Source organism: Thunnus thynnus, chromosome 13 (genome assembly GCF_963924715.1).
Source record: "Thunnus thynnus chromosome 13, fThuThy2.1, whole genome shotgun sequence".
Taxonomy (NCBI): domain Eukaryota; kingdom Metazoa; phylum Chordata; class Actinopteri; order Scombriformes; family Scombridae; genus Thunnus; species Thunnus thynnus.
This window is the reverse complement of record NC_089529.1, coordinates 27,803,677-27,870,779: the sequence shown is the minus strand read 5'-3', so window position 1 is coordinate 27,870,779 and position 67,103 is coordinate 27,803,677. Positions and strand designations below refer to the sequence as shown.

At 37.9% G+C, this 67,103-nt stretch overlaps 1 protein-coding gene across 1 annotated transcript; it reads left to right on the top strand.

The window, feature by feature from the left end:
- The first annotated feature begins 22,409 nt into the window (after positions 1–22,409).
- LOC137196072 (polypeptide N-acetylgalactosaminyltransferase 10-like) lies at positions 22,410–48,092 on the top strand. Its single transcript, XM_067608881.1, has 10 exons — positions 22,410–22,591; positions 26,635–26,818; positions 32,984–33,101; positions 38,693–38,800; positions 41,307–41,528; positions 44,437–44,553; positions 44,773–44,922; positions 46,879–47,113; positions 47,345–47,508; positions 47,651–48,092. Exons 1-8 carry the CDS (start codon positions 22,435–22,437, stop codon positions 47,041–47,043), a joined length of 1,221 nt encoding a protein of 406 aa, XP_067464982.1. The 5' UTR covers positions 22,410–22,434; the 3' UTR covers positions 47,044–47,113; positions 47,345–47,508; positions 47,651–48,092.
- The last annotated feature ends 19,011 nt before the right edge of the window (positions 48,093–67,103 follow it).

Below are 67,103 nucleotides of genomic sequence, written 5' to 3'. Positions count from 1 at the left end.
CTCGGTTTCCAACAGTTTTTTCTACTTTTGGCTCGAGCTTACATCAGTTCGTGACGGATTTCTTTATATGGACTTTATATGGCTCTCTGCAGCTTGTACTCTTCCTCCCTGCTTTATTTCTAACTGATCCGCTGAACACATAGCTCCAAATAGCTCCATATGTTGTTGTTTCGACCGGTTTTTAGTGCTGCTAACGAAGCACAACTAAGTCAGTGAGGAACACGTTTTTACTTCCTGTATATTCTTCACAATAAAAGTCTCCCATTAGTTAGTCATTTAAAAGCTTTTAATTTGAAGCAGTAAAGCAGGAAATGTTTGGTTTGCAATGACGGTAAAGTTACACAACTCTGATACACAAAGCTGGCCAATCAGAACAGAGTGGGCTCATTGGGAGGGGGGCCTTAAAGAGATAGGAGCTAAAACAGAGTTTAAGAGAAACTGTGTATATTGAGGGGCTGCATAAAGGGCCAGTATAAGATAAATAAGTAGTTTTGTGAACTTTGAATCATGCAGAGCTACTCTAGTGGAGTCCAAAAATAAAAATTTAGAGCTGAAATGAGCATAATAGGTCCTCTTTAATCAATACACTTAACCTATCTAAACCAAACATAAACAAACAAAAACAAAACGCAAATAACTTACCCAGCTAAAACATGAGAAAAACAGTATAAACAGAACACCCACAACTACATCTCCCAGGGCAGCAATACATTTGTGAAACAGATTTTTAACAGTAAAATACAACTTGCACATACAGAGCAGCACATTGACTTGGTTTCTTAAGGGCTGCCTGCAGGCTCTACCCTCTCCACATCGAGGGAATCACTCAAACACAACTTATCCTTTGGGAGAGAGAAGGATCCACAATGAATACAATAGTTTAATATGTCAGTGAGACCTTTGGATGGAACAAGGATTACATAAATTTTAATTTGTACCAGTCTATTGGAATTTCTTATTCATAGCAGGTTTACACAACTAGTTTAGAGTTTTCCATCTTAGGTCCAATTACTATTGAGATTGGGTTTTATAGCATTTTGTTTCAAATGAGATAAATAATTCATTAATTTTGACAAATAGTTCATCTTGGGTCCAGGTAAGATATTCAGTTTTTTTATTGCAATGTCTGTAAAGTTCTAAAAGTTGTCTTCTTGTCCTTCTTTCCTGAAATATAATATCACTAGAGAATATAATCAGTTTACTGTGTTGTTGTTTTACAGCTTTCATACCTTTTATTAATTTAACACTTACGCTTTTCACAAAACTGGACCAGAGGTCAGCACAAATCCTGAAATTACACGCAGACTGTTTAAGCTTTTGGCAATTTATTGAGTGAGCACAATATGGAGAAGGCAGAACACCTGGGATGGAAAGTGTAAGTAAACTTAAGTAGAGTTGTTTTTTGGACAAGTACAAATGTAAGTGATCAGACAAAAATATGTATACATTTTTTAAAAAAGGAAAAATCTCTGTGTAACAGATGAACTGAAAAAAATCATTAAAATCAATGAATCTAGATAGTAAGTTCATATCTAACTACCCAGTAAACTAGCTAACAGCCCTGCTAAATTTGTTCTAGTTGGCCCATCAAATTTAGCTAGCTAAATGTAGCTAATTTCTAGCTAATGTGATACTTTTATGACACTTTTAAGCCTCTTCTTTCAAAACTGCTGATGCTAATTTACCTCTCTCTGTTCACCAGCAGCTAGCCTGCAGTCATACTAATACCTGACATATTTATAACACATCATTATGCCCCAGAGCTGCTTGTAACAGTTAACTCATGATGAGACTGTTGTTTTTTTTTTAACATTGTGGTAGCAAATAATAGTGGAAACATCGGGAGGCAGCATCCTCATTCAATTTTCATCTTTGTAATTTTCACCCCGTGGCAGATTGAAAGTGTCTGCCCCCCCCCCCGTCAACAAGTCGTGGATCTTCACTCTTGTTGTAGAGTAGATAATAAAAGCATCTCAGCGTCCTCTAATCTCTGCAGGTTTTGCACTTCCTTCATATTTTATTCAGTCACAGGTATCAGTTGACGCTGGTTCAGGCGTCAGGACAGAGTGACCCCCACTGTCTGGTCTCTGCCTCCGTGTTTCTGTCTCGCTCTGCCTCTCTCCCCTCCACCGCTCTGTTACCACATCTGACCAGCAGGCAGCTGTGATTTACAGCCATCAGCTCAAGCGTGACACTGAGTCAGTCAGTGAGCAAGTGTTGCTATCAGAGCTGACAACAGATCTTTTATATCTCCGTGTTTTGACTCTTTTCTTCACCTTATTTTTTTGCCTCTCCACTACATACAGTATTAAACTTGAAGAATATAGTGAATTACCTACATCTAAAGCCCCTGTATGTAAAATATTTTCCTGAATACACCATTCATTAAATGGTTGTGTGTGTGTGTGTGTGTGTGTTTGTGTGTGTGTGTGTCTGGCAGCTTAGTTTTGGTGGATGAGTGTCAGCGATGAATACTGCGGGTGGAGCCCAAGTCATTTCATGGATTTATGGCCAGACGGGTCAGGGAAAGTCGCTGTAACTTATCACATACAATTCCAAACAGAAAAGAACAGAAAGCTGCCTCCTTCTTCTACACATCAGGGAAGAGAAAATAGCGTACGGGAGACGAGGAGAGGGAACACTGTATGCGTGAATGTGCATGTAATGGTATGCAGCTGCTGGAGCCTCATATGTTCCATCAGTTCTTCAAAGGATCAGATCAAGAAAGCTCCTAAATCTGACTCATAGATCAACCAACATCAGTTTCAGTCACTGCTCAGTTGTCATATTGTCAAATGTAACCTCTGCTCCTAAACCCTACTGCTGTTGATTCAGAGCACTCAGAGAATTCTCCACCAAAATACAGTAAACTCAAAATTGAGTACACCCCTGTGCAATATCATCAAAATGTTAAATGATTCAAAAATGTATCATCTTACAATAATTGCAGTATTCTTAGGGTGAAGTGTAGGGTATTTGATCTTATTTATAATGAAAAACAAACAAGTTAGATAGACTACACTGAAAATACAGGCCTCAAAGTACAACCTCAATGCAACAAAAGTGAGTACACCAGTGACCACTGAAACAAAAATGACTAATTAAACAAGCTAAACAAGGTTATAAAAGAACACCACGTTACGTTTTAAAAAAATGCATCTAAGTCCATTTTTGCCATCTAACTAACATACTAGCCATCCATGCAACACACCTCCTCCTCATAAAGAAGTCACCTTATATAGAACACCTCATATGAACTGCGTCACTCCTCCAGGTCATAATTACTATGGATGCTAGATGGCGTCTGTCACTAAAACATAATTATAGGTTATATAGGTTATAATTATAGGCTTTTAGCGACTGAATTTATGACCTATAGGGACATTTTTCTTGGAAGGACAGGCTCTTCAGTGACTGCTTTATTGTTATATACTGTATTTGTCCACATATCAAATACTGACCCCCTATAGCCTTGAAATGAGGTTCTTCATGGTGGACAGCAGCTGTTGCTGTAGCTACTTGGATTGTTATACAGTTACAATGGATTCAAGGGGAAAAAGTACCAAAACATTCGTAAAACTTCTCAAATCACTACTGCAGCAAAATTCTATGTGCTGTCCGTTCATATGTTCATAACATAATGGATCCCACATCAGAATAATGAGGAAACATTTATATTTAAATATCTGCAAACTGTTAACATTTAGTTTTCCTACAATATCCTTTCTTGGCAAGTTGTTCTGAGGTGTTAACTTCTAACTGGGTACATTAACTTAGAGCAGAGGCGTAGCAGAGCCGTGGCAGCAGCTGGAGATAAATCTGACGTTTTGGCAGCGCTAATCGGAGCCCAGCACACAGTCACTGTAGTCGCATGCATAAAACTGAGGAAAATAGATGTGAAGTGTCTTGCCGTTTTGTCGGCCTGTGTTGACAGCTGTACTGAATAGAAATAGAAGCATATCTGTTCTGTCAGATGTATGTGAGATGGACAACACGCTGTTGGACTATATTAAATCACATTTTCAAGAAATAACATACACAAAAGAACTGTCACAGCCAACTGCATAATTATAAATTGCATTTACACATAAAGTAGACACAAGACCATATGAAGGAACTCAACATTACAGTTCACCTATACAGTCTGACAAAGTTAACAGTATCTGACTCATTTAAGCCAACATACAAGCAATTCTAGTAATTTTGACAAAATGCAGTTTTTTTGTACACATACACTCATCGACCACTCGGTGGTGTATTGGAGTGGATTATATTGCAAGGTGTTCCTAATATTTTGCCCCCCTCATGTATGTTAACAGAATGGACAAAATACTAGGAACACCATTCAATATAATGCACCCCAGTACACCACCACCACCACCCACTATGACCTCAATAATAAACATAAAGTAGAATTATCACCTTTCTGACAACGTCAACAAAAACTGAAAACGTATAAGCTTCATAAATGTAGAATTTATGGCAGAGCTGTTGTATTGGATTGCATTAGAGTGCACAGGTGTACCTAATGAAGTGGCCGATGAGTTTAGTTACACACACAAACACTTGAATAACAAACAGACGTCAAGAAGAGGCAGCACAATCCAGCCAGTTATGCTTAATTGAATGCAGCTGGTGGTGCTGAAACACAACCTAATTAACCTTATGGGTTTTTTAACACAAGTAAAGCATAATTAATGTTTTTACATTTATGTTTTTAGGTTTAGGTAAGGGAAATGCTGTTGTCTTGGTTGGCATGAGACATATTTAACCAAAACCAGATTTTTTTTCCTAACCTTAATTATGTCAGTAGCCTAATCTTAGCTATATTTGGGATGCAGACTGTGAACCTGGTCCCCGAACTCAGGCTTTTTACGTTCAGACGTATAGAATTTCACACTTCCTGGACTGGAAAAAACTGGAAAACCAACAGCAATTACGATTTATCCAAAGCATATAAGCATATAAGTGATATATACAGTGAATTCATTTCTCAGACACATCGCCATCACATTATCACATTCAGGATTTTGACACCACATGAACACTCACCTTTAGACTTTTCAGCTTTTTTAATGACAACAAGTTCACAAAGAAAAACAAAACATTGTTTACAGCAGTAGCTGTGGGGGAGAGCTGTCCACATTCATATCGTCACACCTGGGAGCCGGCCAGTACGACCACAGCCTGAGTCTACTGACACATAAACAGCACCAGTAGAGCAGTTTGGGGGCGAAAGCTTTGTTCTGGGGATTCTGACAGGAGTTAATGATGCAGGGGAAGGTGTTACTCATTCAAGTCCCTCGGCCATCTCACCATGGGGATTCATGCAAGGGGTGAGCTGAAGTAGATAGTTTGTTATTTTGTTTGATCTAGTCACAACTGTCTCCAACTCTGAAAACTGTGGAGCAATATTCAGAGCCTAAAACGCATATCACATTTTTCAGTGCAGAGGTGAAGCGTATTGAATAAGTCTGTTTGTTAACTTTCCTCCTACCAGTGCTGCCAAGTGCTTGAATACATACTGATTCACTGTTTGCTTATTTTTACTCTTTTATATTTTATAAATGTTAAGAGATCATGTGGAGTTTTTTTTTTTGCCTTCTCTGTCCCATTTTATTTGGAAAGTCTGCCTCAAGCTTCTCTGTGATAATAAAGCTCACAGTTGGTTTTGATCTGTGGTGTGTTCAGTTGCTGTAGAAACCCAGTATTTCCTTCTTCCATTCTTCTGACCACTGTTTTGTTTCTCTGAACCTCATTCACAAGAACGATTAGATTTACTTGTCTTATTTATCCAGATTTTGTTTTTATTCCTATGTCTACTCCTATTTACTTTTAGCCTTAGTTTTACGTCGTCATGCCTTTCTTCTCAGAATAACAATCGCATAGTGCCAGAATAATGATAATCATAGAAAAACATAGAAAAACAACATAAAAAAATAACTTTATAAGTACATTTTGAACCCCAGAACAATAGTACAAAGTAAGAAAAATTTTTAAAAAAGTTATCCATTTGACAAGTAAGAATCTGTTATGTATATAATACGTCGGATTACTAATTTGTGAACATCTATATTCTGTTTCTGTACTGTACGCATGATTATGCACAGTAGTCTCCTAGAAATTATGTTCATATATGACTAAATTGCAACAGCAAAGACCTTTTGCTAGAAATGTAACGCTGGCTGAATTATATTTCCTCTCAACATAAAAAAAGAAGAAAAAAAAGAAGTTGTTAAATAATTTATTTGAAAAGTTGCAAAATGTTGATACTGAAGGTATGAGTGAAATGTAAACAGACAACGTAGTTCTTTGCCAACGCAAAATAATCAGAAAAACAATTAAGTAGAGGTAAAAACATAATTTAAACTTCCAGGAGACAGTGTTGTTTAGTTAAAATAACAATGTTCTCTGGGAAGAAACATAACTACACTCTCTCTATCTATAAGACTCTCTGGCTGTGTTTTGTCATTTGTGAGAAGTCTCTTTTTTAATTAGCAAGTGAATACAAAACTTATTATGGGGCACATGCTAAGATACATACTGGCCATTTTAAAATTATTTTGGCAACCATATTTACATACATACTTTTTCAAGGAGATTCTTGAATCACAGCAGATGCTGCCGGTGGCTCAGCTTCTCCCCCTTTATTACCACAACAGTAATGTAGTCTGGTCAAACAGTTGCTCCAGTGAAAAACACAGCAGTAAACAAAATACCTGTTCCAAATGCCTGATGCAGGTTCGTATTTGGCCACAGTGGAGTGTGACATTCATGTACTTCTGTTGCATTTGTCAATAACAGTGATTTTTATTCAGAATGTGTCATGTAATCACAGCCAGTAACAGAGCCTGTATTTATTCAGTGTGGCTGCTATGGCACACTGCACTCTCAGCTTCTCTATGATGGAAATCTGCCATTGGCAGATTGATCGCCCAATTACTTTCTCACTTTCTGCTCCACGATGGCATCAGTTGAGCAAATGGCTACAATACTTCATTTCAAATAAGGAGCAGCCTGCGTGCTGTTCTTATGCAGAGTGAGTTTTGATGTATTTCCAGTCAGTCGTAGGGGCAGTTTGGCGGTCAGACAGCGCGGCTCCCAGCAGGTGTCAGCACAGCCTCCAACCTGGAGCCACCACAGAGCAGACTGCAAGAGGTCTGCTGTTAGTGTGTCTCACATTTCCATAGCAAACAGATTTTCATTGTGTGAAAATGATAGTGACCACTGCCAAATACAGGTGCTTGCTTGGCTTTAATTTACACCTGGCATCATATAAATATAACGTGTTTGATGTTTCTGACTAAACTGTTGCAAATGATAAGTCAAACGGGGCTACTGTCTATCTGTAAGAATGACCACAGCATCAAGATGATAGCTGCTATTAATTGTCATGCTGTGACATGGTTTATGCATGGTTTATCTTTATTATTGCACCGCACTGTGAAAACCACATAAAAGGCACAAATGGAGTCTGAGTGCTGAGATGTGTTTGTCAGATTTCTACCGTGTCTCAGCCAATTTGTTCTGTAATTGTCCTTGTTTTAAAACATACGAAGCTTCAAAACTTGTCTTCCTGTGCCGTGTCCATGTGGGTTCAGTTTTAAAAAAATCTTTCATATCCTTCTTCTTCCTCTGTTTTTTTTTTTCTTTCTTTCTTTCTTTGTTGTTTTATTCTCATCATATATGAGTATTCATTGTTAGAGCCCTTCTCTGTGATTATTGTTTTGGTGCTAGAGGAAATACCCTGGAGTCACGATTATGCGCACAAAATCTCACAGTAATCAGACTGCTTATGAAATATGTAATCGTCACAACCGGGCTCAAGGCTGGACTAAGGAGAGGAGACCAATCATGAGTTTAAATAGACTAGAAGAGACTAAAAATAGGTTTATTTTACATAACTAAAAGAGAAATTTATCTTAAGACCAACTAAACACAACAAAACCAAAGCAGGTGGAGAGAGGACTGCCATCAGTTTATAAAGAGCAGCTAGTCAGTCCAGGTGAACTGAATGTCCCTGATGACCCCACTCCACCCACCAGGCTCCTGCATGGAGACGCCAAGGAGTATAGTGAGGGTCGTCACATCATGCACGATGCTATGAGTCAGGTGCTAGAGAAAATCCCATAGAGTGTCTAAAATGTAAAATACTTATCACCTGGGGTGCTTGAATATGCTTAATAAATTTCAAGGCAATCTTCTCATCAGATTTAGAAATGTCTGTACAACTGGAAATTATTTACTTGATGGTGGCGTTAGAGGAAAGGTCATGAGGTCACCGATCCCATGAGGATGTATCCCATCCTCATTAAAAGTTGTAGCAAATTTTTGGCATTGCAAGACATTTTGACCTGGTGATGGCGCTAGATGAAAAGTCAAGTGATACCCACAACCACCAGGAATCAACCTCTGGTGACCATGAGCATCTAGAGCAAATTTCATGGCAATCTGGAAAATAGTTGTCAAGACAGAGAGAGTATTGCTCTGAAGTAAAGTGTTTGTGACTGACGGACATACTGGCCACCTGACATCACTACGCTTTGGCTGTGCCCACTATCAGGCATCAACTGAGGCATATGGTATGGACCTTGTACAAATAGAAACAACATACTTTATAAACAGTAAGCTTCTAATCAGTACTTAATAAACTGATTTCATTTCAGGACAGTTTTATTAATTATTTAGTTGCTTTGGCTGCCTGAGACAGCTGCTGTCAGCAGTGTAGAGCTGCTTTGAACAGTCTTATCAACACCAGCAGCCTTGCCATCTGCATGATGAAGAGGTGGGGAGAGGAAGCGGCAGCGATGAGGAGATAGGAGACGATGTGTGGGGATGGAAGCGAGTACGAATGGAGAGCGAGGCAGCAATGCATAAAGATTGAACAAAGTTCAGCATGTTTATTCATTCATGTCGCTGTGTGTGTGTGTGTGTGTGTCTGTTAGTGTATGTGACTGAGGGTGGGGGAAGATAATGAGGTAATGGCGCTCAGTGAAGTGTGACGGCGAGACGAGGGAGAGAGTGATATGAAGAGGGAGGTTGAGAGGGAAACGGACGACAGAGGACAAAAGGAGCTAATTGAGTGTTGCCATTCAGGGATGTAGAGCCATCAGTGTGAGCCGATCGATTCAAACATCTTTCTGAAGAGGAGAAGACCAGATGAGTCACGTTTCCTGTGTGAAGACAAAGTAAAACATGTCTACTGTAGCTTTGATGATGTAATTATAGGTGTCTGCATTAAGTTATGAGGTGAAGAACATGCCATCTGGAGCTTCATTTAAAAGCCAAATTCACTTTTATCTGATCTGGCCTTTAATCTCACTGTTGTGTTACGTTATATGTATACCTATACCAAAGTTTATCACATGTAAAAGCAATTTTCTAAGTCTGTTGTTTGTTAAGAGACCTAAAATGAAATAATTTCCTCCATCAATCAAGTTTTAACCGTTTACGTGCAGGCAGATTATCTCTAAAAGTTGTGAAAACTAAACTAGAGGAAACATTCTCTAAAAGTCAAGGTTTGGTGTTGTATCACCAGCATCATAACAACCTTGCTCAATAATACAGACTGTTTGAGAAAGTGTGTAAGAGAAACAAGACATTTTACTGGATTAAATGTCTCTGAATGATTGTCCTTCAAGATGACTGAATCGGGCCGCTCACAAATGAGTTTGTTAAGGCTGATCAGTACATTCAGGCTGTCATGTTGAAAAAAAAAATAACTATCTTTGTTGCGTTTCACAACTTATCAGAACATCAGTTTACAACTTGGATTCCTGAAGCCTTTTACATAGAAATTCTGCTCCGGCTCCTGTTTCTCACATTACAACAGCAAAGGAAACTGGCTTTATTTTTCAAGGGTAAGATGCATGTAGAGTTAACAGTGGTAGAAGTTATTCAAAGATACTTTGATCATCAGCACATTTGATTCAGATAGAGAAGTCTGGTTGATGGTACAACCCCTCACGAGGTTTTTCTGTGGTTTAGATCCGGATCGCTTCACCCAGGCATCTAACAGCTCCCTGTTTAACTGCTTATATTTACATTTTGTGGCAGAAGATAGGTGACAGACATTTGTATTATACCTGTAAAAAAAAAAATGTATTTCCTCCTTTACATTTCATTGCCTTATTTTTGTTCTTTACCCCCATTCTTTGCTCATGCATATTTATTTATAAGGCATTTTTAGAAAGAGCTTATATTTAGCATATCAGCAAACAACAGGGATTTCATTATCCCTCCTGGTCTGAAATCTGGAGTACTGAGATACTTGAGCATAGCAAAAATCAACCACTAAGACTCTGTAATAGAGTTAGACTTGTAATTTGAGTTCTCTTATTTATAGGAGCAGCATCTTAAACCAGAAATTATTTTTATACATTCATACTTTTTTAAAATTTACACCTTCCCTACTGATCATGTAGTTTAGACGTTAACATGTTTAAGATTTGCACCAAGACATCTTTTATTATTTTCTGTGATTTATTTTCTTCCCCTTGTCTTGCTGCTCTTCTCCTCAACAAATCATTCTTAAGGAAAGCATTTTTATTCTAATAAGACAAGCCTTCAATTCCTTCGACATCTCTGGCTTATCTGGAAAAACACCTTCACTCTTTTAATTTTAATTACATTAACACAAAACATGATTTGATAAATGTCTTCTAGTTTCATTGTACATCATCATATCACATAATATGCTGCAGATTATGTCCTTGAAACTGTCTCTTGTCTCCTCTTTGCAGCTTTCTTTGTTAGTTTTTCCTGTTCAGCTTTTTTTTATATACTATAGTTGTATAGTTGTGCTGCAAGGTACTAGCTATGAAAGTCTAGAAAATAATTGAACACAAATGTTGTCAGCTCTGTTTTCTCTGACTGTAAAGGTGTTGGCATTGCCTGTTGGATATATTTCATTCACATGGATTGAAGATTTTGTCTCACAAAATGCTGCTGCTTTTCAAGGTTCCTTATGAATCTGATCACAGCTGTCCTCCTCTCTGGCATCTAAAATATGAATTCCTAAAGCAGATAGACTGGTGTAAAAGATAATGGGCCTCATTCACCAATCTCTTCCAAAGTTTTTTTCTTAAATTTGTTCTTAAGCAAGGTCCTAAGAAAAGTCTTTGTCAGATTCATGATGTGTTCCGCAGAATTGTTTGCACATGTGTTCTTATAACGATGAATCCCATTGTCCTCGTAAGTTGAAAGCGTGTTCCATAGTTCTGAAGTGGGACTACTGCTGCAGGGAGTGAACACCAAACGAGCTGTCATATGTAGTCGCGTCAGTAGTGGATATAAAATAACAGGAAAAAAAAATATGTATGAGATGCTATTACTCATTCAGTGGAGAAGGGCACACGGCTGATGAAGTAAAAAAAATTGTTTTATCTTAAATCTGAGGCCAAAAAAACCTTGCCAAACACAGAAGAGAGACGCTCACCACTAAAGAGTTATCTGGACCAGTGCACAGGGGCCATTATTGGAGAGACAGCACTCTCAGGTGTGCCATCAGATGGGCATTTGGACACAGACCTGGGCCCTGTGTCAGTGGTTTCATCTCCTCTCCTCCCCTGATCTCAGAATCAGAGGGTAAACTGCTTTTTCTGAACTAATAAAATTTGACGGTACATTTTATCTGAAAGCTGTAGCTGTAAAACCATGGAACATGTGACACATTTAAGATGTAAACACCAGTATGTAAAACCTAAAAGGCAGGTGATGTGTTCTCTTCTTCAACATGTGTTACCTAAGTGCTTAGTTTGTATTCAAAATTTAAACATTTGCTTTTGCAGTATAGACCAAACATTACATAATTGAAACCCCCCCCCCCCCAAAATTAAAGGTCACTACAATGGTTTGGATTTTATTATTTATTTACAGATGTTCTCTCGCTCAGAGATTGAACCTGGCACCTCACAGCCAGTAACTTCCTGCAGCAGGAAGCACCCAGGTCCTGGTCAACTGCCCCACATCTGGTCTCAGATGCGATCCTGGACAACCAAGAGAGAACGGCCAAAAGGCTTTCACAGATAGCCTCAACGCTGGCCACAATAATAATATAATAAAAATAATAATAATTCCAAAAAATGATATGCACTGAAACCTAATTGATTTTTTTAAATGATATGTTTATTTCTTGAGATTAATTGTAAGCTATAAATAATCACACTGTAAAAGTCAAATTAGTTTTAAAGCATTTATTTACAAAATGAGCAATTAATTGCTGTTGAACTTGGCCAACAAGGAGTGGGTGAGAACATACATTCGATTATATTAAAACTGTTGAATTGAAGAAATGCAATAACCAGTTATTTTGCACAAACATGTCAACACTCAACTGTGCTCTTGAGTGTGCGTAGATAAGAGAACATTGGCAAAGGTCACAATATTTGTGGGTTTTAATAATTTTCTTCTCAACAGTTGGTCAATAAGGGCCCATTGTAATTATCTCGCAGTCTCAGCGGAATATTAGCTCACTATATAATGTTAGATGCCCATTTTACACACAGACCATCTCTATTAAGATTTTTTGGATTCTTTCTTGATTTAATCTGTTTCTGTGTTGATAATAGTGTGACAGTGATGTTGTTTAGAGAGACTTAGATTATATTTAATAGAGTAAGGTCTAGCAATAAATGTGCCACCTTTTTTTAAACTTGTCCCTTGTCGCTGCTTCTGTTTGTGACTTTCATGGATAGAATCTGTTGCGATGTGGAGGGTGTCAAATATGAGCAAAGTGTGCAGCTAGATTTATAATTGATGCAAGGGGTTAATAGCAGTTCTTTTCCAGTAGGTGTTGAAATTATAGTTCAGAGTCAGATTTCACCCTGTGATATCATCCCTGCAACACTGGATGTATCACAATCAGGCCATGCTTATATCATGCTTATATTATGTCCCCCACAGTTACTGTATTTACCTTTCAAGAACTGGTGTTACATGCAGGTAATTTCTGTTTTGCACGATCTCATTAATCAGACTGCTGCCATGCAATTGTAGTGGTTACATTATTTTATCAACTTTATATTGATAGATACTGATAGAGAGCAGTAACAGCAGTGAGTAGGAAGTGTGCAGTGGAAATGACTTTTCTAAACATAGTCCAATCCAAGAAACTACCAAATGTTTGACATATAAACTTCTGTATGATGTCCTTTATTTGGGTGGTATTTATCATATTGTGCGGTTGATCTGGTCCAATTCAAAAAAAACCCACTAATTAACCTGGGTGAGTTCATTTTGATCATGTCATGCAATATGTATTTACTGAAGTAAACTGTTTTGCAAGCCGAGTAATGAAAATACATAATTTCACCACTAATGAAAATGAAGTGAAAGTGAAAACAGGCAGAGACAGAGAGAGTTACAGCAGCTGGGAGGAGTCTACCTGTGACAGCGTTGCAATTCACTCCTGGTAGTTCTGTTAGCAGTCCGAGCAACAACAACCAGCAAAGAAGGAGCTTCATTGTGTTTTGGTGAGGCGCCTATTCAAATTTTGAAAGTTTAGAGTGTATAAGGGCTTAGAACATTATAATGGAAGTACATGATGGCCATTCCCATGCTCAGTTATGTCTCATAAGTTGTGGCAGCAATTTTTTGGGTTGATACCATTTGTTACACAAATTTGGTACAAAATTTAATTATTTTTAACCACTCGAGAATTGATAAAAATGACCAAAAATCCCTCCAAAATATCCCATTAAGACACAGCTATGACATTAAGACCTTGAGGAAAAACATTATAAAAATTCATGCTGTGATTTGGTATCAAAAACTTTTGACATTTGGAGATTTCTGTAAGAACTGCATTTTTTGGTGTTTGGATGGAGAGCACTCCTGTTCTGGAAATTGCCCATAAACCCCCTTATTGCCAATATACCAAGGAAAGCCATACATCCTCTGAACTCCTAAAGTCTCTAGTTTGTGGTTGTAAAGTTTCATAAGGCTGTGATTATCCTAGAGGTCACAATAGGTCATTTTATATAGTGAGGTCAAGTTTCAAAAAATGGTCTCACTACAATGAAATGGCTACTATGGGGACTAACATCATCACACATGAAACTAATTGGGCTCATTCTCACTCCAGATTCTCACTCCGCTGAGACTCCACAAGAGTCTCAGCTTTCCAGTTATACCAAATTTATGCATTTCCAAGACTGTTTAGAGACTCCAGTATGCAGAAATATTCAAATACACCATTTTTAGAATAGGCGAAAATAACAAGTTTATACTGCATGCAAAAAATTGCATGGTTTTTGCCCAAATCTACATGGGATTAGCATAAAGTGGGCATGTCTGTAAAGGGGAGATTTGTGGGTACCCATAGAACACATTTTCATTCAGATATCTTGAGGTGAAAATAGCCATGCCAGTTTTTCTCTCGAAAATTTAGCGTAACAATTTCCCAACAAGCTAGTATGAGATGGTTGGTACCAATGGATTCCTTAGGTCACCTAGTTTCATATGATACCAGTATCTTCTCTGTAGCTTTCTTAGCCTGCTACAGCCTCTGAAAGACAGTGATGTCACCTGCAGACGCTAGCGTCCTCGGGGAGTAGAAGAGGTTCAAGGGGGTTGTACTGGACTGTCGTGGTGAAGGAGTAGAGTGAACAATATTAAAACTGCTATTAATATGCCAAAACTCAACATCATTGGTTTGTCATGTACCTCTCCCACAATGCAGCAGGCCCTGACACACAGTACAAACATGATCAGTCGCTCCCTTAACAGCCTTTTTTTAATGACAAAAGCAGCAAAAATTCAAACTGGTGCAGGAGGAAAAATTGACAGAGTGTGATGGAGTTCACAAGGGCCTTTGAATATTTTGCTGAGGGAATAAACGAGCAGCTCCGATCTTTGGTCGTGTGCCAGAGCATCTGGGGATTAATCTGCCACCATGGAAACAGAGCTCAGAGGGCCATTTTGGGTCTACCGTGTCTCAATGCTAATTAAATTATTAAGAAATGGATTAAGGAGGATGTTGCTGCTGAACATTAGTTTATGTTTGCTACTAAGAACACGGAACTGACTTTTATATTTCATGTAAGATTTAAAGGCTGAGTCTACAAATTTGGTATAGAAAAATGAAAAATTTGCTTATATGTGTAGTTGAAAATTTTGAAATTAGATGGAAAATAAGAATTTTGTGTTTCTCAGCATAATCAAAATTACCATATTTATAATTCAGAACAGCTTGTTTTACTCTAATATCTCCAGATATTACTCATGTAAACTTTTCAGCAACACAAAACATTAGAGACTTCGATTTAGTTGTTTTTTTTACTGTAAATCCTTGTTTTAAAAGTTCTGTCTATCAACTGAAATGTGTTACAATGGAAGTGCAAATAACACTATTCGTGGTTTATTTAAACTCTTAAAACTGTTGTTTCCTAACAAGTGACTGTCTGTGGTGGTGTGAAAAATGACAAAGCAGCAAAGGAAGCAGTGTACTACCATAAAACGTCTGAGAGAAGAAACCACAGTGGATTATTAGCCATAAAAATGTGTGACTTTCACACCTGAAGCCAAGATTTGGACCCTGTCTCCCTGTCTTAACCACAGAGGTGGCAAATCAGAAAATGCTTACACATCAGAAAAAGTAATCTTTGGGTAATTTCAGAAGGAACTGACAAACTTATGTGTTCTCATTGAGGTATGAGGACTTGTTATCTCCAAAAGGGCAGCTGTGTTGTGGTGGTGTACATGAATAAGTGCCTCCCATTCATGTCTAATGCACATGGAGTATTGAGTATTTACATTTCAATTTCTTAAAAAACTGGAAACCATAAGTCATTAGATGTCATTAAAAAGTTTTGAAATTTTCTGAACCAAGTGAAAAATGTATTGGGAACAAATTATGCGTTTTAGCTCACTGGCTGATTTTTCATTTGCTTTAAAGACGATTTGTTAGGAGTCAATACAGCTATAACTGACACGCTAAAAGGAATGTTTTGCAGTTATGGGGCTTATAGACCTGAATTGACTGACTACTCCTCAGTCAGCAGATGTGATTTCAGTTCACAGGGAAATGCATCAAAGTGAGACAAGCATAAACTACAAACGTGTACATTTTATCAATGACATTTTAAATGCATACAGACACTTTGACAAGAGCCCGAGGCCAACTGCCGCACCTTTCATCTGCTAAGTACTAATTCATGTTTGAGCATGGCCCCATGTGAACAGATGAAAGAAGGCCGGGCAGCTCCAGCATTGTCCGCAGGAGAAATAAGTGAATGACAGACTGCAGGGAGGCAAACAAACAGAAAAGGGAAGAATGGTGTGCTGGTGGTTAAGGTGGAGTTCAGTCTGTGCTGCATAAATGGCCTGGATTTCTATCACCAACCTGATGTGTGTGATGAGCGATTCGTCCCTCTGATCCACGCTGTGAAATGACCCCGACATCCACGACGCCTCAGCCCTCCAATCTCCTCTGCTTCACATTCTAATAAAGACTAATGTGTTTGCCAACATCAGCTCGCTCTCATTAGCGTGATTAATTGCCTCCTTACTTTCGGTAAACAGTATGAGCTGTATTCCAATTTATTCAGGGAAAATTAACCAATCATAATTAAATGCTCTGATCTTTCTCCCTCACCTCTCCTCGTACAAGTTCTCATCACACAAGAGAATTCATTTCGCTTCGGATGATGTAAGCATCACTTTGTGTAGGGTGAACTTTCATAAAGAGCAAGAGTCAGGCTTTAATGGTCAGTTTTTAATAGGTTGATTTATTGCTGGAGTATACGAGTAGGACAGTTTGTTTTTTCCTCACAGTTTGGCGTCGACCCCTGCGACGCCCCACCGCCCTTGTTGCAATGTCACATTTTACAGTGTGTAGGTCAGCTGCTGTGCAACACAATAAACACAGCGGTGGAGAAAATAAATAAATAAAAAGATGGCTGACCTTCACTGGCGTCAGAGAGAATCTGGAAGGGAGAGACGAAGACGTCACATAGAAATAAAATCAGGGATGGAGAGTTTGTATTCGGGGTTCGTTTTTAGAGAGGGACAGTAAAAGATATATAAAGTTCTCCTCCAGTTAAAAATGTGTTTTTCTTCTTGTTACTTCGGTTGGATGTTGAGTTTCACTGTGCAGACTGATGTATGTTTAGTGTATGAAACTAGAAGACTATTTTCACATTCATCTGCTGAAAATGGAAAGTTTCTATGAGCATGATTGGTGACATCACAACTACAGATGTGTTACAAATTAAAGGAAAAACTAAGCAAAAACACTTGTCCCCTTGGAGGGAAGGGTTTAGGGTCACCTTTATCCTATGATGAAACATTTCTATCCTGATGGGAGTGGTCTCTTCCAGGATGACAGTGCCCCCATCCATAGGGCACGAGTGGTCACTGAATTGTTTGATGAGTATGACAATGATGTGAATCATATGCTATGGCCTTCACACTCACCAGATCTCAACCTAGTTGAACACTTATGGGAGATTTTGGACTGACGTGTTAGACAGCGCTCTCCAGCACCATCATCAAAACTCCAAATGAGAGAATATCTTTTTGAAGAATGGTGTTCATCCCTCCAGAAGAGTTCCAGAGACTTGTAGAATCAATGCCAAGGCACACTGAAGCTGTTATGGTGGCACATGGTGGCCCAACACCTTACTTTATGTTGGTTTTTCCTTTAATTTGTCACCTGTCTGTAGTTTGGAGCCAGTCATGGTCCAGTATGCAACTTATACAAGCTTTTTTATACATAGCTTCCAATGCACATACAATGAGAATTGACTTTTCAGTGAAGTAGGAGACATCTTGTGTCCAGCAGTTAAACTTGTGAAATGAACAATATTTTTATTGAATTTTTAATAAGGCAGAAGGAGTGGATGTCATCTTGAAGATTTTAAAGAGATAATTAAACATTTTTTGTGGAAAAACCATATTAGATGTATTAATTATTAATTTACATATTTACATATGTAATTTACATAGTAAAACATGTCTGGAGGGGTTCTTTAAAAATAAAAGGAGTTGAGGCTTTAAACAGAATAACAAACACACAGCTTGGAGGGATCATGTTGAGGTTAGAGTTTGGTTATTTGCAGAGATGAGGAGTCCATCACTAAACCTGCCTCCTCATGCAGCAACAGCAGACACTGATTACAAACAGGGGTGTGCAGCCTTTGTGAGTGTGTTGCATCTGAACTGAGTAAGCAAGAAATACAGCAGCTATATATCTCATACATTAACCCTCAGAGCCTAATTGATGCATTTTGTACCTCCTCTTCTCAAGATCATAACTCAATGTGCATGAAGGATAAACATCCATAAATCTATTTTGCAAACACTAAAAAAGGCACTCCTTAATCAATTACTCAAAATTAGACACAAACTGCCAGTAGCTATTGCAGTATGACATTGCAGATTGGACAAAATGTAAAACTTCATGTAAAAAAAAAAAAAAAATGGACAAAGGTGCCCGCCAACCCAGTATCACAACAATTTGTGAAATAGTCACTAAATTTAGTGTATAGATTTGTGTACATGGATAAAAATCTTCTATTTTTTCGAAGTATCTTTTGTGCCTGTACCACGTCGGGAATTGCCTTTCCCTAGCCTTCAAAAAAAATGTATGTCTTATTTCTCAGAATTGAAAGAGAAATAATTAAAACTGATGGCTTTATGGCTGAGTTAGTAAGGACACTTTTGTGTTTTTGTGTTGAGAACGCTGAGGATATCATTAAAATCGACAGGGAGGAAAATATTTACCAAGAACAGGTCGTCTGGTCCGCCCACTGGACTGACACAGACCACTGACTGTATAAATAAAGAAAATAAATAAATAAAAATAAAGATAAAATATTTTGGTTAACTGTTGAATAATGTGGCATAGTTTTAAAAAAAAATGAAAAACAAATGAGAAAAAACAGTACAGCTTCTGTACTCTAGAGACCCAACTGATAGAGGAAAAAATGTGGTGCAGGCTTGAAACATAATTCCAACTGAAATACATTAGTTTAAAAGTTGTGCTGAGTGTCACACAAAAAAAAGGAATATTAGTGTCCATGTACACAAATCTATAGATTATATTTCGTGACTATTTGAGGAACTGCTGTGATACTGGGTTGAGCCCACAGCCGACTCACTAACTGAATGACACCATTCCTGCTTGCATCATCCAAAGAGTGATGAGAACCCACACAGTTTCAAATCACATTTTATTTTGTTTTTGTTTTTTTTCATTGATGTCATTACACATATATGGTACCACATGCATACCCAGTGAAGGCCTTTCCTAGTATCTTACAGTAGTTTATCCAAAAAACAGTATATCATGCCTAGATAAGAAATTAAGTACCTTTGCCATAAGCTTTCAATGAAGGTGAGAAAAACAAACAAAAAAGCAAAAATTCACAGTAAGAAGGTTTCCTGTGAAGTCACAGATGGTTAAATGTACTCCTACAATCCAAAGACTCTAAATTGCCTGTAGGTGTGAATGTGAGTGTGAATGGTTCTCAGTCTCTACAATATGTGTTAGGGATGTGCAGAGGGCGCAGTATTTGTATTTGTATCCGTATTTGTTGAGGCAGCAAAATTATTTGTATTTGTATTTGTATTCGATTAAAAGTGGGAAGAGGCTTAAAAATCCTGTTTTTGTTTGTATTACACTTTTAATTTTAGAAAATTAAAGTGTTACCATAAGTGTTCATGAATAAACTACCTTACGAAGGAGATCTCCACACCAGGTCTTGAACTGGAGTCTCCCAGATCATAGACGCTGACTACTGAGATAAAGCTTTACTCATCACCTCATTGCAGACAGATCTCTACCTATTTATACACCCATAACACAGAGACAGCACAGTGTATAACGTGTAGGGAGGAACTTCAAAGGTGATTATTGCTTTGCACTTTTCATTTGTTGCCTACAACCTAACTTCGTAGAAAGGAGAAAGGGAACAACACGTTATGGATGGATGGATGGATGGATGGATGCAAAAGGAAAATAGGTGATCAAACCAACACTGCCTGTCTGGTCAGCTTCTGGTGATAGTAAACATTTAGGCACAGACCAACCAGAGAAGAGAAGAAAATAACAATGGACAACTGGGAGAAACATACATGTCCTTGCTAAACAATAGTTATAACAGAGAGAGATGCCAAGGAAGGAATGAATGACTCATGTCACCTCCTCCCTGTTGCTGTTGTAGATGTGATTCTTCTTTCTCCTAAAAGTTGTTTGTGTTTCTCTGCAACTCACCTATTGGTCTTCAACAGCTCAGGGACATGCAGTTTTAGTCCTAAAGGTTTGATATATAAAGATGAAACAGATGGGATGAAAACAAGAAGGCTCTGTGGAGTTTGGAGAATATTATTTTTTCTCCTTTAGTCTCCCCTTTGCATCATTGTCTCCTCCCTGTAATTTTTTAACATTGTTCAGCCGTACTCTCTACTCTTCCTCCCTCACAATATCATAAAAATAATTAGTGATTATTTCTCCCCCTGCTGCAGGTTGTCTGCATGTGTTTAAAGTGTAGCCTTTCAGAATACTTTCGTTTTCTGTATTTCTTACTCTCTGTCAACCTCAACTCAGTCGAAGCTGTAATTGGCATGGAAGTAAATAAAGTTAAAAGGTCAACATTTCAACTTCAGCTTCTGGCTTTCTGTGAAGAAGAAGCTGTCTCAGAGTTAAACTGCACGCTTTGATGGCCACAGGAATGACCTCTATTCAAACCACTCTGACTACTGTCCCAGGCTCTGAGACCATTTTTGGAGTAAAAAATCTAATTTTCACATGCTCTCCAAACAAACACAAAGGGAGGCCACAACATCCTTCTTAATTGAGACATATCAAGTTTAGATACTCAACCATTTTTAAAACATCACAACAGTTGTTCTGTTTCCAGAGTCTATTACATCACGTACCCAGTTTATCCATTTACCTGTGCTGTTTTGTTTCCATCTATGAGATGGAAGCTAGAGGAAAGCATTTTCCAACCGCCGTTTATGTCAACAGATGGAAAACACAGCTTAAAAACATGACGTTTTTAATGATGCAGTAAACTGATGCAGTGACTGAGAGTGAAGGTCGGTGTAAACACAAGACATATAACTGGAGGAGGGAGGGGGGCATGAAGAGTGTCTGAATCAGCTTTCACTGTCATTTACTTATCTCAGTGAGTACAGGCCGAATACTCTCTCTAATACTACCAGTTCTCTCTAGCTGTTTTGGAATGTGATGATCTGATATTAGCTAATAGGATTTGTAATTCTGAAAAGGCCCTGTGTCTCAGCTTTTGTAACTCTAATTTCTCTGGTGAAAATCAGACATGTGTTTCCAATATCACTGACAGTATATTTACTATGATGTCAGTTAGGCAATGCTATACGTTAACAGCTCATTAGCTATCTTCCACTCTATCGACAAGCATTGACATTATCTAGCTTCATGGCTAACTACGGAACTAATCTAGCAACAGACAAACTGCAAGTGTGTGTTTTCAACATCAATGTTATACTGACAAGGGAAAAAATGATATGGCCATTGAACTGCTGTTGAGTGATTGAGAGAAAGTGACACGAGTAATAAAATATCTCAGAAATGTACCTTTTGCTTTTCATTATTTCAATTTCTTAATTATCAGCCTACATGAATGCATTTTTAGCTGAAATTGGCGATACTATCAGCCCGCTGATGTATCAGTCGGGCTCTTGCGGTCTTTGAATTGATTGCAGTAATTGATGTGATCACATGATTGTCCTGTAGTCCATCTGTTTGACACAGCTGATAGATTTTAACAAAGTTAATATTTTGTATATGCTACAGCATTTGTTTACTTGTTATAATTTGGCCAGAAGGAGGCCTACAGCATTGGTTGGATATGACATATCCACTGTGATTTTAGACTATAAGGAGAATTACTTTGCAAGGGCGGTATGTGTTGCTGCAAATACATTCATAAAAATAGGTCATCTACTTTATGTAGCAAGATAATGTATAATCAGATAATTATGAGTATGAATAGTTTGTTTCTGTCTCTTTTCTCCTCAGAACTAATTTTGTACATTTCCAGCTCTTGATCATTAAATTAATAACAGAGTCCACCTCACCAACACAGAGCTGTGGACTGTTACTGATGCAAGATTGTTTTCCATCATTTCCATTCATTTGAAGACATTTGTCCTGCATCAATAAAGCAACACATCTCTTTGTCAGTGTGATTCATTATCGCTGCCTTTCTGTCTCTAATGTCGGCATTCACAGTGCAAAAATCCCATCCCAAGCAAACAGTTAAGAGAACATATCAGTTATGTGCCTTGAATTCTGAATCAACACTTTTGTTCCTTATTTTTCACTCCTGAAACATCTCAACCATCCAAACTGCAATATGATAACATTTAATTATCAACGTGCACCTGCTGATTTACTCTCCTCTGTCTTCTTTTGCAGAGCACCTAAAGGTGGCACTAGAGGAGTACATGATGCGGATGCCGAAAGTTCGCATTCTGCGGACCAAGAAGAGGGAGGGTCTGATCAGGACTCGCCTGCTGGGAGCTGCTGCTGCCCAGGGAGAGGTCATCACCTTCCTGGACTCCCACTGTGAAGCCAACGTCAACTGGCTGCCCCCACTGCTGGGTGAGGAACACACACACAAAAACATATATTTGCATTTCTGTACCTGTGAGGGCACTAAACCCTAGCCTTAACCTTTACCCAGACCTAACTCTAGCCAACTCTTAGACAATCAAACTGCACTTTTAGAAAGTGAGGAATGTTTACAATATCCCTACTCCAAAAATATCCTCACTTTCCAAAAATGTCCTCAAATTCCAAATATGTCTTGACTTCCCAAGCATGTCCTCACTTTCTAATAATGTCTTGACTTTCCAAAAATGTATTTATTTTTCTAAAATGTCTCCAGTTTCCCAAAAAATGTCTGATGACTTTTCAAAAAGGTCATTGCTTTGTAAAAATGTCTTTAGTTTCCAGAAATGCTCACTTTTCATAAATGTCATAATTTAGAAAAAATGTTCTCTTCCAAAAATAATAACACTAAATAACACTAAAAATGTCAGCTTTCCAAAATGAAACACTTTGAAGGTCCTCACAAAGATAGATTGATTGAATTGTTAATTTAAGTGTCCTTGGGCTTACAAGACAATAGACAAAAATAACCACGATGGCCACACGGCAGATCATAATGTACAGTTCCACAAATTCAGAAATAAAGCATTTCGGAACATTTGGTTTACATGGAAGAAATGTCCCGTTATGATGGATACAGTGTTCTCTGTCTTAGCTGCTGAGCATCTCCTATAAATCTTGCTAAAACAAAAATCTCCATATTAAAAAGCCAACTCAACACATCAGCATCGGACAACCAAAACAAATCAAGGTTTTTCAATTCTATCTTTTCAAACAAACAATTCCTCAAGTCATTGTACAAAGGACAATGAAATACAAAATGAAATTCATCCAAAACACATAAACGTTCCTCTTCAGGAATACCTTTATATCCGCCCATCTCAACTGCCAGTGGTACCAGTTCTTATCTGAGCACACAGGGACCTTTGCCTTCTCTGTAAATTTAGCTTTATATATGGCTCTTTATAATAATCGTCTTTGATTTGAATGTAGTTTCTAAGCTTTGGCTTCTTACAAATATCTTCCTTCCATTGGTCTTTATAAATCTTTAATAATTTTTGTTTGACTGTATTTATATTACACTGCAAGTTATTCCTGAAAATAAAATTCAAGTCAGAAAGAGGAATATTGCAGCCACCTCTCTCGACTGAGGATAATTGTGTGCTCGATCCCAGTTAAATATCTTTTTGGTCAGTCTTTCCTCTGGCAACCTAACCATTTCAACTCTCTGCTTTACAAGACATGACTCCCATCCCATGTCCCCTTCGACAGCTTGCTTAGCTGTCAATTTATGCACCTCAAGAAAACACCTCATGGCTCGATTCTGGATGGCGTTACTGTTGTGGGCATCTTTAAAACCCCACAACCCTGCAGCATAAAATGAAATTGAGCTGAACGTTGAATCATAAAGTTTAGAGAAAGTTGAAAAACCAAGTTCAGGACACAATTTCATTTTATTCATTACAGACTCCAGTGCTCTTCCTGTTGATTCTGCCGGTACTTTTCCTCTCTGTAAAGCATTTTCATTAAAAACCAAACCATGATATGTATAAGAACTAGAGCAGTTTAGAGGCATTGATCCAAATTTAAATATGTTTACTCTGCCGTTCACTTTGCTTTCTAAAATGTATAATCTGTGTTTTATCATTATTAAAAGTCAGTCTCCATTTACTACACCATGAACTCAAAAGATTTAATATTTTTTGTAAATGAATCTCTGTCTCTGCAGCCAACACAATATCATCAGCATATAATAAAATACTTCATATTATCAATCGCTATACCTAGATTGGGCCGCTTAATTTCTTCAGCTAAATCATTTACATAAAGGACAAATAATATAGGGTACATCTCCTTGTTTCTTTGATGGCATTATAAAAGTAAAAAAGTACACACATACATATGCACAGTCTTGATACTGCTGTCAATTTGTTTTCTCAAACAGAGAACCCATCACTCTTACACACTGAGTGCCTCCTCTTCAAGCTGATGGAGTCGCTCACAAACAATCTCACTCTTCGCAATTACCTTTCTTCCATCAAGGACTCGTGTTCAGCCATGTTTCCCAGCATGGCGTCGTTCCACGTGGAATTGTTTCACAACAGCCCGACGACCCTCCGTATCAAGCTGTTTACTCATCATGAGGGAATAGGACGCGTGTCTGCCAGTGTGTAATATTAATACGCAGCTATTGTGTACATAGCGGGCTGTGACACTTGGAATATTAATAATGGAGAGAAGTTGTGGAGGCTTTTACAAAATGATGAGTCATTTTACATGCAAGTTCATGTCCTGTGTTGCATTCAAATGACAACAATTTAGTGATATATAATAATAACATTTTTCAAATTAAATTAGACTTTATTATGCATACAGTGAATTGAACTAAATATAAAAGATCATAAGCCACTTCTGAAAAAAATACTACAGTGTATGCAATATAGTAGATGACCCAGTTTTAAGTTGTAGAAGTTTGAAGATGAGTGAGCTTCCTGGTGACTTTTAAGTAAAAGTCTCAAAGGCAATCTAACTAGGTCAGACCTAGTAGTGTTTCTGTATCGCTTTGCACACAGCAAGTCTGAACTGAATGCCATCAGATTAACATAAAGGCTGCAGCAACAAAAGATAAAACATACATAGAGAGAAACTCACATTTTGTTTTACATCACTGTGATAAATGTAATATCTCAACCATCAACTCTTATGCAGAAAAATTAGTTCAATAAACTAGGAAACACTGTGAAAAAGCTAATTTTAAAAGGCATTGAGGTGATTGACCTTCTCTTATCTGATCAGTCTATCAAAATACATTTTCTCCTCATGGTGCAACTGCAGCAGAAGAGGTTAAAAAAAGCTCTCATTAGCACAGTAATTATCTGACCAGCAGGCCCTCTCTATATTTTCAGGATGCTTCACATACAGCATGTGAGCAAATGGAAATTAAATAAGAACTTAACGTCTTGTCTTTCAATAAAGCTGGACTTTGCAGGCAGCAGAATACACTTTCTAATAACGTTAAATGATTAAATTGCCAGTAGTGCTCTCAGTGTCAAGCATCCTTCATGCTCACGATGGTCATTAATTACAGCTTTAACATCAAAATAACTTTTAAAATCTATTGGGGGGGTACAGCCTGTACCTCCTTCCTTGCTGTCATATAACGTTTTTACCTCACCTCTCTCTCTCTCATTCTGCCTCCTCTGGTACACCAGATGCCAAATATCACGCAAGCATTGTCTCTGTCTGTAAATGTCCTGTCATGTTTGAATAAAGCTGTGTGGGACATTAATGTCACCTCTGTCTGAATGACAAAAAGCTTTCATTTTATCAAGTAATGAAGCTACTGATGTTGCGTATCCTCTAATATGTATTATGTATCCCTTCTAAAAGAGGCTTTGAAAATCACAAAATGTGACTGACATGTTGCAGGTAATCTGGCATGCGAGAGGTGGAGTCATTGGTGGAAATGAGCAAGAGAAAAAAAAAATCACACTGCAGACCTCACATCTACAACATACTTAATCCAAAAGCCAAATAATGAAGTAAACTACAAGTTTGCAGTTGCATTTACCTTGAAAAGTATGGGGATGGACAGAATATATCAATGCTGCAGGTCAAAACATTTCCAAGTTCTGACAGACTATGGAGGAAATGTTTTTTGACAATAAGCAGAAGAGAAGACAGCAGAAGCTGTTACATCAGTGACCTGCGTCAACACACTGGCAACCCTTTTTTCAGAGTCAGTTGATGTGTGTCTGACAAGTGTTGAGAGCTCAGTGGAAAGAGGGGCATAGCAAACAAACTCACACATACTTTATATTAGTATTTTATTTCTTTCTGGACACCCAGTGGCTTTTCTCTTTACCTCTGTAGATGATCAGGACACACTCTTACTCACAATACACAAACACACACAAATATAAGCCCTGTATTTATTTATTTATTTTTTTTGGTTTGATACTTCTCCTTTGGTTTGATCTTTTTTTTTGGACTGAACCAAACATCAACCATCTGCCTCCCCTTGTGTCTCTCAGACCGAATTGCCCAGAACAGGAAGACCATTGTGTGTCCGATGATTGATGTGATCAACCACGACAATTTCGGCTACGACACACAGGCAGGGGACGCCATGCGAGGGGCGTTTGACTGGGAAATGTACTACAAACGAATACCCATCCCTCCAGAGCTACAGAGGGACGACGCTAGTGAACCCTTTGAGTGAGTGACAACACACTTTACTTGGATTCAATCATACTGTCTATCAATTTTTTGTTTTCATTCTCCTCTTATTGGCTTTTATTTTAGCGTCATCTTTCATTCAGCCCAGCTGATCTGTTAAAAGCTTCTGTCTGCTAAAAGCACACATTGTACTTTTTTCTTGATGTCTCTGTTGACGTGTTTCTGTTGAAATGTCCCATTAAATGTATCCTAAAATTATACCTACAATCAACCTCCAACTGTTGCAGGAGGTGAGGCTAGTTTGTGAGGCCAATTATTTAGTGCAAGACACCGGGAGCACACACTGGACGTGCTGTACAGACAGAAGTCGTTAATGTGATAAAATTACTAGTTTTTTGGAGAGTTGAGGCTTGTTGAGGTGAATGTATGTAAAAATGCTCCCTGCAAGTGAAAAGCCGGGGCTTCAAGCTGCTCTGAACGCTCCATTTGCAAAGTGACGTCTATTTCCTCCTTGTGATGATGTCAGATTGTTCGCACATGCCCACAAACGGCCATCTTTTCTGTAGCCTTTGTTCCAAAGGTTGTTTGTGTTGTTCACTCACAATGGATTCATGCTCAAATTGACATTTTGAGTAAATAACGAAAAAAAGGAGCAAAATCCTACTACTGTTTGTTTATGTAGCCTACAGAACCACCGGAAACTGACCAATCAGAACAGAGTGGGTTCATCAGAAGGGGGCCTTAAAGAGACAGGAGCTAAAACGACCTGTTTCAGACAGAGGCTGGACTGAGGGGCTGAATAAAGAGCCAGTTTAAGATAAATAAGGAGTTTTTTTTAACTGTAAATCATGCAAAGATATTCCAGTAGAGCTGCGAAATATAAATATAGACCCAGAAATGTTTATTATATGTCCTCTTTAACTATCAGTAGGTAAAGAACAATGTACAAAGAAAAACATATAACAATGCTTTAGTCTGGTAATCTAAGGTCTTATTTTGGAGTTTGACCAAAGTGTAATTTCTTCTGGATAAATCACATGTAAATTGGCGATGGACAAATATCTTATACTTATTGGAGTCAACCTAAATCAATAGTTTGTGTGAATTTATATAGTTGCATCATGAGGTAGGTTTGTACGACAGACACCAGTTGATTAGAATCAAGGATCAGTCACAGTTTGTGTTTTTCTGCACTGTCACTGATGTCATCATGTTTTACTCTTATATGTCATTAAGAGTAAAATAATGCACACACCATCTAATTCAGGAAATGAACTACTACAGATTAAATTATTATAGTAGCTTGCAAAAGATAAATGGAATTATGATTCACTTTAAAAATATTCAGTGTAAATGATTACTTCAAATTTTTGAACAAAACATTTTTTAACACAAAAATTATGTTTTGAGATCTTACACATCCAAATACGGTACATTGAATTCTAATAATGGTATAAATGTTGTCAGCTACAACAGCTGTTTGATGATGTCATTCCAAATATTTAAAGGTAGTCAGACCTAAGTTGGCAAAAAAATACCTCCTGCTTCCCTATGGTGGGTTCAGCTGCTGTCACTCTCCATAGTATTAGCAAAACAACTAGCACTGAACAACACCTCTCCACACACACACACACACACTCTCCCACTTTGCTTACAGTAGGTTGATATTTCAGATGTGTATAGGAGGTGACAGGTAGTGTTTCATTACTTTTTAACTTTACTATTGAAAGCCCTGCAGGAGGTGGGATCCAAGTGCTTATACACAAAACAGTACAGTCGGAGTGGAAGCCCCCCCCCCTCGAGCAGCCACTTCACTGGTGCACTGCAGTGCTCTTCTAACTGTAGAGACTGTGTCAACACATGCATTAAACATTTCGCTCGCTAGTTCTCCTACTTAAAGTCACACTGTTGTACCACAGCACTTCACATGTGGAACACTTCATAACTGTTGCCATAGCGACAGCACAAAAGAAAATACTCTTATGGTGATCTTGTGACTTGGGAAAAGGTTGCCATTTCACTGAGTCAACACCGGCACTTTGAATTGTAACTGCTATCTTCTTGGTCGATCAAGTTTGTGTTTGTCAATAAATCTTCTTGGATGAGACATATGTCCTGGAGTTTCTGAATTGAGGAGCTCAAGATTTCTATAACACACTGTTCCTGTGTCACAGTCGGGGAAAGGAGAAAGGAAGAAGTGCATGGTTGTGTATCTATATGCTTTCTCTCGACAACAAAGTGTTACCAGTTCATTTCTGAGGGTAATTAGAGCTGTACAATGTGTTGTATTTTTGTCAATGCGATATGAGCTTTCTTAAATTAACTTATCACACAAATGCTGAGTCATAAAACTGGTAGCTCCTGCTTCCCCATTGCTTTACTTTGTCTCTGCGGTAATTAAGTCCATTCTTCTCCATTGTTTCAAACTCATGATTTGTGCACAGAATTGTACTTACAAAGAATAAGACCTTTTTTTTAAAGCAATGAGTGATTATTTCAGTTATTATGTGACTGCAGCTGCCTTCTATCTAGTACTCTCTCTACACTGGACATGTTTCAGCCATGGTTTTCATCCATACATCCATCTCATGTCCATCTGATCAAACAGATGTGGTTTACACTTAAAGTTTAATTAATACAGCTGTCCATTCCTCACTATAAGGGTCAAACCTTCAGGCCTGTACCGTTTTTTTCTTTAATTTGTCACCCGTCATTATTTAGGCAATGGTGTGCTGTCACACTGCACAAATCCAGGTACATAGTGAAATGGTTTTCTCAGTTTGATGTGGAAGAACTTGACTCGCCTGCATAGAGCCCTGGCCTCAACACCATCTAACACCTTTGATATATGCTGGGACACCTTACTGTGAGCCAGGCCTTATCACCTAACATCAGACCTCACTAATGCTTTTGTGGCATTAGTGAGCAAATCTCTGCAGCCAGCAGGTTCCAAAATCTGTCAGAAAGCCAGAAGTGTGGAGGTTGTTATAGCAGCAGATTAAAGCCCATGGTTTTGGTATAACATGTTCAACTGTCAAGTGTTCAGATGTTCACATGCTTTTGGCCATATAGTCTACATTTTTCTTTTATCAGCAGACACTGAATATGAAATATTATTGTCATTGAGAAAGTAAGTTGAAAATTATGTAAATTTTATCATGCATTATCCATTCAGTTATCACACATGCGTATCATGCAGTTTACAGTTCTATCACATAGCATAACTCACAGAGGGCACAGCAAACATAAATGTTTTTATCACTCTACATTATTTTGACTTTAAAGCTGGAGTGCGGGACCTTTAAATATAAATGAACATCTGTTACATTCAAGCACCTTGCCAAATGAGTTCACACAATGCTGATTAAGCCTATCACTGCCAGATAACTCCCTCGGTATTTCACAGTCTACAGAATTTTTAAATCTGGTGTCTGGTATGACATTGCCACACTGCTGCACCAGTAGTGATGCATTTCACGTCAACCAGCAATGATCGGTTTCCCCTCAGATTTTCCAGGGAGCTCAGCCCTCGGGTATCTTTGTCAGACCGCAAGGTATGCTGGGTATGCATGGCTAAAAGCTGTTGTAATTTCTGCTGTAGGACTGTTAATATGGTGCTTTATTAAGTTTTAATATTTTTTTCAGGCAAGAAAGTAACCTTTTAGATTCCCAATATGTGGTCGGTTTATCCAAATAACACCTATTTGGAAATTTGCTTCGAAATTTTCAGAGCTGTGAGGAACGGTCGGCATATGTCATATAAGCACTTGTCAACGGTGTTTTTGTAGTTACTCTCATTGCCAGAAGGGAGAGACGAAAGTTCTACACTGCAGGTTTAAGGTGACAGTGAAGCAGAAGTTAAAGCATAATGTAATGTACTTCTGTGAGTGAACCTGAAATAAGTCACATTGCATTTGTAGACTTTCCACATGTTATTGAACCAAATGGATTTTTTTTCAGGGTGTTTGTGACACTTAGGAAAACGTATCATCCTTTTTACAGCCACTCCTTTTCCAATGTTGTGTAATGGGGAAAATGCTTGTTGGGCAACTGTGTCACACAATACTGGAAGTTGCATTACCCAGTGTGGCCACTACGCCAAAATTGCTTCATAGCTCAGCGTTGTTCCTTGCCCATGAGCTATTGGTCAAGTGTTGCTGTGTGTGGTTTCTGAGATAAACTAATGTATAGACCCTTAATATTCAAAATAAGCATTTTGATATAATGATTTTTGACATAACTATGATAACTGAACAATTAACACAGGGAGAAAGGATTATAATTTATAGAAAGATAGTTTTATTTCACTTTGTCTTTAATAATTACTCAAAAAGGAGGTTATTTGTGCTCAGTTGTTGCTGCTCGTATTGATATGGGTTGGTAAGCTTTAGAAGAAGAAAGTTAAATGTGTCCAGTGTGCACTCGAAACAGAAAATTTCAATCTTTTTTATTTTATTATATTTCTTTATTTACTGACCTTTGTATTAAAAATTGTGCATCTATTGTTTAATTATAGATGGATATTAATATCACTCTAACCAGGGTCTATATCATATATCCCAACTTTACCCTGAAAGCACACAGAAAACAAAACTTTAACTATTTACTGTTAGAACCCTGCTAGCAGCAAATTTAAGGGTCGGGGCAGCATAATCTATTTCTCTGATGTTTATGATATATCTATGTTCAATATGTTCACTATGTAGTTTCTCCACTGAAGAACAAAGGTATTTACTTCTGAATCCAAGCAGCTGATTTCCTCCACAAAGGAGAAACAAACTTTTCAGGGGCCGCCTTTTATTCCTACAGGTTTTAATATTTAACACTCACATTTTCAGCTGTGTATTTCTTTGAAGTACAACAAAGTAATAGTGAGGATATGAGTAAGAAAAAAAAGTATAGAGAGACAAAGACAAGAAGTCTGAGTGTGTGGTTTTATGGTGGTACTATTTTTCTCCAGATAATGAAGATGCTCTGAACAGTACAAAACCAATTAACCCACCACAGAGTGCTGTGACTTCTGTCTGCTGTGACAAGCTCTGTGCAGCTGAGTGCAGGGCTTGTTAGCTGTTGCGCTGTATCTCTGCTGCACTTTATTGTAGGTGCTGCACACTTGAGGCACAAAAAATTGGGGCAGCAGGTGCGGACACACAAACATCAGATCTTCTTGAGAATAAATTCATTGACTAGGTCTGAACCTTAAGCCCAACTCCTTCCGCTGCACAATTTATTTTAACCTGATTAACACTAATCGTAACAATCAGTCAAAATTCAAGCACATCTTTGACATATTTCTATTCCCCCACAAGTAATGTGTCCCTCTTCGGTGCAGAATGACACATACATACATAACACACACACACACACACACACATGCAAGTACACCAGGTTGTCATAGTTACAAGCTTTTCATCAGGTGGAAGTTGGAGGCATCCAGCCAGCAGGTAGTCTGCTCTCCCCAAAGTCCTCCCTGCGGAGGATCAATTAAAGGCAAACAGGGCAGCTACTGTGCTGTCAGCAGTGAGAAACACTCCAGGGCTTCCCACGCCTCATGAACAGTGAGCACAGATATGAGTCCTGTGGTGATAACAGCCAGGTTTCTGCAGCTTTCCTTCTCCAAGGGTGAAAAAAGATTAAATGAATCTTGAAGTCATTACAAAGACCTCCATACTTCTCTTCAACACTCTTGTTTGTTTAATGTTGTTTGATACTTCTCTATCACTCAGGGCAAGCAGGCAGTTTGTTTTCAGGTCTTGATCACATATGTATGCTGCTTTAGATTACTAACAAACATAATCTGTGCAGTCATGTTTAATCTTGTGAAACATCTTCCCTCATAGAGATACAACATGTGTAGAAAGTTTCAAGCATAAAGTTTTTACTATCAATATTTCTGATGTTATTCTGTTTCTCTTGACTTTTCAGTTTATGGTGATCTCAGATTGTCTTTCTTGCTATTTCCATGTCATCTTTGTTCCTTTCAATCTGAAAACACTATGATCTGAAAGTTAGCTGTTGCAGTTGTTTGTGAATAGAGAGTAAGTTAGTTAGTCTTTCATCTATTTAGACATTTATTTCTTTTGACAGGTGAAAAGTGTCTAGAAAAACAAAGTTGAAAGTGATTCTGATGATTGCATATGTACAGCTGTTGTACAAAATGCACTGCAAACAGTGAGTGTGTGTGTTGTATTGTGTGGCTTCCAGGTCACCGGTGATGGCAGGTGGGCTGTTCGCTGTGGACAGGAAGTGGTTCTGGGAGCTGGGAGGATATGACACGGGTCTGGAGATCTGGGGAGGAGAACAGTATGAGATCTCCTTCAAGGTAAAACAAACAACAACACAGCGAGCACAAATCAGGGAATAGAAAGACAGCGATGTGTCACAGCAGTTACATTACAATTAAAAAAATAATTTTCCATATTTTTTTAGACAAACATGAAACCATCATCCTCACAGGCTCATTTACTGCTTCATTGTGTTACAGATGAATTGTAAATGTGAGCCGTTTCAGTCGGTGATTTCGAAGTCTTTAAAGACAGATGTTTACTGGCTGTTGCCAAAAAATAAAATTATAATTCTGTCTTTTCCACCAGCCAGACTTCCTTCTCCATTATAGGTTTGACCCTGATGGACATGCAGGTTATTACAGTACAGGATTCCCTCTTGATAGTTAATATTCCCAAGTAATGACATAATCTTTTCTCTTTCTTTTGGCTTCAGGCACATCTTTAATATATGCTTTGTGTATCTGTTCTCACTACGCTGTATGTAAGAGAATTCTGCACCATTTCTACCACTCCTCTTCAAATTCCTCTCTGGCTGCCCATACCTTAACTAGCCCAGGTACTACTAGCTGTAGTCACATTTATTACATTAGCATGGCACCAACTTCAAACCAGCTACAGGGAGCTTGTTGTGTTGCTGACCTCTGACCTGTCTGTATTGGGTAAAAGAATAAATATTTCCATCCAATAATATTTAATTCCAATAATATATTGCTAAATTTAACTTTAAAACAATATTATTTAGTTGTTTCTAAACAAACTACAGTGAACAAAACTCTTTATGGTGAAGGAACATGTCATGATGTGTTTTTAATAGTTTCTGGACAACAAGGCTTTGGATACACACACACACACACACACACAATACATAAGTAGGAACCATTTATTGTTGGTTTTTCTCTGCACATGAGAGCTGTTGACAATAAGAAAAACATAGAAAATTGCCAGCCTTATCTTTTAAGTAAGCCCTGGGCTAAAGGTAGGCATTAATCATAGTCTCCAGTATTTGACCTCAACAAAAACCAGTGGTGACCCAGGGCTGGTGTGAAAAGCTCTTATGTTTTAGTACTGTTTTGAAGCTTTTCATCTAATTCAAGTAATTACTGTGATAATATCATATACCAAGGTTATTATTTTGGCCAAGATTCTCATACTATTACATTATGCTATCAGCACATGACTAGCTGTGCCTCTTAAGTCTACTTTATGCCCTCAGATATTCAATTTGGTTTCCTTTTTATTAAGATCCCCATTAGCTGATACAGCGCAGACAGCCAGTCTCCTGAGGTGAGAAGATTAACAGGCTCTCATACTAATCCTTACAACCAAACTGCTGCTCCCACAGACAGCCAGGCTCTGTACGCATGTGAAACACAATCACTTTATTCACTGGTACCGGTAATCTAAAGCTCCATCCTGGTGACATTGGTATGGGAACACGGAGCGTTTCCAGGTCACATGGAGAGATAATGTCAGGACATAGAAGCACATGGAGCACAGAGGCAATATGACCTCACATGCAGAGCCAGAGGATAATGTAAGGCATAAAACTGATGACAGATTATTTATATTACTCCTGAAGATTGGTATGGAAGCGTAATGCATTCACTTGAGAAAAAAATTCTGAATTAATGAGATTATTATCCCTGAAATTCTGAAAAAGGTTTTCATGGAGAAAAAAAAAAAATTCTCTCTGTTTTTCTGAATTAACGAGATACCTCAAAATCCCAAGAGAAGCCCTCATTCTTACTTTAGAGTTCAAAGTAAACATGTCCCGCCTGTTTGGTTTAATCCAGTTTTATTTTAATGTCGGTTTGAAACATTGGGAGATACTCGTGTCTTTAAGTAATATAGATGGTGTTATTAGTTTGTTGACTTTGCGCAGGCACTTCAGGACGGGCAAAAATGTTTCATCAAAGCCCAAAAATAGATTAAATAAACACACCAGACTGCCTACAGAGATAGGATGTTATTTTAGTTTGCAATTTCCACAAACAGGTACAGTGGGATGAGTCAACTTTAATATTGTTAGAGAGGACATCAGGACCAGCGATCTTCAGGATTTATCTGGTAACCCGTTGGCAAAATAAAACTTACAACAGGTCAAACATGAGAAAAAAAGTACAATGCATTATGTTCATAAAAGAACACAGAAAGAACGAGGCTGTTATTACCATAATTACACTACTTCAGGCACAACAAAATTCAGACGGTGGTGTTACCACAATCAGGATTTTGAGGTATCTCGTTAATTCAGAAAAACAAACAATTTTTTTTTTTTTTTGAGTTTCAGTTACGCTAACGTTTCTTTGAGATAGAGTTGCTCTGGAGGCAGAAATAATTAAAGCTCTGTGGATGGAGCCAAAAAAAGTAGTTATGCAGGGTAAAAAGTTAGCTAACAGTTGGCAAAAGAAAACTTTCTGAAAGCATACATTAAAACAAAAATTACAACATTTTTAATTCATGAATGTATTCAGAATTTGAGGTTAGGTGGATTTGCTACAATGATAATGCACTTGCTTTCTGATGCTTGTCTCCATGACAACACCATCAAACAGTAATTTTTGGCAAGAAAAATGGTAAGTGACATCATCCTGTGTATTGCCAAGTAAGGATCTCAGGTCCAGGTGCAGGTGATATAATGAAGTCACTGGACTGAACACATTAATTAAAATATAAATCATCAGTTGTTAAAAGTCCATTCAGGTTGGTGTGGGAGGCAGTACTTACATGTGTTCATATTTTATTTATAGTTAGACACCGATAGAGACAACTCAAGTTTTTGTTGCATTTGCCAGATTTTTCTTGCAGCAATATGTTTTATTCATACAGCTGGAGTGAATTCTGTTGTTCTGTAGTTTCTCTATTAGCTGAGCTGTGTACAGTCTTGTGATCTGAGCTGGTTCGCTGGTGGTGGAACTTCTTCTTCTGCAACGGACCAGAGAAACTGTGGTTGTGTTGCACAGAAAATAATATCGACACACAGGGTCATGAGGACTAGTTAGTTATGCGTGGATGATAATTTATACATTTATAGACTCATACAAAAGTAATCCCTCTCAATCATCATTTATGACCCACTAGTGAAGTGTGTGGAGGTGTATTTATCTGCATTTCAAAGAAATCACATTTTGTTTGTGATTTTGGCATTGCAGACAGCTAAGAATACTACAATACCCACAAGCCTCAGTCGCCGTTGCTATGGAGAAAAGGCCATGGACGTGAATCAGAGTGTAATAAAATTCAAAATGCTTTGTCGTTGAAGATGTGAACAAAATGTGGCATCACAGTTGCTGAATTCACTCGAAAGTGATATTCACAAAGCAAATTGTAAAATAAGTCCAACATTCTGTGTAATTAAACCCACATTTAATGGATGTAATGTAATTTCATCAGTGCTCAGTATTTTAAACCCTTATACAACCAACTCAATAATCATACAAGTCCTTAACATGGGAATCTTTCTGATCCTTCCCATCCATCTGACATAGCGTGAACATGGCACTAGCTTCTGCCCGCCATCAGTGGTGCGCACGGCCAAATCTTAAGGTTGATGATTGGCTATTTCTTGCTGAAATGCATTTTGGGAGTCGTAGTGAATTTATACCCTGGAATTTTTATGTACATCTGTATCAAAGAACCATATATTTTATAATGCTGTTATTCATCTTTTGTGCTGATGATTTTTACCATGGGAAAAATGAAAAGGACCTTTACTTCCTGAACCAGTGTTGCCTGAAATAGTTCCTCCCACTTTACAACTCTATTATATCCTATTAAAGATGTAAATCTTTGAAAACAGGTCACAGATATATATACAGTGCTTTCATTTTTTTAAAAAGGCTAAACAACAAGCTCTAGTATTTTGGTAAACATTACTCAAACAGGAGTACATAATGTATTGTTGGATAAATAGTCAGTACGAGTTGTTAATTGCAGCAAGATGCTGACAGCTCTGACAGTTATTATTTCTGTCTATTGCGTCACTATGAAAACTGGCAACAGTGAGCTGTCGTCACCACTGTTAACTGTGGCATACTTGCATATTTATTAGGGTTTTTAATAGCATGGTTTGAATGCGTGCTCTTCCATTTTGATACTTCTAACTGTTTTATTATGGTTTATTATTATTAAGTATTATTACATAAAATGAAAGCACCCACTTTGGGAACCATTGTCTTAGAGAGAAAAATAAGATGAAAAGGCTTATCCCCAGTTAGAAACCCCAACAGACTATTTGTACTACACCACACAGTATTAAAATGCTGGAAGTAGCTGCTACAGACGTTTGTTCTGAGGTGGTGCTAGAGGGAAGGTAATGGGCTCCATACCACTTGAATGTGCTCAGGAATATTTTATGTCATGGTTGTAAGATACCTTTCATGCAAGTTGATATTGTTTCCCCAAAAAGTGGTGCTAGAGGATTCATCCTGTGGGAAGCAAGAATGTGCTCTGTAGATTTTAAGGCCATTTGGACATTAGATTCGAATCAACGGTGAGATGGTCACCAAAACATTTGGGACATAACAGTCATAACATGGTCAGTTGTTGAGAGTCTGGATGTTGTCTATTGCCTATTGCATATTGTATGTAACTACACCTTGGCTAAAGAGTCTATTGGACTGCATATGTATTTTTCATGTTTTATCTGTCCATGTTATTGAACTCCCAACAGCTTCAGCCTGCTTCTAACCTTCAAACAGCATGAATCTTATTTACATATTAAAGAACTTTTCTATGCAGAAACAATTTGGAAGCACTAAACCTCTCTCTCTCTTTCTCCCCATACTCCCCTTGTTTGTTTGCATGTTTAAACACAGCTTTTCATTTCCCCACTTTTCTTTATGCTATTGTCTTACGTAAAAACAAAAGACCACTCTCTCTCTCTCTCTCTCGCCTGCTGTCTCTAAGTCTTCCTTTCTTCTTCCTCCTCTTCATCTCCTCTCTTTCTTTCTCGAGGTTTATTTTCAACATTGAAAGCGGAGGAAGAGAATCCCCACTGTTGTCTTCATTATAGTTGGGGAGGATTAACATGAGGATCCACTGCTGGAGATAGACTATTTTACCTAAGTCAAGCACATTAGGGTGCTTAAAACATAATAAAGCAGCATGGTAAAATTTCAAAAATATTTCAAAAGACACAACATGCCTTGTTTTCCTCATTGCTAAAAGTTGCATGCTCCAACAACACAGTTTACTAACACAGTTTAAGATGCTCTAACAGAGACTTAACCCAGCAACTCATCTTTTTCTGATCCAACTCTGCTGCTCAGGTGCAGTCAGTTCACCATCCTATCATAATTTGGTTTTGGTGTCTTCTCGTTCTCCTCCACTATCCAGCCATCTAATCTATGTCTTTATAGATTCTCCTCCTCTCCGTCCCCTTCAGGATTTATAAGCCTGTTAGAACTGCTGTTCACTTCCTCTTTCTTCTTAGCCATCAGTCTCCCGCTCATCTCCTTGATTGTCTCCCTCCTTCACCTTCTCTTACCTTTCCAAAACTTTTTGAATATAATGAGATGGACAAAACTTCCAAGTATAATAGAGATCCATCTAAAGAGGGTGCTCTCTCTCTCTCTCTCTCTCTCTCTCTCTCTCTCACTCTCTCTCTCCGCCTGTCTTTCTGTAGGTGTGGATGTGTGGTGGTCGGATGGAGGATATCCCTTGCTCCAGGGTAGGACACATCTATAGGAAGTACGTCCCCTACAAGGTCCCTGGAGGGATCAGCTTGGCAAAGGTAATTCTTCACACTTCCACGGTTCAGAACAAAATACAATACAGCAAATCAGTCACAGATTTTCTCTATTCTGTAACAGTCTGATACAGTAGTTCAGTGTCAGTACAATACTCTCACAGAACCTCTCAGTCTGAATACTATACTGCTAAATCTGAGTCACAACACAACAACAGTTTGCATTGTGTGAAAGTAGAACTAATTTGTCAGATTTATGATAGGGTTCAGCAAAGCCTATTGGTTCTGTATTGTCTGTTTAAAGCCTAAAGCATTCAGATCCTATGTGTTATTTTTGTTTTTGTAACCCAGCAAGCTCAGGTTGTCTGATACCCTTTTGAGCTCTATCAGAAACACTAAACCTGTAGTATTTGGCATTGCAAGCAGGTGAATAGAGCAGAATCACGACGAAGACCAGCTGCCAAAATATTTTCCAAACCGTTCTACCTCAAAGCATCCATATGTTGAAAATACATGACATAATGCGAATACGAAAGCTATAAATAAAAAGGTATAATGCGGGCTATATTTTGGTATATTGTCTCTAGTATGGTTCACGTTCCACAATTTGTCAATCTTACACTTCACATAAGCCAACTCACCAGACTCACCAGTGAAATACTAATGCAATATTATTTTACAGTTTTTTGAAGCTGTAATGGTTTTATTGATTTCAGTGGTCTTATTGTGTGTTTTTTTTATGTATAAATGATTGTAAGGTACAGTATGCATGTAAAAGTATGTATGTATTTAAGTATGTTTGTGAGATAAGTACTCTTTTTTTCTGCTTCTAGGTCTCTTTAAAAGTTTGATTTGATTAAAAAACATAAATAAAACAAAATCCAATTATTTTCTTGCAAAACCAAATATTACAGTTTATTGTGATACTGATTTTAACTGGATTATTATTGGTATTTGCAGTTTTCACGCACAGTTTTCAAATTACAGTTACGACAACGACAATTCAAAAACAGCATAGAGTTGGCTTTGTGTGGTGCTTATTTATGGCTTGATGTGAAGCTTAATGTATTTTAGCTCAGGAAATATTTAGCTGCTGAAGTCAGAAAAAGTGGAAAATTCCTCTTTTACATCCAAAAACCCTCAACCTGACCCTAAATTTAAATATTCTTACATATTACCTTCAAACAGTCCTTTGAAGCAGTGAGGACCATCCAAAATATCTTCAAAATGCATAAATTTCTTCACACACACACACACACACACACACACACACACACAGAGCACAACCACTGTAAAAACAACATCTGTGTGCTTAAATGCACCAAAAAGTGAAACTGAGCTAAAGTGAAGTGTAAAGCTACAGAGGAGTGAGTGGACCTTGTTCTAATTAAGCTCAAGTAACCAAATAAACATATAAATATATTGCTGCACACATGCATTACAAACTATATATATATATATATGCTGTACACTTTCACAAACAAACACTTCATCCTGGTGTTAAACTAGTTTAAGTGGCACAGGATAAATAATGACAGCCTTTTTGTTTCCTACTTCCTCTTCTGAATACTCTTCTTTCTCCTCCACATACAAGAGCACTTTACAGTCGGCTCAGCATCCACAAACAAAAGACCACCAGACGAGAGGCAGCAGTATGCGGTGTATTCACTATCTACAAGTTATAGCCTTTTCAGGTGCTTCTGTGAAGAATGAGCTTAAATTTCTTTGTTCCTTATATTCCTCAAAGTACCTACACAGAATGTGAAATTGTCTAAAAGTGCTAAATCATCTGGGATGCAGCCGAACACTATTCATTATGTATGCCTCAGCCACAGCCTGGAACTTGGCTCAGTTTGGCTCAGTATGCAACTGAAAGCCACTGGCCTTTACTTTGCTTTTTTATTCTGACCAAGAGTCTTTAGACTAGACCTCAGTGGAATGCTGATGGCCCTGAATCAGTCTGGCCCTGCAGATGAAGGAGAAAATTTACATGAAAGTACAAAAAAAAAAGAACTCAGACTTGTTCTCTGAACAAATTCGAAGTTTCTGTTCTATTGTCAGCGTTATACCTCTTTATTTTTTATCATTCTTCAAAGTTGTCTTTATTATTGAAGTGACACTAACTAAGATTCATAGAGACCAACAGATAAGGTCAGCTGGAATTCAGCTGGTGACAAGTTTTCATAGCTGAAACAAAGAATGTTGGCAAAATGTTGCCGTTACCATGTTGAGTTGTTCTGATGATAATCGCAAATAAAGCCATATGAGTAAGCGGGAAATGGATGTCATCATCTGGGCAAACTGCCTCTCTCACTGGTAACTCCCCTGTTACCAATCTATGGTAATATGCCAACGTTTATGTTCACAAAACTGTTGAATGTGGTTCCATGGGATAATCCTTGCTGCCAGAGAGTGTGAGATTTTGTGTCTGTTTGTGGGAGGCTAATAGACATTCTGGGATACCTGAGATGCCAGAATGTCTAGAAGATGAAGATGTATGTTGACTGAATGCCTCTATCCACCTAACTCCATCTCTTTGATTTGATTTCAGAACCTAAAACGCGTGGCGGAGGTGTGGATGGATGAATACGCTGAATACGTCTACCAGCGTCGACCGGAGTACCGCCACCTGTCAGCCGGAGATATGACGGCGCAGAAGGAACTGAGGAACCGCCTCAACTGCAAGAACTTTAAGTGGTTCATGAGTGAGGTGGCCTGGGATCTGCCAAAACACTACCCACCAGTGGAGCCTCCTGCTGCTGCGTGGGGAGAGGTAAAAGCTGTTTCGATAAGTGGGAGGAAATAAGGTCCAATATAGATATTAAATTCACAGATCATGAGCAGAAGAACATATAGAGAGAAATATACAGACATTTTGGACATGTTTATGTGCAACAACTTAAACTTCAGCATGCCCATGCAAGGATTTATCATGAAAAATTACACATTTCTGGTTTCGTGAACACATCAGTCAACCATTATTTCAGAGATGTACTGTACATGCTCCAATGCATATTTGACAGACAAGTGTGTGGGAGAACAGCCATCAGATAAAAAGGTAGTGAACTCCCACCTGCTGTCAGCACTAATAGGTTTATTTAAAGTTAGTTCTTTGGTCCTTCCTCTGTCTGATTACTTCAGAAAAAAAAAAAACTTCAGAGACAAAAGTAGGAACAACAATATCAAAGGAAGGGAAAATTATTATAAAAATGTATAAAGACTGTTCCTTAGGTAATAGCAAAGTGAAAACAGTGTTTTAAGCGTTTGTTTGAAAATGTCAGCAGTTTATAATTCCCCTTATACTCTCTGGGAAACTCTGAATGCTGTGAGGCTTTTTCACCAACTCTGGTTCTCGGAACAACCAAGATCCAACGTTACTATACTTTGTGAGGACATCGTTAATATATCCAGACTCAAACCATAGAGATAGTGCAGTGCAGTATTTACAAATCGATTAACCATGTCCTATATTTTATGCCAGAATCTGCAGTGCATGTGTGTATGGGTTATGCATTACAAATATATAAATCGTCAATAAAACTGCCAATGAGAATCATATAAAAGTCTGCATCCTAGTGACACCTCAGAGACAATCTAACAGCGGTGTTTCGTGAGGGTTCAATCGAGAAGAAATGGCAGGATGGAGACGGATAACTTTCTTAAGCAGCACTTTACTGTTCTCCGCACTTCATCAGCTTCACAACAACACCACCTTGTTTCTAATTCACATGTGGCTGAACTAACCAATCAGAGGCTAGAAGGACTTAGACTGAGGTGAATGTGAGGAAAACCACAGAGGTAGAGTCAGGAGATTATTATAACTGTTTTAAAGATGTTGATGTAAATATTTAAATATGTAAATAATAAGTGTGTTAACATAAATATGTAAATAGTTATATGTGTAAACATTGTAAATATATTTTAAGTAAATTAATTCAAATATATCAATTAACTTCTAAACCTTACAATGGTTTAAAAGGCTTAAAATATACAAAATAGCCCATCTTTATGAAGAGTCCGGTTACTATTCATTAGTCTACTTTAGATGTCTTCTACTAAGATCAACCTTTCCATATACGTTTTTAATATTATATTATAGACAACAAGTCTAACTAAGATGAACAGTTTCTCTTCTGCTGATACCGTAGCAGAGTTATATTTATTGCCATGTATGAGGATCGGCTAGGGTTTTGTAGCACGAACACTGCATGGTGTCGGGCACTGGATAAAAAAAAAGTAATCATCAGAAGCCATACATCATGTTCAATACAACACAGATTTTTTGACTTATTAAAATTAAATACTAGTGGGAGATTTCCAAGTTGAAAGCAGATGGGTGTGCATCGAGTTTGAGATAGTGATTGCAAAATTCCCAGTGGTAACAACAGATGAGAAACGGTGATGAAACATGTTTGCAATGCAAGACAAGATTTATGCCTTTTCCTCTGGCATTCTGCAACTACAAGCACAGTGTCCTGCCTCCCATACCCAGGGGCCAAACATGCCTATGGGCCCTTGCAAGGCTGTAATCAGGGCAAATTTTTAACCGAGGTCCATTGGCAGCTGTGGGTGTTGTGGAGAGAAATTGTTACGTTTTCTTGCAGACCAGGGCAGCTTCCATCTATTTTTAAATATACATTTAATCTGTCTGATTCTCTGCATCTCCTCTTGATGCATCACTGACTCTAAAGATCTTCAGGCAGACAAGGTGATTTTTATTCACCTCTACTCCCTCAGCTGCTTTAATGAAACTAATAAAGTCAAATACTAGCTAAATATATCTCAGTAAAGTATAATAAGTTAGCAGCAGTGTGGAAGATCATTTCTAAGTTCAAGGCCATTTAAAATGGTTTGCATGATTTCACAGATCAAACTTATATTATTAGCAAGAACCAAAAACGTTTGAGATATTATCACTGTGGTGTTCGGTACATCAGATTAGTCTCTCATTGTTTTATTTGAATAATTTAAAGGCAACGTACTCAATGCAATAATCATAGTTGACTGACAGTCAGAAGCAGCCTTCAAAAAACATAATGTAAAACAGGAAAAAATGTGATCCAACCAAAAAAAAAAAAAAAAAAATCACTCAACCAATTCAACAAACAAGCAAAATATTCTCAGACCGTAGCTCACAGGACAGTCAGACAACAGACTCTGAGTACTCCGTTTCCATAGCAACGGACATTGCACATTGACTCTCTTCATATCTAACGCCAGCATGCAGTTACTACTACTCAATGCAAGTGAAAAACATATATTGCACATTGCACATATTTATGTGCATTACGCAGACCTACACAAACACTGTTTATCACGATTAAGAAATTACATGAATGCCTGATGTTACTCACTTATATAAATGTTATCTCTCTAATATCTTCCTGTGTTACTGGTAGAAAAAATGATTGTCATTCATTAAATAACCTGAAAGAGCTTGTCTGTGCTAAAGCTTACAGAGGTCCAAACCTCTGAGAGATCAAAGGCATATCGTGTGAGATATATATACAGTATATACTGTATATAGCATACACACAGCACAGAACCCTCTGGAATGTACATGTTCATTTTTGTATGCAAGAAAATGTGTGTGGTCAATGTATTGATTGACATGTGCTCTTTGTCTTCCTGACTCCATGTCCATGTGTTTCTGTGTGTGTGTGTGTGTGTGTGTTTTCTAGATACGGAATATGGGTAGCGGCATGTGTATGGAGATTAAACACTTTGTATCGGGGAGCCCCATCCGCCTGGAGAGTTGTGTGAAAGGGCGAGGTGAGGTGGCCTGGAGTCACGGGCAGGTGAGGGTCGTCCATTATGCTTCCTCTAATAAAATGTCTGTTTTATTTCCCACCCTAACAGATTGGAGCTACTGTACATGTACAATAATATTATACAATACTCACCTCATGCTATATGGTTGCTGTGATGCACTGTAAATGTCATATTTGCACAGTCCTGTATGATATATTTAGCTGCACTAGTTGATGTTGCTTTAACTTGAGATTTATTCCCTACAGGTGTTAACATTTGGTTGGAGGGAGGATATTCGGGTGGGTGACCCCATGCACACGAGGAAGGTCTGCTTTGACGCTGTCTCTCACAACAGCCCCGTCACTCTGTACGACTGTCATGGCATGAAGGGGAACCAGCTGTGGCGCTACAGGAAGGTATGGAAGAGGAAAGTGGAGACTGTATTTACTGCCTCTTTTCAGCTAACCAAGTGTGCTGCTGTTTTGCTTTTTTTTTTTTTTTGGTCAGCTAAGCATCATTTAATAAATTAATGAATCATTTCATAATTGTGGCTATCCGCTAAACATCTAATTAAATAATACGAGAAACACTTGACATAACACTTCTGCTTGTGTCTCCTTAATGACACAAAGTGAAAAAAAAAGACAGCATATTTAAATGATGGCATTACATTTTAATTTGTCTGCTATGATGTCTGTTTTGATACAACCACTGATGGAGTTGGACATTTTCAAAACACCTAATGGCTTTCAAGCTGCCGTAATTTAATTTTTATATAAAAATATGATAAAATGACTATTTGTGAGAGGGGTCACTTGTAACTAACAAACTGAGATCACCCAACTCTGCAGCTCTACAAAGCGTTTGAGCATCTTTCAGCTCATTAGTTTGGTTTTCCAGCTCAAATTTACTGGTTTGATTCATTCTTAACTGATCTCAATTTTCCCATAATTTCTATAACCAGGTATCTGCATACCAATGCAGAATCTGAAGGCAATCTGTAGGTTCTGCTTTCCGTTTGTAGTCTGAGTAGTACTGACCAATCACATTTGAGCAGGCTTTGGTTGCATGCAGGTAAACAGTCCGGATGGAGAGCAAAAGAGGACAAACGCATTGGCCGAAATGCAACCTCAGAACCCATCTGACTACAATTAAGCTTTTTATTCGCGTTTTTTAAATTTATCTGCATTCATATGCATATATCTATTGTCATATAATGTTGTCTGGACTGTCTCAGATTAGTAATAGGACTGTAAACAACGCCCGGCGCACAGAAGAGGAAGTCTTGGCCCAGATATCCGTTATCTGGATATCCGCTTGCTACACTGGAACCCCCAAAACATTGGTCTCGCTCCCAGAGACTAAATCATCGTCAGACAGATAGCTGATGGGTTCCAAGATTGACTTTCCCACAGTACACACAATGAAAACAGAGCTGAAAGGAGACTGAATATTGGACATTCATCGGGTGTACCCAAACATGACTCCAAATGAATGCTACATAATGTTGCTCATTGTCTGTTGGATGTGTAAATAAGCGAGTGTTTGCTTACATGTTCACCAACTTTACAAGATGATAATATGTCAGTGTTGTGTTTACAGCTTATTGTGCTGCCTCCATGTAGTCAAAAAAAATCATAAAATCAATCAAGGTCAAAAAATTGAGGAAACAAGAAAAACATTCAGTAATAATAACAACAGCTGGTTAAAATCTGAATTCAGCCTGCTAACTGCAGCATTATCAACATAAGTATTTATAAACAAGAAACAGAAGGTTGTGCAAAATAAAGTTATATAAAACATATAGAAACCATAGTTTGTAATAATTGTAGACAGCAGAATAATTGAAAGGGATGTCTGTCTCTACTGTGAGCTTCCTCTATTTGAAAAGGAGTTTTATAATGGTTTGGTTTGTATCAATGGACAATGATACGCTGCAGCAGAGTGGTGAGTTTTTTCTTAGACTCAAAGCTGGAAGCAAAGTGGCACTATGTGGCATAAGTAATGCAGAAAACCATTTTAATGAGGTCAGGGTTGAAAACCTCTCCTTTGATACACTTTTCTTATGTTAGTTTGATGAAGCAGCTTCATCATTACACTGAATAGAAGAAAACATTCAAGGCCTGTTTATGCAAGGACACACAGTTGTGTCCCTCTTGGATTAGAATATAAAATAATTAATTTAAGGCCATGCATGATGCTTCTTTATTCGTCAGGGAAAAAAAACAAAAAAACAATTAAGTGGGGCCCCCCAAATCATATCGAGGGGGAAATAAAATGCCCTGTCAAAAAGTTTACTTCTCTGTACTGTGTGAATGTGAATAAGGCTGTACTTTCTCTTTATGTGCTCTTTCTCACTCTCTTTCCTCCAGGATAAGAGTCTGTATCACCCCGTCAGTAACAGCTGTATCGACAGCAGCCCGAGTGAGCGGCGAGTCTTCATGAACACGTGTGACGCGTCCTCTCTCAGCCAGCAGTGGCTGTTTGAGAGAACCAACGCCACCGTGCTGGAGCACTTCAACCGGGGCACCAACTGAGAACAGTGGATGGTGAAATCACATGTCTTCCAAAGAACAAGATCATTAAGAAATGATCGCCTTTGATTAGGTGAGTAATACAATACAGTACTAGCTTCTGTTAGTAGTTCTGTTAGGCTAGGAAAGTCAGATTGAAGTATTTAGAGACAAATAAATGCACTGTTGTGTGTTGGTCTTTTTGTGGGAGTAAAGACAATAAGGCAAATAGAAATGTCAACCTCATTCTTTAAACTTTGTTATAAACTTGTCTGAGATGCTGCAAGCTGTCTGTTAATTTTTCCTCTGTGTCACTGTTGTCCAGATAAGAATGGGTGCTACAAGTGAATAATGCGCTGCTTCAGAAACATTCCCCGTGGTACAGCAGTGATTGAGTGCACTGGCTGAGAGCTGAAGAGCTGGTTGGACCACACACACAAATACATCGAATGTCCAATGATACAGTATGAGCTCATGACAAGGAAGCAGGTAAATCACTCTACTGTCAACTGAAATTCTTAGTATTGCTAAATTGCTAAATTCTTTCTGATATACAGAAGTTAAGTAAGTACTGATATAAACTGATTTAAATAAAATTATTCCCCTCTCTGTATTCTGTCTTTCTCCGTAGTGGGGTAACCACAGTGAAACCTGATTATCCTGTGGAAACCAACATGGAGCTTTTACACACTGCACTTTGGACCTCAAGAATTTCCAAGAATCAAAAATTTGCAAAGATGCTCCTTTCTTCAATTGCCAGTGTAAATCTGTTAAACACAGACCCTTTAATGGATGGTCTAATTCTTGCCTTTTTCCCCTGGTCTTTTTTCAATTGATGCCTTAAAATTCCAACAGTGGGGCTTCACTGCTCCTTATGTTTTCATCTAAAACAACATATGGTGATGTATATGGGACTTTTTGGAAGCCATAACTGTATGGAAACCGGAGAAAAGGCCTACACAGTGTGTAAATTCACTGCAAGAAGATGCCTTTTTTCAGAGGACCAAATCTTGTACAGACCCATCTTGGAAGTGTAAATATTCTTTTTATACTGAGCAATAAAGCAAGAAAATGGTTGTGTAGGCTGTGTTCATTTGTATTTCAATATGCAGGGTTTTTTTTTTTTCATTTAAATGCTGTGTGAACATTTGCAGATAACATACTGCTCACACAGGTTAATGGAAAAGATTCCTTAAAGGCAAACAAAAATGGAACTACACAGAACATGTATTAACATTCATTAAATATGAATGTTCTTTTCAACAGGGATACAATCAAGGTGAAAAACGAACAGCGTTAACAAACGAAAACTAAAACTTATTTCAAGCGGACCACATTTTTATCCATGCCAAATTGTTGCTGAATGGGTGTTGTTGGTCTGACGGTTGGTCCAGAGTGAAATATCTCAACACATGGATTTCTATGATTCCCAGACAATGTACTGTACAAAAAATACTTTGGTGATCACCTTACTTTTCTTCTAATGCTACCTGCACATTGACATTTCTAGTTAGGAGAAAAATGTCTCAACTATTGAATGGATTGCCATGAAATGTAGTACAGATACTAATTTTCCCCACAGGATGAGTTGTAACACCTGAAGGGACACCTGACATTCCATTTGTCCAAATTTTACCAAATTCCTGCAAAACTATTATTCCCATTAGTCTCACCTGGACTTGTATGCTTATTTTCACCTGTCAGTGAAACAACTTTTACCAGAAAAACAAGCCAGTCCATTTTGCCCCAGACCTTTCCCACTGTAAAATAGTCTCCGCCAGCCTGTAGGAGTTGGTAAAGAGGCAACAAAGAAAAGACATCTCAAACACAAACACAAACACAAACACAAACACAGCCAGTTGTGTTGGCTGGAGTATTTGGCAGCTGCTTAGGGACTGAACTTGGATCTATCTCTGAGTTGGTGGATAAATGATTTTATCTCAACATTTTATTAAACAGATATGATTGACCAATTTAACAGTGACTGACTTGCAAAAATTCTTCAGTTGATTTACACATTATAATGAAAAAACAGTGCCAGATGGCTGAAAAGGAGGGAAAGCAACAACTCCACAGCATCAACTGTGACAACAGCATTTTTTTCACAGATATATGACAAAACACAGACTGCAAAGAAAAATATACATTCGTCTACCTAATGATTATTGGTTGATTAGCAACAGGTGTGGAGTATAACTCACTATAGGCTGCACAAAAAAAATAAAAAAAGGAACCTAATACCTTTCATTGCATCTGATAACCATATCCCAGATGTTATCACTACTGTCAGGCAACCTATGAATAATACAGCTGAAATTGACATGATTATCATTGTCAGAATACACATGACTCATAGTAGCACAAATATGTAACAAATAATAATAACAACATCACAGCCTCAGCCACAATGCTGTAGACATGCACTTCATAGACATTATAGTACAGTTAAAAGAACCTGTAGTGAATTAAGGGTCAAGAATGAGAGATTCGAACTAACTTTTCTCTCAGCACACCAAAAGTCTTTGACGTTTTGAAGGCTGTTGCATCACTCAAGAACATTTCTTTATCACTGTTTGGGTAACAGTTAACCAAGTAAAATAACATGAAAGGTAATAAACATTTGCTAAAAAATTCATTCATCAAAGCCTAAATATGAAACAAAGATTGATAATGTTGTATTAACAACAAGTCTTCAAAAATTAATCACAATAATATGCTGGTCCATGCACTCCAGAACACCTGAGGCCTGTACAACGAAGCAAGTTCAACATACCCAGGATATCTTTTCGTTAGCTGGCTTCACTGAGCCTAACATTGGCCATCCAGATAACCAGTACTACGAAGCTGTCTATCAACTAGCTTAGTCAACTCTAGCTACCTGCGCATTCATGTGAAAGAGGCGGGGTTGTTAATTATGAGCGACATCATCAGAACCATGAATGAAGCACTTCACATGATATGAGAGGAAACGATGATACCAAGTACCTGCGGAAAACTTTAGGTTTAGGGACAGCAAAAAGTCATATTCAGTGAAGTGAAATGTAAACGAGCCTGCAGTTGTACAACAGAATAAGAAGATGCAGAAACACTGGAAATAATTGCCACATATGAAAAGTAGAATAAGGCTTAAAATACATGTAGGAATTATTATATATGACTTATATAGAGTGAATATTTTCTGCTATTTAGTTGGATGATGAAGAAACCGTTCATAAAAAAAAACAAAAAAAAAAAACTTGAGCAATGCAGAAGCAGAGAGTGGAAAAGCACTTAATGACTGATGAGTTCTATCTAACCAAAATATTGCATTTATAATAAATGGGAGCCGATTAACAGTGTGTGGATTATTTCTCTAATAAAAGACAATCTTTCATTTTTATTTACAGTTATCAGCACACAGTTGTCTCATGTTATTCTGAGCTGCAGTGATGGAAACAGAGTGTAAAAACATCCACACTGTCAGCTGTCACTCCAAGGATAAAATCAAATTTGCACAATTAAAATGCAGCTAAAATCATCATCATGTGTTTAGTGTCGTAAACAATCTCTCTGTTTGTTAGAAGCTCTGTTTTAAAACCACAGCCGAAATAGAAAGCCTGGAACAATAAAATGTTTCTACTGACCTATAAAAATATATACACATACACACACACACACACACACACTCATAACTTTATTGTAACTCTTTATTTCCAGTGATCTGATTGGTCAGCAGTGAGGGTGTTGACAGGTAATGATCCGATCCTCTGAAGTTAACCTGCTCCGGAGCAGGTTCGTATAAGTTACCATGGTGATGTACCCCGGTTAGAAGTGAACCACCGCTGTAACCCTGAAAACCCAGAGATAAACCTGAAGTTACCTCGCTAACCAAAATAGAAAGCCTGGAACAATAAAATGTTTCTACTGACCTATAAAAATATATACACATACACACACACACACACACACACTCATAACTTTATTGTAACTCTTTATTTCCAGTGATCTGATTGGTCAGCAGTCAGGGTGTTGACAGGTAATGATCCGATCTTCTGAAGTTAACCTGCTCCAGAGCAGGTTCGCATAAGTTACCATGGTGATGTACCCCGGTTAGAAGTGAACCACCGTTGTAACCCTGAAAACCCAGAGATAAACCTGAAGTTACCTCGCTAACCCCGAATCCTGCTTTGTAGTACAGGCCTACTTATAAGGCCTACTTATAAGTATTGTGTGTATGTGTGTGTGTGTGTATTGTGAAAGAAAATTGAATAGTAGGTTATCATTTTATAAATCTTTTGTATATATGTTACAAATTTTTTCAAACTAAGGAGTCAATGTTTGTTATCAACTGAATGTGATGTAATGTCATTGTCATTTTGAGGTTACATGTTGGTGAAGAAATCCTACTCCTAGGCTAGTTGAACTCTTGAACCTGTTTCTATGTGAAGATTGCTTGCTGACCTCTGGGGTTAGCTAGAGATATCTTTGTCTTAAGCCTACTGTTTTAAAGACCATACTTGTTTGTAAGAAGGTGTAATGGTTTGTGGAAGTGTCCATTTAGGGACCAGACTGTTTTTAGCTTTGCTTCTGGAGAGGTATAAAACTGTCTAGTTTGAGTTCACAATCTTTAGAGAAAGGGCCAGCTGAACAACATGCTTTCTCTCCAAAACTACAAGATGATTGTATTTTTGTTTGTGTTTGGACATTTGTATAATTTTTACTGATGATGTGATGGATTGTACAGTGTTTACAACTGCTTCAACAAGTAACAATGTTTAATGCTTTCTTTATGTCTCCATGTGCCTCTTTTTCGAGAGAAAATTTCCACAACAGTATCCAAAGCCAAAATATCTTATTCCTCTGTGCCGTAGACACTGTCCAAAAACTATTAAAAACATGTCAATGAGCCACAACTTTGCACTGGGTAACATGTTCCATCACCAATAAGTTTGGGCACATTAGTTTGTTTAGAATCAGCTCCAAAGACTAATAACAGTGATCATGTTTTCAGTCTCCAGAGAGTTGTTCTGTGTAAGACACTGAGCATGCAAAGGAATGAGTTTTGGTTTACAATGCTTCACTAGCTTTGCAACTTCTTGACTTTGTCGAAAGTTCTTTGAGAAATTTACAATGTAGTACAAAGTCAAGAGGTTGTGATGTGTAGCACAGCAAGCAAGCAAAGTTGTGCTATATATAGTTTTTTGACAATAATGGAGGTCTACAGTACAAAAGGATAAATACTTGTAAGTAGAACTTGTTGGTTTTGCTCTGCAATTGAGAATTGTTGAGAGGAAAAATGTACAAAATTGCGAGCCATGTCCATGACTCGTGGTTTGAAACTGGAAATGAACAGCAATCCCTTATTATGGTCTGATTTTTTTGTTGACCCATCCATCCAACCTCCTCCGACCGTGGACTTTAAGACCTTTGGGATTTTCTCCTTTACCCCCTGTCATAATAACTACGACTGCTAGAAGGCTTTTCACTTTAACATAAATGTGTTTTGGCTCACTTGCTTAAACAACTAATCCTGTCGTTTTTCAGTGTCTGTTTTAATTATCATATCTGGTACACCCACAGTGTACCCACTCCAAGCACTGTGTGTTTGACCACTCAGGTACTTGACTTAGCCCCTTTATATAAGAGCAGACGTCTTATTGGAAATCTGAAAAAACCGAGGTCACACTAACTCAGCATCTCCGTGGGGAAATGTTAGCTTGCTGTGCAGTTTTAATTTCCAGACTGGGTAAAGGACAGCTGATGCTAAGGCCCAAAGTTCATTTACCACTTTCGCTTTTTTATTGACAAAATGAGTCATCAACCTTAGTGGCAAATCCAATACCTGAGTATGAGTCCGGGGATTTTATTGGAGGTCTAATGCCACCAAGGTCAAACAAACAGTGGAAGCCTTTGCAGAAATGATTTAACCTTTGTCACTGCAATACATGCAATAAGGGTAAAAAAATGTATTACAAAATAGACCTCCAACAACCAAACTTTTCAAAAATAAACTGAAGAAAATTGTATGCCAAACTTCTTTTTCCATAACATTTTGTCTTATTTGAATGGATGTGTAAACCTTCAATGATGAACACAGATCTATACAGCTTCATACAAACTACAAATGGCAACAAATTTGCTTTTATTTTTAAAAAAAAGCCTTTCGAGACCCCACATTGAACATTATAGTGGCACAAAATGACATCCTAGTGTCAGATATTCACTTCATAGCTAATATATGCAGTACATACAATACAGTTAAACAAGCTGTGGTGAGTATGCGATAGTAGTGATTCCCCAGACTTCAGCTGATCAGGAAGAAGTCTGAGGACCAGTTCCCAACCATATAAAAATACAAAATATATTTACATGGAGAAACAAACCTCACAAATGTCTTCACAATGAAAAAATGCCTCCTTACTAATAACAAATGTGTCTGTAGTTATAATTAAATGCCTCTTCAATAAAAATGAACAAATGCCTCTTTGATAATAAGGAAATGCGTATAAAGGAGGAACAAAATAAAGCCTGCACAAATAGCACTAAGAACTGCCCTAATGCAGATATCCTAATTTTTTTAATATTTACTCAAACTATGCTAGAATGCTCCAAATCACCCCCCATCAGAAAAGCAAAAGACAGCAAAGATGTCTCAAAAAGGCCTAAACATACCAGAGTTTCTGGCTGACAATAACCCCTTTCACACATGCACTGCAACCCTGAAACTTTATGGACATTATCCGGAGGAGCTGTACATGTGAACACAAATGTCTGAATCAATCGGACCGGACATTAAGTGGACGTTACCCTGACAGCTCCCTGGTACAAAGTCCGTGTAATGTCTGATTGAGTCCATGTGTGAATACAGCAGGTCATTTTCCAAAGAATTCACAGAGAGGGAGTGCGTGTGTTGATGACGTTTCCATCATGTGGCTGGTGCTGGATAAATGCAGCAAGCCAGCTAAGCTGCATTGTTTTGACTGAGCCTGAACACTCCACTGTGAAGCTAGTGCTAATGGGAGAGAGAACTTCCTATGATTTTGTGTAAAATAAAAGCTGTTTTGTTTTTGGTGCAAAGCTTAAAAACGCTGGGTTACGACCGCAGCATACTTTTTGTGTCATGTCCTGCCTCCTGCACACTACATGCGTGAAAGGGCATCTCTGGACAATGTCTAGACCTGATCCTCCAGACATTGTCCAGAGTTTGTATGTGAAATCGGCTGAAATCTGCTAAAATGAGGTCTGCAGATGGTTGAGAAATGATCAGAATGAGAGGGGTCTGCAATTTCTCTTAAGCCCTGAAGAAAGGGTGTCATCACACCTTGATTGGTCAAGTGGAAAAATCAATCCAGTGGCTTTCAGCTATTATTTAGGAGCCAGTCCCCACACCCTGATCTGAATAAACGTCCAATCAACTCAGAGGAATTTCGACATTCAGCTACCATGAATTGGGAAAGGGGAAATGAAGCAAGTACCCAATAATAGGTGACTGCTATAAGTAGCTGAGTCATTTTTGCTTCCACCTACAGCAGAAATAAATGGGAGAGAAGCTCAGGGAGGGAAGAAGAAGAAAAAAAGGACATGGCATCTACAGGAAACCTCCCAAAGCTTAATGCACACACAAATGCCTCATTCCCCATTCTTGTGTCCCAATTACTTTCCAGATAGTTATTTTCTATAATTTGTTAGATAAATTATATATTTGTTAGACCAACAACACTTATTCACTAAACACCAACTCATCAATTATTCACCCAACACTGTACTCACATGAAAGTAGTTCCTGGAAGCTACCTTATGTGAGGTGTGTATTGCATGTGTTTGTAAGCCAGTATATATTTAATTAAAGTAGTAGCAGAGACTTTGTTCATAGGTGAGAGTCAAACAACTAATATGGTATGAGTGAGCCTGGCAGGACTTTTATTAATATTTTATTCTATTTCACAACTCATTGTATTTACTTAGTATTCTTGTTATTTATATTATATTTGCATATTTACATCTTATCAGTCTTTCCTTCTTTTTTTTAAGGTTGTCTTTTTTGTTAAATAAGATATTTTATATATGGCACTTTTACTTTGTTATTTCCATATCTTTATGACCTGGAAACTGATGGGAGATGCAGCTGCAGTTTGCTTGCCAGAGAAGAAATGACAATGAATCTTTCTTGAATCTTGAAAACATATTGTCGCTAACATCAGTTCATTCTGTTAAGTTAAACATGAATGAACATGGCTGCCCTGCAGTCATTGGTACATTTACTGTTAGAGCTTTCACACATCATTTTAATTATGGCAGACTTTCAGTTCTGATAAAGTAATACAGAAGCATAGGTATGGTGAACTTTCATAATTTATTTTTTCTGTGTTCTCACTTTATAGTATACCGTTTTACCAGTTATCATACAAATATGTGTTTTTCCAAAGATTATACTTTTTATTGTTAAAAGATCTTTTCACTGTCTCAATGTCACATAATTAATTTGAAAGATTTGCAGCTGTGATTAGCTTCTTCATTTCCTCTGTGCATTGCATTGTGGTACAATTGTCTCCAACAACAGCACACTCAAAAATCAAACAATAGTTGGTTCAATAGTTGAACATAGTGAACAGTAAATTGAGATTTTGGACACTTAAGAATAATCCTATCTTTTTGGCATTATGGACAGGTGCAGGGTCACACAATGCTCATTTCTAATTTCTAATTTGTGGGATTTTTAGTGAATTGTACATACTTTGCACAGTACCTTTTTCATCCAACTGTTGAAATTTTTGCAATATATAGATACACACAATACTGTGCAAAGGTTTTAGGCATTTTAGATGTTTAAATTCTTATCGATAATGCAAAACCATCAGAGAGGCTTCTGATCAGTCCCAAATTTACTCCGCAGCAATGACCCCAAACATACAGCCAGAGTCATAAAGAACCATCTTCAGCAACAAGAAGAACAAGGAGTCCTGCAACAGATGGTTTGGCCCCCACAGAGCCCAACAGAAGCAGCTGAGATGCCTAAATCCACAGAAGAACTGTGGCAATTTCTCTGAGATGAAGGAACAACCGACCTGCCCAGAACCTTAAAAAACTGTGTGCACTGTGTGTACCGAGGAGAACTGCTGCTGTTTGAAAGGCAAAGCTACCTCACATCAAATATTGATTTGATTTAGGTTTCTTCTATTTACATTTATTATCACTTGAAACTTTTGCACAGTACTGTATATTTCACATTCAGAATTCAGATGCTCAAATAAAGGATAAATATGATGCACTACTAAATAGGGAGTGATTTCAGACTCAGCCTTAGTCTGTGAACTGGCATCTTGAGTATACTATTTTTGTCACTTTCCAGTGTGAATACAGACTTTAAACACATTTAGGGTGAGTGCAGTATGGAATTAGCACAGAGACAGAGAAGTTTTTTCTTAAAACAGAGGTCAGTAATAGTACATTCCACATCTCCAACTTTTAACCATAAAAGAAAAAAAAAATGCCTTATGGTTGTCATTTTAAGCTCTGATTCAGTACAAGTCTCATTGGTCCTTTAATTAACAAGCCTTCAGTTTGGCCTGGGAATGAACACCATCAGAGCCTCTGTTTTTTTTTTTTCTTTTTTTAATTTACAGCTATAACAAAATAAAATAAGAAGAAGAAGGAGAAAGTGTGAAATTGAGTTGACTGCTCAAAACATTAAATCCTCAAAGAACTTCAACTTCAAAGAAAACCCTCGCCTGCACTTGTTCTTTGTCGTATTTTATAAATCTGAATGTATTTTAATGATCATTGAAACCTACAGCGATGGGCTTTTCCACACAATGAATTCAAGCTCCAAGAAACGATGCTCTGAAGTGAAATTGGTTAGAAGTGACAGGCTGGTGTGCATTTTGACTGGTTTGATTATTTTTATTCACTTAAAGCTCTTCATTCAGAGTGTCATTTGAAATGATGTATGATTGAAACTTTGACATCTCAAGCTCTAAACAGAGACAGAGACAGTCTGAGGTGAATGGTGGTTAATCTTCCCAACTACTAACTCTAGATGTGTGTGTGTAATGCACTGTGTCGAGTCAATTTTACAAGGGATAGAGACCCACTGTCATTTAAATTCCATCTCTAACACATCCAGCTTGACATCATATTACGACCCTGCAAATTGCACCCGCTCCATTTGATGATGTACGATATGAACATCAGACAGCATGAAATGGAAAGATAGATGCAAGCTAGAGACAAAAACTGAGACAAAAAATGCTAATTGAATCCTGCCCTGACTGAAAAATAAAACTGTCTTCCTTCCTTAGTGTCAGCTTTTATCTTTCTTATCTGGAAAATATGTGTGCAGAAATGGGTCAGGATGAAAAGCAGCTTATTAGCATGTGTGTTAACCGCACTAATGGAAGTATTAGTAGCATGTTGGAGATCAGACTGAAAGACTCCTTGAGTGAAACATGTAATGACTCCTGGTGAAAGCACCGTTTCTCATGGGGGGACAGTTGCCGCCAGTGTGACTAATTCCACATGCTCCTCTTAGCTTGTGATTCCTTCGGTCCGGGGAGCCAGGAGAGGTGTGACAGGCCTGCTCTGCTCATAACCTATCAGCTGAATAATTACAGCTAACCTGCTTCTCCACAGGGCTTTGCTGCTATAAACGGCCCTGCTGCCACACACTAATGGAAAATCACAGCTGTAGTAGTGTTGCAGTGGCAGGCTCGGGTCATCGGGGACCTGGGTCGACATATTTGGGTCAAATCCCTTAACATGCCTCGCTGTTTAAAAAAAAGGCAGACTGGAGCTGTTCTACAAGGGTTGTATTTAGTTGATGTTACACATCCGCTGGACGCCATGTTAATGTCCAACTGAAATCATATTGCTTGTAAATTAAATGTCTTCAACTTTCATTAAAAAAATAAATAAATAAAGAACTAGAAAGAAAGAAAGAAATCAGCACCAAAAAGGGAGAAACATATACTTTTTTGTCATCGTTGTGCATATTTACACAATGTTATTGCTATGTGTACATTGACAGGACGCTGATTTGTATAGCCAATCAAATCATTTAATTTTGCATCAAGTAGACGACACTGACTAACAGCCACATAGAAGCCTGAGAAACAAAAAAGGCCTCAGACTTTGACCCGCAGCTCACATTAGCTTTCTAGCTAACGCTTCCTTCTCGTATACTGTCGCAGCATGTAGCCGGTCTTAAAATAATCAGGTCTTCAAATTAACATCAAAATAGGTTTACCATAATCATTCCTCCTGTTCATACTGGCCGTCAGAAGATCCCTTCATAATGCACTTACAATATAAGTGGTAGGGCCCAAAATCCACAAGCCTCCTTCTGTGCAAAAAATGTATTTAGTCGTAGTAATATATTTAAGGTAATGAAGCTTCAAATCAAGTAGATATCTTTCAAAGTTAAAGTCTTTTTAGTGCCAAAGTTCCTCTTTTTGTTACTATACTTCCACCGCAGCTCAACAGGAAAACACTGTCCGAGGAAACACAAAGAGGGAATTTGATGCTAAAAAGACTGTAAATGTGGTAAAAGTGTGCTCCTTGCATTTTAATGCACTTGATTTGTACTTTCTCTCCATTTTACCTCCTAGCTAGATAAAAAAAAACACATCACCTTGATCATTAACTTGACAGTGTGCAACAACATGACACGTTCACGGCACACGGCATACACAGGCTGCTAGCTTTAAAACTCCCAGCAGCCAAATAGAGTGGTGGGGGCCTGATTAAGGTGGTAATAAGGGGTCGGAATCAATGACAATACAAACAGGCCACAGTGCCCCCACTGGTGCTGTTTGCTGCATAAGACGAGAACCGCTTGGCAGTGGTGGGAGCTCGTCTCTGCTCTGCAGAAGACAAAGACGTGGTATGAGTCTGACTTTTTATTTACTTATTTTATTTACTTTTTACTTGCAAGTGTCTGAAAAAATAGCAGCCAGTCCTCCTCCTCTCTTTCCCTCACGTAATGAATGGATAAAACAATAATTTGGAGGAGAGGCTCCATCTGAACCGAGCCATGTTTCAGTCAGAAAAATAAAATCTAGCTTATGTTCACTGATAAGATCATTTATAGAAAAAAAGTCTTATTAGTAAGTGCCTGGATGTTTAACAGTTTAACAGCCATGTTTACTTTTTATTCATATCTGAACTTTTTGGCTGAGCTACGACTTTTCAGGAGGTACAGTGATTAAATTAGACCTTCTCTTCGACTGCTTATGTGCTTTGAGTTTTCAACGTGAAATAACTATTTCTATCAGAAATAACACTTTCAATATTGTAGACAGCATAGTGTGTTTGAATATGTATGAAAATTTCAAGCAGCGAATTTACTGCCGGTCTGTATATAGGAGTACGCTGCTCTGTTATTGCAAAGTCCTCTTGTCATAATAAATGGTCCATGAAGTTATTTGCCAGCACTGACATCCTGTTTGACTCGAGTGAAGCCCATTTCTTCTGAACAATGCAGGACTGCCTCAGAAACAGTCCCAATTATCATAAAATCCAAATTGTTTGCATGAATAACTCAGACTGCTGAAGCCTCATATAGGCTTCAAATAAACTTTTAAATGAATTTCTGCTCAAAATGACTGTGTGGAGACACTGTGGATTTTGGCCTCCATCACTTATATTGAAAACACATTTGTGAGGACATTGTAATAGCCAGTATGAAAAGGAGGAATGATTGCAATGAGGAAAACATCTTTCAGTGTTCATATAGTGTTCATATCGGTACCTAACTGTTGTTTTAAGACACACTTGGAAAAACTGTGAATCTGTCTTTTAAGTTGTTTTTTTAACAAAACAACAATTTAATATGATTTGTTCTGTCTCCGAGCCATGTTACGCTATGAACATAAACATGCTGTCTTCACATATGCACAGTAATGATTTACATTCCCTTTAGGCGTAGTATTGACTAGCCTCAGACTATGTTTTTCATGTACTGCTTTTATTTATCAAAATCATTACTTTTATTCTGCGCCGCACTCCAGAATTAATTACTGACTGCTTCATTTTACAAACGCTGTGATGAAGACTTGAATATGGTCCATCTTTAGCTTTGGGTAAACAACTGTTGTCAGGAGTTTATCATGTTATTAAAGACAGAACCAAGGCAATCTGACACAAATGAGTCCATATTAAAGCTCTGTTTGTGTATTAAACAGTGGGAACATGTTATATTTACATATATACATTTACATATATATTTAGTTGTACTTTGTTGTCAAGGACTCTATTTTTCCTTTGTGTTCAAGATGATCTCGTACACTGTAATGTTATTTAATTATTCCCATAACTGGCCGAGGGCAGATGATATGACCACTTTCAACCATCAATTGCTGACAAGGGTTTGAGACTCTTTGCTCATAAACATCAGTTTGGCAACTCTAGGGATTGTGGAACTCAAGACAGTCATGTTTACTTTCTTTAAATTGTTCATGTAAGCTAAAATATTGATTCTGGTACCTCAGAGAGGAATCTGAAGGCAGCATCATGTTAATTTGTCAAAGCAATCCAGTGGCGTTTTAGGTCAGTCAGTCTGTCACTTCAGTGTGTGAAAGGCAAAATGAACCAAAGTTAAAGTGGCAAAGAGAACTACTGATTCGTGAAAATGTGATGAATTTATGACACGTCCAAGATGTGACAATTGATTGAATAATGCCTGGACAGAGACCAGCTCAATCGCAGACGTAGGACCCCGAGGCTGCATCATTGATGTATTATACAATTCCAACAAAACACATAGCCCTCCTAAACTATAGATTCGTGGAGAGACAAGAGATAGCATGCCACTTTTGAATGTCTGAACATCGTGTTACATTTGATCCCTGATCATTTCCATCCAATTTGGAAAATAATTTTGACAAGATATTGTCAAAAAAAAGTGTTTTTTCCCATTATTTTCACTCCTCTGTCATAACAGCTTGTCCATCACGCTGCATATTTATTTTTATCTTCATCCTTCTAGCTGTAACGTGAGTCTGTCTGAGGCTCAGTGACTTAATTAAATACCTGTTTTTTTTTATATTTACATAAACCACATCCAGCCTGTGTGAGTAAATCATGGTCTAGAGCTGCAGAATAACAACAGCATTTTGACAGCAACAAGCAGAAACTGCAGCTCATTGTGCTTCAGTCAGTTACTCGCTGGTTGTTGGTGACACACACTTGCTGCTGTCACATCCGTCTTTGAACAGATTTATACAGCATGCTATATATTCTGTTCAGGTTGCCTGTGCCAGGCACTCGTCCAAAAGCAGCTGAAGAACAGGAGCCAAACTGTTCTTCAGCGACACTTCAGCTGAGTGAAAGCCATTAAAAAAATGCCAGTCAGGAATTAGACTGAGTTTACTTTGCAGGGATCATACCAGTATTTTAGCATTTTCATTCCATTTACTACAAATCAACTGCTGTAATTTAGTTTTGAGTGTGTTTTCCCACCCCTTGGAAGCCATTCTCTTCTAACTACAGTGTGAAAATCAACTTGCAGAGACTTGAAACTTGTTTGAGTTTAATAATCAACCACAGATAACATCATGTCTGCAAGAATAACCAGAGCGCGACCCAGAAGCAGAGTCCTCAGGAGGATCATGTATAATTAAAGTTACTTGTTATTTTTTCGGTCAGGGGCCCATATCACCAAACTGGCAATACGTAGGCTGTGATAATCAATATTAGATCATCTCCTCTTGCATTCATTTTGAGACTTTAACTAATCAAAACAAATATCAATCACACTTGTGAACCATGCATGAGTATGCAAGAACTCAAGATAAAATTATCAGAAATCGGCAAGTGACATTTGTGAAGCAGGATTTTGCTAGCATTTGCGATCTGTGTGTAAGGAGATCACTTTTGTGAAACGGGCCCCCAGCAGGCTTTTAGATTACATCCACTGGTGCCACCCTCAGGATAAAAATTTTCAATTTTAGGTCCATCACTGGAAAGGCTCTTTGAATTCATCCCAAAACTCTCATATTGCAGCCTTTAGGGTACGCCTGGAGCTTTTAAACTTTTAGTTTTTTTCGCTGCACCGACAAACTCTAGTATTTACTTCATATAGTCATGTGTTATTCCTCTAAATACACAGTTATTCAGGAGGCATAAAATGCCTTAAAGGATAAATTGTGAACAAGAGAGGAAGACTGAGACTACTACTTTTGACTGGGGGCTCTGAATCCTCACAGTATGTTGTGAAATGCTAAATTAGGCCGTTCCACAGAAAAAAAGCAGCGCTATTCTTCATTTAACAGACAGATTTATACAGGGAGGGTGGAGCTGAGATTGATGTAAGCCTGAGTTTCTAAAATCATGCATAAGTGCTCTCTTGGAAACCAGAAAACTGAAAAAGTAAATACTGTTCTTCCTGCCCTCCTGAGATAGCTTATCATTTTATTTCCATTTCATCTTGTTTAAAGTAACCTCACATGGCATGCGGTGTGCTCAATCCTAAATTCAAGGCATTTATCTGAATGCTTGAGGGCTTCCTCTGATAGGATGATGACAACTAAAGAAAAATCTCCCATCTCACTTCGTTACATATCATCGCTGTGTGATGTTCACTGCGCTCCAGGGGGCATTTCTGTGATCAAGTGGAGTAATTTACTTTCTGTGTGTACCCATTTACACTCAAACCTGCCTCGTCACTTCAGCTGGAAATTTCCTACATTTCCCAGAGTGCATCAACAGTCCCCATGCTATTGGCATGATTCTGCTTTAAGCAACACATGTAGCCATTGAAATCAGAAGTAAGAGAATAGTGAGAAATAGTTGAGTCACAGCATTAAGATAATATAAAGCCCTATACTTGCAATGCATTCTGGTCTTTTTTTGTATGAACTGGTCTCTTTGCGTCTTGTACAATGAATTTATGACGATGGCTGAACATTGGTACAGAATAGTAGCTTTGTCTTGTTCAAAATGTGACCTGAGGATTTTTGTAGGTTCATATTACACCTGATTTAGCTTTTGACACTACTTCTCAGCACACTGATATCTTACAGAATTCCTGAATCTCCTGGGGAGACATTTTCACAGTCAGTAACCCAGGCAACGGCAGGCCAATTCAGATCAATCCACAATTTTTTTTTTTTTTTTTCTTATCCAAACCGCAGTCATTCTTAAGCTCCCCTCTGCCTTCCTACAATCACTGCACTCTCATGTCTACTGCCCTCTAATCTTCATCCATCCAGTGCAGGTAATAATTAATTATTTCATACCAGGCCCTCAAAGCACAGAGGTGCTAATTCCCCTAAAACTGGAAGCAATCACAGGTGGGGAAAAAGAGAAAGAATATTGTTAAATACAGTAATTCACTCCTGAATTCAGGGAACAGAATAAAGTGTGAATACTGTGTGAAGACCCATATCAGAAGTGAAGATAAACTACAAAGGCCAGCGGGTCATAAAAACCAAATGGGTTCATCTCCTCAGGACCATTAATTTGCTCAGTAAATTAGAAATCTACCTATTAGTGTAGAATAGCACCAACATTAATTAAATAAAAAGGAATTGGCAAACAGAAAAGTTTTTGTGAAGTTTTCTTTGAGTTTGTTCCAGATATTTGGCACATAAAAACTGAATGCTGCTTCAACCATGCATTGTTTTGGTCCTGTGGACAGTAAGAAGACCTGTTGCAGATAACCTGAAAGGTCTGAACAGTTCATAATGTAGCAGCAGATTAGGAATGTATTCTGATCCAAACCCATTCAAAGCTTTCTGAACCAACAGTAGTAGTGAAGCCCTTGCAAAGATCTGAGAACTGGAAGATTAAGAGGGTGGGTCAGCAGAGGACATGATCATTTCAAGAGAGAGGATAGTCTAAAATATAAAGGAAACAACATGAAAATTAGACACTACTCTTTCCAGCTCTTAAGAATGACCAGCAACAGGACATTTCAGCCCTTAAAATGTCTCATATTGTAGGACATTTTGGCTTCAGGGTGGGGTTGGGGCAAAATAACAAATAAAACAGAACTAAATTAATCCAAACTATGGTTAAGCAAAAAGAAAACTCAAACATCTACCTGAATTGGTGAAATTAACCTGGATTTTTTAAATCTCAGACACATCCAGATACACTATTCATTGCAATATCTGATGCAGAAACCAGATTACACAAACAAACATTATTCTTGAGTGGATGGTGGATATTGTGTATGAATTTCTCAAATGCCTCCTAGCAGCAGTTTCTGCTGAACAAGAGGGATTGGGAGGAAAAAACAATCACACCCTGCAATTTCAAATGGATTTTGGCAAGGATGAACTGACCGTTTCATTTGCCATAACAGCTTTGTTACATTGTTTTCTGTTTAAATTAAAGGCAGCTGCAGGAAGAAACACATTTACTATGATGGTTGATTCAGGAACACATTCACAGCAGGCGCCTGTGAGCAGAGGGTTTTCGCAAAACTCCACAAGGGAAAACCAGCATCTGCAAACGAAAGCTTAACTCCAACACACACCCTACATGGAAGTGTCTCACAAAGAGTGTCTGGTTATGTTTTAAAATCGGGGAGCAAACTTGGAAAGATACATAATTGGCAGGGGGTCTGGGGTTCCACCACCAGAAAAAAATTGTAGTTTGAAACACATTTCCCTGCATTTCTACACCACCTAATCTCTCGGATTAAGTCAAGAAACAGCCATCTGCACTAGTCTAGATTAGTTAGATTGATGGCGCTATGAGAACTGAGAATGCATCAAGAACAGTCTATAATTGGGTGGATCAGGACAGGAAACGATTATTAGAAGAATGACTATTTCCTATTTGAAATTATATTTTCTAAAATCATTATGTAGCCTCAGATGGTAGTAAATTGCAGGCTTATATATCATTGTCCCTCACTCGATGAAATCAGAGAGGGGGTGGGGGGTAATTTTATATGCCAATAAAACAATTTGTTTTCAAAAACAAAAACCTCTGAGTGGTGAAAAGGCTGCCCCTCTAAAGACATTTATACATATTGTTTCTAAACAAAGAAGTGCTCATTTTAGCCATGGAGTTGTTCAGATGTGTCATTTTACCAACAAAGTTAACTTCAAATTTATAGTATTGTTCTATTGTGACAACACATTTCTGTTTTAAAAGTGTAGGTTCACATCAAAAAGTATGAATGCATGCACCTGCTTATAAAGTTAAATTTGTCTTCCATCTACAGTAAAGAAAAAAAAAAAGTTATTAACATATAAATGTCTCCACTCACCAAAAACTGGCTTGTTGGAGTTGAGGTGTAATTAATAAAAATAGAAAGCTTGTGCACATGCCATCTGTGCCATATTCATTTAACATATTTGATGTATAACATATTAAATAAATGTATGATATTTGATAAATTAATATTGCACAAATTGCAATGTGCACTTTCTTGTATTATACATTGTATCTCATTATAAATTAAACATTGGGTAAAGCACTCTAAATCCTTGTGGGCTCCCTTTTATCAGTCCCATGATATGACAAATGGGCATGTTTTATTTGTTTTCTTTTCTTTTCTTTTGTTGTTTTTTTATTCATCAGGCCTTTATGGACATTTTTTATTTTAAATTACTAAAAACACATAAGTTCATGAGCACATGGGCCATCAAATTATTTTGACTAATGTGTCAGTGAACAATCCACTTACACAGCCAGCAGAACCAGAGCACTAATGTATCATAAAAGTTGGAGTCATATTTCTGTCCACCTGATGACTGTATGTCTGACAATCACTCTACTTTTTGCTCTGTTTTGGTCTCCACCAACTCTTTAGCTGCTAAATGTTCCACTTTCTTCACCAGCTAGTTGCTAACTTTATTTGTTGCCATTTGTTCAGAGTGTATCATAGCTTATTTGCTGAAAAGTGGCTTGAAACAAGGTTGCCGACAGCACTGAGACCATACTGAAAATGTGCTCTAAAAATGAAAAATATGAGCCAAAACAGGCAAAAAATTTCAGTAGAGTGGCAAAAGTGGGTCATAATTCTTTCTATGATTTCGACTTGATGAACTTTTCATATAACAGATTCATTTGATTCAAATTTAATATCAAAAATATTCATAACTGCAGATTTAATTGCCCAAATTGAGGAAAATTCTCTCCTATCACCAACACGTGTGGAGCCACGTGGAGAGATGTTGGCCGTATGTTAATCTTCAGATTTTATATCATAAACATGACCTACTTTGTTCAATTTCATCCAGCCCATAGAATTCATTTATCCTTCACCGAGCAATTCTCATGGCAGACATTAAGTCAAACACCGAAAACCATACCCACACACACACACACACACACACAGAATAACCTTCAGAAACTTGCTCCATGATCGGCAGCATGAATCTGTCACATAAGGAAGCGTGGAGAGTGAAGAGCCTCTCTAAAACGCCTGCCTCGCCACTATTCAGTGTCCCAAAAGCCATCCGCCTTGTCAGAGTAATTTTCTTCACTTGAAATTAGCTGCTTCTAATAAAATTTTAATTCAGTTATTACAAGCACAGTAACGCCTCAAGTGCTGCCTCTAAGCCCCGTCTGGCTTATGTAAATTTATTCACCAGATGCACTTAAGGCTCATGCAAATGAATTTTAATTTGGTAGAAATTGGTTCTGTTCATTAACGTACATTACCCGGGCTACAAATGGAATCTGACCATTTGTCTCTACACATTGACATCAGTTCAGTTTGGCTGTGGGAGTGTTCTGCACGAGGACGGTCTATCTGACAGTGTCATATGAAGTTAATGAGTGCATTTACACAAAATGACTTTTTTGGAAAAGTTGGTGCAGTTTCCTCTGTTCCAGCTGCTCCAGTAATGGCTTGAAATCTATTTCAGGAAAGGAAAGGAGAGAAACTGTGACTGATGAAAGTTAAATTTCCCAAGAGAAACCACAACAACACATGAAAAGAACTTGGGATGCATCTATTACATTGTTTCCAAAAAAAAAAAATAGTGCATTTTGGAGTGTTTTGTGATGCCCCTGGTGATGAAAAATAGATGCCCAAATAGATGCAAGTAGATGTATCTCATGACAGCCTGATCGCTTTTTCTGATCTGATCTGTCACATCAAGGCTTTTCTTTCTACAAACTGTAAGTGTTTACAAATATACAAACAG

Bases quoted from the DNA above. Each gene is read 5' to 3' on its own strand.
- LOC137196072 (XM_067608881.1), top strand. From the start codon at position 22,435: ATGATGCGGATGCCGAAAGTTCGCATTCTGCGGACCAAGAAGAGGGAG. The intron at 44,554-44,772 runs GTGAGGGTCGTC...TATTCCCTACAG, and splicing joins TGGCCTGGAGTCACGGGCAG to GTGTTAACATTTGGTTGGAG. The intron at 44,923-46,878 runs GTATGGAAGAGG...TCTTTCCTCCAG, and splicing joins AGCTGTGGCGCTACAGGAAG to GATAAGAGTCTGTATCACCC.